Raw genomic sequence first — 72089 nt, 5'->3', positions numbered from 1 at the left:
AGAGCCTATAATAAGTGTCCAAAAAAGAGAAATGCCATAATGCAAAAAACTTTTTAACTTTTTCTTTACTAAATCTTCTTCATCCTATCCTTTGTAAAAATAAATACTCTTAGAAGCCCCAAGATAAGATTTTGGAAATTTATCATTGTGCTTTCTAGGCACAGGCAGCAAAAGTCACAACATTTTTCCATAAACCCCATGAATGAGAATAGGCCATTCCTCACTCATGCCAGGTGGATGGGAGGGGGCACAGCTACATCCAGAGGGGCTGGCCTCCACACATGCAATATTTATCACAATTTAGGCCTGCATGCAGGTCCACTCCACTGTTCAGCCAATCACAGAGCTAACTGGGGGAGCTGACTGTCTGTCATTCGGAGCTGGCAGAAAAGGAGTACAGCTGACCAGAGGATGATGGCAGTCCCTCCAGTGCCCTGTGTCTCTCCCAGTGTCCCCCTGCCATCATCCTCTCCAGCAACCACAGCCTGCACAGCTCTGGGGAGTCGGGTCGTGACATCACCATGTTATCCAGGAAGTGAAGCCTTGATGCAGTAGTAAGTGCAGGGAAAAAAAGCACTTTACTTAATAAGTGTATATTGGTTTTTTGCATAACTTTTGGGGGGCAAAACAATACTTTAATTAAAAAAAAATTGCCAGGTTTCTCCTTTAAATAATGTCAGTGGCTCAATGACACAATGCCTTCCTGTTAGGTCCATTTTACTAAGTATTCTCTACCAGTGTGACTATGTACAAGGTATTAAAGGCAAAATAAGCTTGTGGAGTAATAAGGTGAGCAAAAAATATCTTAATGTAGAAATAAAGTGAATATTTACAATGAGAAATGTTCTTACCAAGACCACAATGGGCTCATGCAATGGCCCAGTGGTTTTCACAGTTTTCTTTCCATCTTCAAACCGTGATCCCCACTCCAAAACCCCATTTCTATAAACGTTCTGATTTATATCTTTGCCTTTAACATTCAGAATGAAGTTTCCACTCACTTGGTTTTTAATGGCTGTAACAATACCATACAATGAAACACATGAACATTATTAACTTTAACATTAAACACTTTGAAGTCAACTGTACGGGATATATAACATTTTTTTCTGGCTTTTCCAGCAAGGCACAGCTGGATGTATAAGACCATACAACCAATGCAGGGTCATGAAGCACACTGACCTTTCTGGAAAACAAAATATGTTCTGAAATGCACCTTCAACTATGAAGTTTCATTTTTAGGACCATAATGTACACTTATTTGTGTTTTAACACACTCTAGGGCAGCTGCAGGCTGGCATTTTTTTTTTAAATATTTTTACCACTATGTCTATGAGAAGGAAAACCAGAAGATTTAGAGATCTGTAAAATAAAAATAAAAACAGGGCCAAATCCTATAAACATTTAGGCTATGTTCACATGTCGTATGAGACCGGCCGTTCCGTGACCCGGCCGGATCATTGCGGCTGGTACTTCAGCGCGCGGACCACATCAGAGCTTCCCTCTGCACACTATGAAGCAAGCGGCCGGAGCTGTTCGCTTCATAGTGTGAATGACAGGGTTTCCTATACGCTCAGCCGGGATCCCCTGCGGCCCGCAAATAACGGACATGTCAGTTTTCTGCGGCCGCAAATGAATTGGGCCGCAGAAAACTGACATGTCAGTTATTTGCGGGTCCGCACGGGATCCCGGCCGGAGCGTATGCGATGTGTATACGCTCCGGCCAGGATCCCATTAAAACTAATGCATTGTTCCACCCTGCAAAAACTACGGTCGTTGTTGCCATCGGCAAGAAACGGCCGTAGTTTTACGTAGTGTGAACATAGCCTTACAGTTATTTATATAAATGGTTGTTTGCATCTAGCGCCTCTACATATACTCTGCTAATATATGCATATAAAAAGTATGACACTATATAAATTAGCAAAAAGAGAAAAAGAGATACAGCTCACCAGTCCTTCAGGGGTAGCAGCAACAGATTGAGTGCAAAAGCGGGTGCTCGAACTCCAGGGCGTTGGCCAGACGCCATAAGCTAGACTTCAGCAAGAGGAGAAGGGGGATTTGGAAGTCGGCACTCTGGGACGTAGTGGATAAAATATAACTTTATTCGACATTAAAATCCCATGGTGGTAAACAAGGACCTTGTTTGCCCACCATGGGATTTTAATGTACGAATAAAAGTTATATTTTATCCACTACGTCCCGGAGTGCCGACTTCCAAATCCCCCTTCTCCTCTTGCTGAAGACTATATAAATTACTTTTTCCGCAGTAGGTTATTCATTGGGATTCCACTTTCAGCGCTAGAGTAGTAATGTCTTCAATAAGGATCTGATTGGAATCTGTGCTGGAAGCACATCCTGGCCGGCACAACGACTTCTACCAGCTGTGGCGTTCCACATATGTAGAGGGACTAGATGCAAAAACAACTAGTCATATATATGTACAATTTCTTGGGATGTACGGGATCCTTCCTGAACAGCATCAAAAGCAGCGATATACAGACTACCTTATAAGTGCCGTGTATAACTGCAATAATCCTAAAGGGATTGTGAGATTTGAGCATTTACAGTTATTTGCTGGACAATGCCACACCACAAAGGCTTCAGCAGTGATCCTACAGAAGCAATTGTTTCTACCTATTAATTGGTAAAGGATATAAGGCCTTTTTCACTTTAGTGTACTATCGTTATAACTTTCAAAATCTAAATCAACAGTAGATTTTTGCAATATACAGTAGATTGCAAGTGTCAATATACATCAGATGGCCTGTGTTTCCCAGCCCATCTAAACGCTCACAAAAGGAAGGCAATTATGTAATTGACAGACATATTGAACCGTGACTCTCTGTACTGGCTGGAATTCTGGTTTAGTCTCGTTTTTTTAACCAGCACAAGTCAAAAAATCTGCCTTCAGGAGACTGGACCTGGATTTCTGGTAAGTTCAGCTTTGTTTTACAGCATGAAAACAAAAAAAAATAATGAATGTATATTGCAAACTTGCTTTATATCAAATCTACTTTTGATTAAGATTTTGAAAACTATAACAACAGTGGACACTTTAAGGCCATCAAGATTATTCACAAGTGGAAAACCTCTTTCAAAAGAACATGGCAGCATGGCTCAGCTTTGCAAAGGTGCATATGAACAGATCACAGTTTTCTGGAACAATGTCCTTTGGACAGACAGGACCAATGTGGAGGACATTTATCCACAATGCACAGTGCCTTGTTTAGTAAACAAACAAGCCAAGCAAAGCATACAGCACAAAGAAATCTTATGATTTGTCATGTACTGTGGGGAAAGGGTGATAATTTGGCTAGCCACAGATAGTGGGCAATCATTGACTAGACCATAAACTAATATACATACCAATTTTTTTTAAAATCATATTGTTAGTTAAATGTATAGCCATCTATCTAACAGCTAAAACTTTCATGCAGTTATCATGCAACAAGACAATGATCCCAAGCACAGCAGCCAATCTAGAACAGTCAAAGTTAAGAAGTTAACCCAATTGAAATGCTTAAAGGGGTATTCACATTACCTAAACTTTTGTTAGGTGATAGAGAATGGAAAAGTAAGAAAAAAGAAGTAATGCTTTGTATTAGCAAAAACATTTTGGAAAATCAGCCTTAGGGCTGCATCCAATTCTTCAGTCACCGGTAACTAAATACCAAGAGTTTGGGTTTGGAACATACTCAAAGTTCACTCATGTATGCGATTGGTTTATTAACTTACAAGGTTTGGGGCATCCTAGGGACCAAAATTGTTCCATTGCTCCCACTTTTACCCTTCCGTTTTAGAATTTGAAAAGATAAGCTTCTGTTTTTAAATGTTTGAAAGATTTACATCAAAACATAAATGTAATGTTAGGAAATGTATCACTATGGCTTACACAAATAGAGAATTTATAATTGTAAGTAATTAGATCCTCTTACCAAGGTTGTTGGAAGACACTTCTGTTTCTTCTATTTGTATGTGCCTGGCTCCTGCTGGAAATCAAACATTTTTAAAACACCAGCTGCAATAAATAGAAAGATACTTGATGTAGCCTGGACTAAAGTAGACATAACTGTATGAACTGTGAGGATATACAAAGTTACTGCACAGTCGTCACTTGAAGGGAACCTGTCAGGTGGATTGAACCTATTAAAACAGTCAGACCACAATATTATTCTTATGTAAAGAACATCTTCCTATCACGTCTTTATAGTCCAAATGACAGAAAAAACACCTATATATTATGGCAAATGTGTTATGCAAATTACTTATGTGTAGACATTGGGGCTGGGACCAGGCAGAAGGTAGTTACAGCACTTTACCTGTACAAGTCTCTGGTGCAGCATGGAATAACCTCTTTAAAGAGATTCTCAACCTAAACAAAATTCTACAAAAATGTGTTTAGAGATCAAAAAAGTTTTGCTGTAGAATGTCTTTCAGCTTACTGGACAGTGCCAAGTCATATAATCTTAGTAATCTAGTTACTTTGATGGTGCTGCCTGACAGCCCAATTGAAAAGCTGTAGCTATAGGCACCTGTTCTATTTATTACTTTCCCATGTTTTAATATAATGCATACATTTCCAACCACCAGCCCTAGTATAATTCTGTCTCAACCAGCCACATAGCCCTAATTGCTAATTATGTTCCATGTTGTGTAGAACCACAATAATGTTACATTAACTGGGACAAGTTATCATTCTTAGCCCCATGAACTCTACTCCACCTCCCTTTCAGTATACTATCACAAAATTCTAACAGAAAACTGCTAAAATAAATTTGCTTACCAGACGATTTTGGCGATTTGACTAGTGTTCCCTTTACAGTTCGACAATGAGAATTATCGCCTCCACAAACCCCACACTTATCGTCTTCCTTCAGTGAGCCAATTTCCTTGTCACATCCAAAGTTCGTAATATAAGGTAAAAAAAGACAAGAGCCCTCTGTTACAGGAATCGGTAAGATAAAGGACGGTTACAGAATCCTTGTAAATAGCCCTGATGGAAATTACTTCATTTTACTTACTCTACCTGTCTTCAGTTCAAGGTATTTTATTTATTTTTCTCTTGCTAGAATGTGCAAAACATAGAAAGTGGAGGTGGATATATCAGTACTACAAATATCAAAGTTATCAGCTGCATTTAAATGCTGCTTTTCCCCCATACCTGGAGGTCTAGTGAGGGATCTCCCCCAGCAATACGATCGCGGAGGAGCAGTCCCTCAAAAAGACACTAATCACTGAACTCAAGGAGAACAGTAAAAAAAAACAATGGAGAACTCATTTAAGAGTCTCCACTGATTGCCCCCTAACAAATTTAAATATGCAAAAAAGGGGTCAGTGAAGCCCCAGTGCGAGTCTCAAAACACGGGAAATAGCCAGATATCCCTCTCTACAGAGAAGGAAGCCTGTTGCCAAGGGGTGCCTCCAAGTGGGGAAAACACCAAACCACCCTGATACGTAGTCCCTCAGGTCCTCGCTCTGTGCGAGCTTTGGAACCTAAATAGGGAAACACCAGGGTGGCCCCTGTAAGTAAAAGTCTAACTCTGTGGTGAGTGTAATGACATAAGACAAGGGTTACCAAGGCTAAGCATCCATCCACAGACAGCCGTTTGGGGTATTTGCCCCTCGTTAGTGTGGAGCAGGATTCTGGCTATCAGGGATAATGAAAAATTGACCAACAAAACACACCAATCACTTAATCAAGGAGAACAGTAAAAAAAAACAATGGAGTACATTTAAGAGTCTCCACTGATTGACCCTACAAAATCCTCCATCTGGTCCAGCCAGGGGTATGCGCCATAATGGCGCTAATCCTAACTCACCAATGTATTGTTCTCGGCTGCAGCAGGTGAGAGCAATAGATGCCAATGTCAAAAGTCTGTAACCTCTTTTTCCAATTTTATAAATAAAAATAAATAAATAAACATATTTGGTATCTCTGCATGCGTAATTGCCCGAATTATTAAATTATCACATTTCTGATATCGCACGATAAATGGTGTAAGCGCAAAAAAAATCTAAAGTGCAAAAATGCACATTTTTGCCACATCAAATTCAGAAAATTTCACCAAAAAGGTCACATATATGCAAACAAGGTACCGATAGAAAGAAACACATCATGGTGCAAAAAATGACAGCATATTTTATGCAAAAATTGAGCGGGCATTGCAAAGTACAATTAGTGGCGCAAAAAATAAGGGCTCATGTGAATCTCCAGGTGAAAAAATGCAAACTGCTATGCCTTTTAAGCACATGGAGGAAAAAACAAAAGCGCAAAAATTTAAATTGGCCCTTGGTCTTCAAAGGGTTAATAATCATGATCATTTTAAACAGCAATCATTTTCTTCACCTAATAAAGAGTTGTGTGAACATAGCCTGTGGCTGTGAAATAATGTATAAAAAAAACTGCTGTTTTTCTTATCTAATTATGCTACCTTATAATCTAATGTTTGTATGGTCACAAACTGTAAAAAAAAACATTTATTTAAGTATACACAGACAACTGTTATCTCATAGACTTTAATGTAGCAATTAGATAAAAAAAAACCTCTGTCTTTCATTTACTTACAGCAGTATTTTGCTTTTATTTTACTGTGTGTGAACCTACCTAAGACTTCAGAAAATGTACTTACATGACATATCATACAGTAGATAACAAGATATTGATAAGTATGTCACTGATTGTTACCCGTTCTCAGAATTTAAATGAGTATTCCTATCTGGAGTGAGGGCTCTTTAGCCCACTCTGGCTTCCTTGTGAGAGTGGTTCTGGACACCAAAGCAGTAAAGCCGTTTTAACGAGTTTTACGTAAGTCCTCTTGACTTTAATACAAAAAGTGTGGCACCACAAGTTGCCCTGTTTCCAGTATTATGGAGTTATATAAGCAGTATAGCTCACAGTTTATGCAACGTTTTTAGGGTACAAACCCACTTGACGTATTCGCTGCGTGAATCAGTCTTAAAAAATAAGCAGGCAAAACGCAGGTGGCTTTAACAATTGTTCTGCGTTAAAATACGCAATGCGGATTTTTGAAGCGTGAAGCTACATGCGTTTTCCACAACAGGTTGTAACAACTGATGCTTTGCTAACAACAAGCTACACGCTTCAAAAATACGCAATTGCGTATTTTAATGCAGAACAATTATATAAAGCCAACCTGCGTTTTGCCTGCTTATTTTTAAGACTGATTCACGCAGCAAATACGTCAAGTGGTTTGTACCTTAAAAATCAAAATGGGAGTTACAAAAATTGCAATAAAACAGCTGGCTCTACTTTTAATTGGCTTTACCCCAAACAGGTCAGAGGGGCTGGGGAGCCCTCATGCTGGAGTAAGGTCCAGATCCAGAGGTAGGACCAAATCTAGGGACTTTATTGGCAAATTATGTGTATATGCCATAAATGAAAAAAAAAAAAACCTTTAATGCTATTAGTGATCATTTAGAGTTATAGATAGGAATTATCTATTCAATCTTATTTAAAACTATTGTAATATTTAAAGGGATCGACAAGCCGTCTTTTGAAATGCTTTTAACCCCTTAGGGACCAAGCCTGTTTGGGCCTAATGACCAGGCTCATTTTCAAAATCTGACCTGTCTCACTTTATGTGCTTATAGCTCAGTGATGCTTTAACGTATGCTAGCGATTCTGAGATTGTTTTTTCGTAACATATGGTACCTTATGTTAGTGGCAAAATTTAGTCACTGTCTTGTGTGTTTTTGTGAAAAAACATCAAAATATAATGAAAAATTTGAAAATTTGCACTTTACGAACTTTGAAATTCTTTGCTTCTAAAAAAAAAAGGCACATGACAAAAATTTTAGTAAGTCACATTATCAATATGTCCTCTTTATTCTGGCTTCATTCGTAAAAATATTTCACTTTTTTAGGGTGTTACGGGGCTTAGAAATGTATCAGCAAATTATCAAATTTCATGAAATTTCCAAAACTGATTTTTTTAGGGACCAGTTATTTTTTAAGTTGATTAGGAGGCTTGTATACTGGAAACCCCCATAAGTGACCCATTTGGAAACAGACACCTTAAAGAATTCATTAGGGGTATAATGAGCATTTAACCCTACAGGGGCTGGAGGAAAGTATTCACAATTAGCCGGAAAAAAATGGAAAATGCACCCCAAATTTTGTAACGCAGGTTCTCTGAGTACAATAGTACCCCATATGTGGGCGTAAACTACTGTATGGGCACACAGCAGACCTCAGAAGGAAGGGAGCGCCAATTAGCATTCCAGTTCAGATTTTGCTGAAGAAATTTTCTGAGTGCCAGTGTGTTTGCAGAGCCCCTGTAGTGTCAGCAGAATAGAAACCCCCAAAAGTCACCCGATTTTGGAAAGTACACCCATCAAAGAATACATCTTGGGGTGTGGTGACCATTTGACCCCACAGGTATTAGAGGAAAGTATTCAAAAAGAAGACAGTAAAAATGAAAAAATAGAATTTTTCCAATAATATGTTTGTTTAGTTTGAAATTTCTCAATTTCACAAGGAACAGGGAGAAAAACTCACCACAATATATGTAACGCAGGTACTCCTGAGTAGAACGATACCCCATATGTGGGCATAAACCACTGTGTGGGCACAACAGCGGGGCTCAAAAGGGAAGGCGCGCCAATTAGCATTCCAGTTCAGATTTTGCTGAAGAAGTTTCTGAGCGTCAGGTGCGTTTGCAGAGCCCCTGTAGTGTCAGCAGAATAGAACCCCCAAAAGTCACCCCATTTTGGAAAGTACACCCCCAAAGAATACATCTTGGGGTGTGGTGACCATTGACCTCACAGGTATTAGAGGAAAGTATTCAAAAGAAGACAGTAAAAATGAAAAATAGAATTTTCCAATAATATGTTTGTTTAGTTTGAAATTTCTCAATTTCACGAGGAACAGGGGAGAAAACTCACCCCAATTTATGTAACGCAGGTTCTCCTGAGTAGAATAGTACCCCATACGTGGGCATAAACCACTGCATGGGCACACAACGGGGCTCAGAATGGAAGGAGAGCCAATTAGCATTCCAGTTCAGATTTTTCTGAAGAAGTTTCTGAGCGCCAGGTGCGTTTGCAGAGCCCCTGTAGTGTCAGCAGAATAGAACCCCCCCAAAAGTCACCCCATTTGGAAAGTGCACCCTCAAAGAATCATCTGGGGTTTGGTGACCATTTTGACCCACAGGTATTAGAGGAAAGTATTCAAAAGAAGACAGTAAAAATGAAAAAATAGAATTTTTCCAACAACATGTTTGTTTAGTTTTAAATTTCTCAATTCACGAGAAACAGGGGAGAAAACTCACCCCAATATATGTATCGCAGTTTCTCCTGAGTAGAAAGATACCCCATATGTGGGCATAAACCACTGTATGGGCACACAGCGGGCCACAGAAGGAAGGGGAGCGCCAGCATTTTCAGTGCATGATTTTTCTGAAGAAGTTTCTGAGCGCCAGGTGTGTTGCAGTGCCCCTGTAATGTCTACAGAATAGAACCCCCCCCCCAAAGTCACCCCATTTGGAAAGTACACCCCTCAAGGAATTCATATTGGAGTGTGGTGAGCATTTTATTTAAAAACTAGATCGTAAAAATGAAAAAAATAGAATTTTTTCAATAACATGTTTGTTAGTTTGAAATTCTCAATTTCACTAGAAACAGGGGAGAAAAAGCACCCCAAAATTTGTAACGGCGGTTCTCCTGAGTATAATGGTACCCCATATGTGGGCATAAACCACTGATGGGCACACAGCAGGGCTCAGAAGAGAAGGAGTGTCATTTAGTTACAGGCAATATGTGGGTGTTCACTGACTATCTGGGGTAGACAATCTCGGGGTGTTTACTGGCTATCTGAGGTGGCAACAGGCAATCTGGTGGGGTTATGGGCAATCTGGGGTGGTTACTAGCAGTCTGTGCCAATCTGGGGTGGTTACGGTCAATCTGGGGTGGTCACAGGCAATTGGGGTGGTTACGGGCAATCTGGAGTGTTTACTGGCTGTAGGGGTGGTTATGGGCAATCTTGGGGTGTTACTGGCTATCTAGTGGTGGTTACTGGCTATCTGAGGTGGTGATGGGCAATCTGATGGTGTTCACTGACTATCTGGGGTGGTGACGGGCAATCTGGGGTGGTTGCGAGCAATCTGTGGTGGTTACAGGCAATTTGGGGTAGTTACAGGCAGTCTGTGGCAATCTGGGGTGGTTACGGGCTGTCTGGAATGGTTATGGGCTATCAGGGGGGATATGGGCAATCTGGGGAGATTACGGCAAATCTGGGAGATTACGGGCATTCTGGGATGGTGACAGGCAATCTGGGGTGGTTATGGGCTTTCTGGGATGGTTATGGGCTGTCTGGGATGGTTATGGGCTGTCTGGGATGGTTATGGGCTGTCTGGGGTGGATACGGGCAATCTGGGGTGGATACGGACAATCTGGGGAGATTACAGGCAATCTAGGGTGGTTACAGGCAATCTAGGGTGGTTACGGGCAATCTGGGGTGGTTACGGGCAATCTGGGGTGGTTACGGGCAATCTGGGGTGGTGACGGGCAATCTTGGGTGGTTACGGGTAATCTGGGGTGGTTACAGGTAATCTGGGGTGGTTACAAGTAATCCGGGGTGGTTAAGGGTAATCCAGGGCACTGATTTTGGTGACAGGCGTAAAAAAGTGCCAGCACCATTTGGAACAAGTGATCAGTGGTATATAGTATATACCGCTGATCACTTGTACTGGAACCACACCGGGTGGTCACCGATCATTGCCCCATGCTCTCCGCCACCTCCGGTGGTGGAGAGAATGAAGCTTTGATCATTTTTAGGAATCCATCACTGTGAACAGAGTCTGTTCACAGTGATGGCAGCGGCCATCTTGGATCAGATGGCCGCCCAGGGAGGGTAGGGTCAGTGGCAGGTCACTAGTTAATTCTAGGGTTAATTCTGGGGGACATGGGGGGACATGTTCACGGTGAGAAGAGATGAAAGCGTTTAGCTGCACTGCAATGTCTGTTACCGGCGGCCGCGTTATACTGATAATAACGGCGATCGCTGGTGAGGGGACTTGCCGGGACTGACCCCACACTCTGCCCAACCCCTCAGCGACCTCCGATAGCTGAGAGGAGTAGGCTGCGGGCATTACCGGTGCCGCTGCACTATTCTGCACCATTGCCATAAAGAGCTGATGGCAGCAGAATAGAGCCCATTAGTGATCGCCGTAAAAATCTGTATCGGCGGTCACTAATAACAAAATACATGTATTCTCTGGGTCGGTACAGTTACGGCGATACCACATTTGTATAGTTTTTTTTAACTATTACCGCTTTGGCGCAATAGAAACTATCTTCCTAGCAAAAACCCACAAAAACTGTCCCTGCATTGCAAGATCCATAGCGTTCTTATCTTTTCGCGACAGAGCTGGTTTTGGGCTTATTTTTGCGGGAAGACCTTTTTTTTTTATTGATACCAAGTTTATATGTATATGACTTTTTGATCTCTTTATGACGTATTTTGTAAAGTGGATTGATAAAATACAGCTATTCTAGTACTTTTTTTTTTTTTTTTTTTACAGCGTGTGTCATGCGATATAATTATTGATATAGTTTATAGATTGGGTCGTTACGGAGGTAACAATACCAAATATGTATAGGATTTGTGTTTTTGATCACTTTTATGTAATGTTTATAGTGTATGGGGAATGTAATGCATCTTTATTATTGGGGGGGCTGGGGGGGCTGTGTTGTGTTTGGTGCACACTTTTTTTCACTTTTTTTACTTTTACACTAGTGTACATTACTGTACACTAGTGTAAAATACTTAGATCATTGATACAATACATTGCAGTACCTGATATAATGCAATGTATTGTATCATGCCTCATGCTGACAGGCAATAGCCACAGCCACCCCTGTCTGCATCAGGCATCTCCATGGTGACCCCGGGGACCTTCATTAGGACCCGGGATCACCATGGAGACATCGGGACCCCGGACGGCGCCGCGGGACATCGCGATCATGTAAGCGGACCTGCGGCGCCGTCCGGGATCCACCGGGACCCGTTAAATGCCGCTGTCATGGTTTGACAGCGGCATTTAACGGGTTAAACTGCCCAGAGCGGAGAATCCTCCGCTCGGGGCAGTTACAGGAGGGTGTCAGCGGTCACACTGACCGCTGATCACCCGTCCTGCAGCCGCCGCCGGGTGGTAATTTATTCCGATACGCCCGCCGGTAAAGGCGTACGCATCGGAATAAAGCCCATTAGTGGCCGCCGTGAAAAGGCAGCATGGCGGTCACTAAGGGGTTAAAGTAGAAACTAATGAGGCTATACTGGAGTGGCAAGGCAAGGTGATATCAGTGTGTATGCATTCTCAGACTTAGGGGCCCTATTACACAGAAAAATAATCAGCCAATTATCTCTCCGTGTAGAGACGGCGATCAGCCGACGAAATGATCATCAGCTGATTGTTTCTTTAGGTCCAGACCAAAAATCATCGGCTTCTGACCGAGCATTGCTATATGAGCTGACAAGCCGCTCAGCCAATTACTGGCCGAACCACAGCGGCTAGTCATTGGCTGAGCGGCCTGTCAGCTCAGAGAAGTTATAGTGTGGCGTGTCGGGAAGCAAGCAGAGGGCAGGAGAAGACCGGGAGCTTGAAGAGGTAATGTATGAACAGTTAGGTTAAGGGCAGCACGGACATTGCTAACGATCTCCGTGCAGGCCTTGCTAAACAATCATCGAGCTGTGTAATAGGCTCAGTAAACGAACGCCGATCAAGCATATCGCCGGTAATTTACATTATTGATCGGCCTGTCTAATAGGACCCTTAATGTTATGGATGATTCATTATTTTGGATGAGCACTTACCACACAATCTCCTCGCACAGACACTATAGGGATCTTTATAGCTACAACGGGTACCATCATGAACCACCTGATTCATAAAGACCACATCTCCTGTTTCTTTAGACTGGCATATAAGCTCACATTTCTGTGCATCTATGAGAAAGAACATTGGTGTCATAGGAAATTATGTATATTTGCAGCTGCTTCTATACAGGATATACTGAGATATCCAGAGTTATGGTTTGTTTTAAAAGACTTCAGCTAGTTATACAATCATTTAAGAATGGTTGACTAATTTAAAGTGTAAACTGTAGTTTAAACTTTCAAAATGTAAATCAACAGCAGATGTGAAATAAGGCAAGTTTGCAATATACATTCATTATTTATTTATTTTTAGTTATCATGCTGTAAAACATAGCTATACTTACCAGATATCCAGGCCCAGTCTCTGAAGGCAGCTTTTTTTAGTATTGTGCTGGTTTAAAAAAAAAAAAAGACTAAACACAAGAATTTTTGCCAGTACAGAGTCGGCTCAATGTGTCCATCAATCACATGACTGCCTTCTCTGTGAGCACTCAGATGACCTGGGAAACTCAGGACTTCCTGTGTTTAGACTCTTGAAAATAAAAAAGAGAGTCAGAACACAGGAAGCACTGTGTTTTCCATAACTTAAAAAGAAAATAATAAATGTAAATTGCAAACTTGCTTTATTTCACATCTACTGTTGATTTAGATTTTAAAAGTCAAAACGACAGTGACATTTTAAAGGATATGGGAAAAAAAAAAACATTTTAACGCTATACTATACTATAGGAAATTACTGCGACCCCTAAAGATCAGACCATGCTGCTGTCAATCATCTCTGAGCAGGCAGCCCCATAGACTGCCTAGATGGAGATCACTGCAAGCTGGGGAGTGAAATGAACTACTGTGCACTTCTCCTGGCTTGTTCTTCTGATTTGTGGGGGACTAAGCAGACCCCCACTGATGTAAATCTTTGACATGTCCCTGAAAAATCTGCTGACCATTTAGTTTTTTGAGGGGAAATATAGTTTTATTCATTTACTTTTGTTATACTTGCAAGGGAAATAATAAGTCGTAATTTGACTTTTTTTCTTACCATCTTGGTGTTCATAGGGAAGCCATGTGTGCTTGGTGTTCTGGTGCGTGTAGTATGAGTTCGCTGAGAACACTGCTGAGCTCGGAAATCCTCAAATGGTCCTCGACATTCTTCAGTGTTGCACATCGATATTCATAGGTGGGACCAGGGCAGTCACGCCCCCATATGCTGGTCTGTACAACACAATATATAAGATACATTTTAGTGGCCCTCGGTTATGAGTACATTTATTATATGTACATAGTAACAAAAATAGGTAAATGTTACTTTACATTTGTTTATTTTTTATGACAAAAGCATAGCCACACAAGAGGCCATTGTGTTTGGTATTACAACATAGCTCCATTCACTTCAATGGAACTAAGTTGCAATACCACACTTTTTTCTGTAAGAGAACAGCTTGATTTTTCTAATCCTGGATATCCCCTTTAAAAATGCTGTCCCACACTGTAAATTTATAGCATATCCCCAGGAAAGTTGATAAATATCTGATCTCTGGAGCCATCACAGCTAGACCTGTTGAAGACTATGCAACAGCTTCAGCTTATGTTGGAGGACTTATTTCATACAGACAGCAGGTGGCGCTGTGTTAAGTGTTAATGTGTTTCATATGCATTGCTCTGCTAGCCTTTATGTTCTCTCTGTTACTTTCTCTCTTGTATCATCCATGTTGTAAGAACACAGGTTAGGCATGTAATGGTTCCTGTGTGTCTCTAGTAAAGAACGCAATGAATATACTTCCACAAATGTCTGTGCTGATGATTCTACTCCAGATAGCTGTAATCTGCAACTTCTAGAGGTCCTCATCTCCTGCATACAAATAAGAAAGGGGTTTGACACATAAAGGAAAGGATTATCGCAATGGCGGGCAGCTCAGAGCTGAGATTGACAGTGGCCAGAATGAACAATGATAAGCATGAGCTATGGTGGAAATGTTGTTATCCAGGGATGACTTCTGGAAGGTTATTACTACAAAGAGACCACAGATCAATACCAGGAATGAGAAAAGAACAGACAGGCAAGCACCACCATAGTCTGTTAGTGGAGAATGACTATCTGACTCATATAAGACATGAGAACACAGCAAAGGGTATGTGGGATGCATTTCAAAGGCTACATGGAAGATCCGGTTAAACAGCAAGATATTTCTGCTCAGAAAAACTGTACAGAATGAGACTTAGCAAAGAAAAAGACATGCAAGAGCACATAAATGCAATGCTAGAAGTGGCTACACATCTGAGGACAGTGGGTGAAGAAATAAAAGACAGTCATATTGCAGCCATAATGTTTTGCAGTTTGCCTGACTCCTACAGTGCATTGATCAATGCATTGGAGACAAGACCTGAGGCAGAGCTGACCTAGAATTTGTAAAGACCCAGCTAATAGATGAATTTCATAGAAGAAAGGAACTTGTGCACAAATCCACAGACAATGATGCTGAAATAGCTCTTAAAGCAGCAGATACACGTTTTCAGAAAAAGGAAAACTAGGGCATGTTTCTGATGCCACAAGCAGGGACTAGGGATGGTCCGAACCTGCCGAGGTTCGGGTTCGTATGAACCCAAACGCTTGGCATCAGATTCCCGCTGTCTGGCCGCTCCATGGAGCGGGCAGATCCAGCGGGAGTAACGCCTGGAAAACTGGGATACAGCCTATGGCTATGGCTGTATCCCAGTTTTCCAGGCGGTCCTCCCGCTGGATCCGCCCGCTGCACGGTGCGGGCAGACAGCGGGAATCATTACGAGGGTGCGGGTTCGTACCATCCCTAACAGGGACACATAAAGAAATATTGCACAATATGGAAGGCAGAACAGCAAAAACAAAATCCAAAAGGGACTTAACAAAAAGATCAAATCTACTATATCCCACCCAAATGTTGCAAAGCTGGTGTATTGATTTGGGTACAAGTCACATGAAAAGCAATAAGAACTTCTTTAAAGAGCTTGACATAACCAAAAAGGAAATGAATCAAATGATCTATCTTGCAGATGAAACCAGCATAAATGCAGAAGGAATTGGACATGGAATCTTAGTGTGCCCCAAGTAAAAATGGAGACAACTATGTAACTATGTAACAATTAGCCATACCAATGCAGGATGTACTATATGTTCCCAGTCTAGAAGATGGACTATTGTCGGGGAATTACTGTCAAATTCCAAGGTGATAAGTGTGCTATCCTGTATTAAAAGCAGGTAATAGCCAGTGCCAAAATAAATGAGCACTTACATAACCTCAACATGGTGATGGAACAGGTAAAACTATGCAGACGTGGACACAATAGGGGACATTTATGAAGTCCAGCGTTTTAACGCCGGGCTAACAAATGTCCCCGGAGCTCAGGGGATTTATGTAGAGGCGCACTGCCTCTACATAAATCCGTATACACGAATAATCTGAAACTCAGAGCTGGCGTAGGTTTCAGTATAATTTTCCCCCGGGAAAAAAAGGATAAATGCGGCGCATGCAGAGGCTGCGCCCCCTCTGTGTGCTGCCGAACCCCCCGCAACACCCCCCCCCGTAACAGATGTCATTTAGCTGTCTGGCCTCCCCTTAGTGCAATGACTGGTGTTTGCACATTATTCTAGTTTGGGATTACTAATTGCCTTGGGTGTGGCTTAATTGAAAAGTCCATGAATTAATAGTAAAAATGGAGAAAGAACGGTTGAAAAAAGAAAAACTGTGTGTGAAAAACTAAGGAAAAACATCCGCTGTTTGCAAAAGACATCCGAAAATAATGGTCATGTTCATTATTTTGAAGTCCGCGGCAATAACGTCCGTCATTCAATACATTGTGCGCATTGGACGTCCGTCTTTCCACTGAATTCAATGTATTGCACTGCAGTCAGTTAAATTGCGGCAATAATGATTTGAAATGGCAAAATCTTTCTCTATTTTTGACGTTGTGGGAACATAGTCAAAAACAGAATCCTAGTCCTCAAAACAGAGAGTTACTAATGCTAGCAGTGTCACTTTTGCTGAAGGATGGTGTGATGGACTACACCAGAATCAAGAACTGAAGAGAAAAGTGGCTGTGATCATACTACCACTGCATCTCTGAACAACAAGTCAATACAAACCCAAATTCCATGAGTGAGATAACCTGACAATCTCAGATACAGAACCAAGGTGTTCAACTGGAGTAAACAAAAGTAAATCACCGGTACATCTCTCATACAAGGCAGGTACAGTTAATGTTCATGAAGCCCCATCCTGGGAAGAAATGTCACAGCTTCCGGACAGGGAAGCCAGTAAATGGATAAAGGCAGCATAGGAATAAATAAATCTTTGCATGCACAAAAACCTGGATGCTGACAGAACTGTCAACAAGAATTGGATATGGCTGTAAAATGACTTTTTTAGGTTAAATACAATGCTGAAGGCAGCATTTTAGGTACAAAGTAAGACTTGTTACCAGGGGATACTCACAAAAAATATGGTGAAGACTATGAAGAGACACCAGGATTCAAAGATGAGCAAAGACCAGACCTAGTATGCAAACTTAAAGGGAACCTATAACCCCCCATGGCGGTACAGATCCTGGCCGACCCCTTACTGCAGACCCATATACATACTGCTTCCACGAAGTCCTGCCTCTGCGATATCCCCGTCCGAAGCCGTGCGCGTGCTCCCAGAGATGAGTCAGAAGCCTATACACAATGACGGCTCAGTCATCTCTATGAGTGTCGGACTCATCTCTGGTAGTGTGCGCAAAGCTTCGGAACGGGGATATCGCGTCGGGGGGACCGGTTCCAGGAGCGGGGACTTCGTGGGAGCGGTAAGTATATGGGTCTGCACTGGGGGGTCCGCGGGCTCTGCCCTGGCACGAGGAGGGGGGGGAATGCCGCTATTAGATAATTGAAGGCAGCTGTCAAAGATGAAAGCTGCCTCCGATTACCGATTCAGCCGTCCCTGGTGTCTAGTGGGGGAGATCGCTCCCCGGGACGTTGTCCCGGAGGAGCGATCTCCGTTACAGAAGCTGGCCGGGGACGCTCCAAGATGGCGCCATCCCCGGCTCGGCACTCGTTTGTTTTCGGCTGCAGCAGCCGAAAGCAAAACGAGTGCCGATTCATTGATCTTTGCTGTATAAGTATACAGCAAAGATCTCAATGAGAGATCAAAGTGTATATACTAGAAGTCCCCCAGGGGGGCTCTAGTATAAGTGTAAAAAAATAAAATAAAGTGTTGTCAATAAAAAAGCCCCTTCCCTAATAAAAGTCTGATTCACCCCCCTTTCCCAGGTTATAAATAAAGGTAAATAAATAAATAAAAAATAAACATGTTTGGTATGACCGCATGCGTAATCGCCCGAACTATTAATTAATCACATTCTGATCTCGCACGGTAAATGGCGTAAGCGCAAATATCCCAAAGTGCAAAAATTGCGCATTTGGTTGCATCAAATCCAGAGAAATTGTAATAAAAAGCGATCAAAAAGTCGCATATGCACAATCAAGGTACCAATAGAAAGAACACATCATGGCACAAAAAAATGACACCTCAAACAGCCCCATAGACAAAGGATAAAAGCGCTATAAGGCTCGATTCACACGTTGTAACAGTGCGGCTGTATTTGCGGCTGTAATTGTGCGGCGGTATTTTTGATGGTTCGTGTGTATGCTGGGAAGTATAGGATATGCGGCTGCACAGTGCACACTATGTATGAATCTACGGCCCTATCGTAAACGGACCCGTAAAAAATGAACAAGACCATTGTTTGCGGCTGAATATGCGGCCGTGGATTGACAGGCGGTCCGTACGGAGTACTTCAAAAATAGCCGGCAATGATGCGAATGCCGATGCCTCTAATAGTTAATATATTAAATTAATCAAACACATTTTCTTTGTAATCAAGACACTTTCGTTGATCAATAATTTATTTCTAACGAACCATCATTTTGCAATTAAATATACTGTTAAAATAAATAGATATATAATAAATGTATATTTATCTATATATTTATTTTTTGACAGTATATTGAATTGCACAATGATGGATTCGTTAGAAATAAAATTATTGACCAACGAAACTGTATTTATTTCAACGAAAATGTGTTTTTTTAATTAAATATTAATTAGTACAGGAAGCTCTATAAGCCGTTAATTCATATGCCGGCAAAAGAGCATTCTGTACTAATCATCACTTTACTTTAATGAAAACATCAAATGTTTTTCTATTATGTTGTGACAATAACATTATTAGAAGAAACATTTAGAATTATATGTGCGCTCAGCTGATTGGCTGTTCGGCTGAGCGCACATATAATAAGCCGGTCCGCAGTACAGTGACTTCATTGTGCTGCGGACCAGCGAAGAGGACACATCGGGGTGAGTATAGAGCTCTCCCCACCCCCTCCCGGCACTGCACCCCTCCCAGCAAGGAAGGGGGGGTCACTTAACCCCTTCCTTGCTGGGATGGGTGCAGTCTGACATCAGTCTGGCCCCCAGGGGGTTAAGGGGGATGCAATACATCCTCCCTTAACCCCTTGGGGGTCAGACTGTAAGCAGCGATCTGTAAAGATGCTGCATACTGTAAGGAGCACAACACCGCTCACAATGATGGGTGTTGTGCTCCTGTTTGTGTGTTTTTTGTGTGTTTCTCCCTTTTTGTTTTTCAGATATCGGTATCCTGGGGATTACGTCGGATTCCGTGGACTACGTCGATGACCAGCGTTTTTTTTAATGTTTTTTTTTTAATAAAATGGTCAATGAGGGGTGTGGGGTGTTTTTATTTGAATAAAAAAATTTGTAAACTTGTGTCTTGTCTTTATTTCTTTACTTTATAGACTTAGTAGTGGAAGCCGTCTAATAGACGGAATCCATTACTAAGTCGGGGCCTAGTGTTAGCCGGTATAAAATGGCTAACACTAACCCCCTATTATTACCCCAGTACCCAATGCCACCAGGGGTACTGGAAGAGCCGGGTGCCAGTGGTCCCGGAGCGTCAAAATTGGCGCTCCTGGACCGGGCGGCAGCAGGCTGGTAAGATTTAGGCTGGGGAGGGCCTAAACCAAGGCTCTTCCCACCCTGGTGTTACCAGGGCTGCTGTCGTTTGGTTTTTAACCCGGCTGGTTATAAAAATAGGGGGGACCCTATGTGTTTTTTTTTAATTATTTATTATTTAAAAAAAAAACGCATAGGGTCCCCCCTATTTTTAGAACCAGCCGGGTTAAAAACCAAACGACAGCAGCCTGGTAACACCAGGGTGGGAAGAGCCATTGGTTTAGGCCCTCCCCAGCCTAAATCTTACCAGCCTGCTGCCGCCCGGTCCAGGAGCGCCAATTTTGACGCTCCGGGACCACTGGCCACCCGGCTCTTCCCAGTACCCCTGGTGGCATTGGGTACTGGGGTAATAATAGGGGGTTAGTGTTAGCCATTTTATTACCGGCTAACACTAGGCCCCGACTTAGTAATGGATTCCGTCTATTAGACGGCTTCCACTACTAAGTCTAATAAAGTAAAGAAATAAAGACAAGACACAAGGTTTACAAATTTTTTTTATTCAAATAAAAACACCCCCACACCCCTCATTGACCATTTTATTAAAAAAAACATTAAAAAAACGCTGGTCATTCGACGTAGTCCATGGAATCCGACGTAATCCCCAGGATACCGATATCTGAAAAACAAACAAGGGAGAAACACACAAAAACACACAAACAGGAGCACAACACCCATTCATTGTGAGCGGTGTTGTGGCTCCTTACAGTATGCAGCATCTTTACAGATCGCTGCTTACAGTCTGACCCCCAAGGGGTTAAGGGAGGATGTATTGCATCCCCCTTAAACCCCCTGGGGGCCAGACTGATGTCAGACTGCACCATCCCAGCAAGGAAGGGGTTAAGTGACCCCCCCTTCCTTGCTGGGAGGGGTGCGGTGCCGGGGAGGGGGTGGGGAGAGCTCTATACTCACCCCGATGTGTCCCTCTTCGCTGGTCCGCAGCACAATGAAGTCACTGTACTGCGGACCGGCTTATTATATGTGCGCTCAGCCGAACGCCAATCAGCTGAGCGCACATATAATTCTAAATGTTTCTTCTAATAATGTTATTGTCACACATAATTAGAAGAAACCATTTGATGTTTTTCATTAAAGTAAAGTGATGATTAGTACAGAATGCTCTTTTGCCGGCATATGAATTACGGCTTATAGAGCTTCCTGTACTAATTAATATTTAATTAAAAAACACATTTTCGTTGAATAAAATACAGTTTCGTTGGTCAATAATTTATTTCTAACGAATCCATCATTGTGCAATTCAATATACTGTCAAAAAATAAATTATAGATAAATATACATTTATTTATATATCTATTTATTTTAACAGTATATTTAATTGCAAAATGATGATTCGTTAGAAATAAATTATTGATCAACGAAAGTGTCTTGATTACAAGAAAATGTGTTTGATTAATTTAATATATTAACTATTAGAGGCATCGGCATTCGCATCATTGCCGGCTATTTTTAAGTACTCCGTACGGACCGCCTGTCAATCCACGGCCGCATATTCAGCCGCAAAACAATGGTCTTGTTCATTTTTTACGGGTCCAGTTTACGATAGGGCCGTAGATTCATACATAGTGTGCACTGTGCAGCCGCAATCATCTATACTTCCCAGCATACACACGAACCATCAAAAATACCGCCGCACAATTACAGCCGCAAAGTACAGCCGCACTGTTACAACGTGTGAATCGAGCCTTATAGCGCTTTTATACTTTGGTCTATGGGCTGTTTGAGGTGCATTTTTTTGTGCCATGATGTGTTCTTTATATTGGTACCTTGATGTGCATATGCGACTTTTTGATCGCTTTTATTACAATTTCTCTGGATTTGATGCAACCAAAAATGCGCAATTTTGCACTTGGGATATTTGCGCTTACGCCATTTACCGTGCGAGATCGGAATGTGATTAATTAATAGTTCGGGCGATACGCATGCGGTCATACCAAACATGTTTATTTATTTATTTATTTATTACCTTTATTTATAACCTGGGAAAAGGGGGGGAATCAGACTTTATTAGGAAGGGGGCTTTTTATTGACAACACTTTATTTTATTTTTTTACAATTATACTAGAAGCCCCCCTGGGGGGACTTCTAGTATATACACTTGATCTCTATTGAGATCTTTGCTGTTATACTTATACAGCAAAGATCAATGAGATCGGCACTCGTTTGCTTCGGCTGCTGCAGCCGAAAACAAACGAGTGCCGAGCCGGGGATGGCGCATCTTGGAGCGGTCCCCGGCCAGCTTCTGTAACGGAGATCGCCCTCCGGGACAACGTCCCGGGGGAGCGATCTCCCCACTAGACACCAGGGAACGGCTGAATCCGGTAATCGGAGGCAGCTGTCATCTTTGACAGCTGCCTTCAATTATCTAATAAGCGGGCATTCCCCCCCCTCCTCGTGCCAGGGCAGAGCCCGGCGGACCCCCCAGTGCAGACCCATATACTTACCGCTCCCACGAAGTCCCGCTCCTGGAACCGGTCCCCCGACGCGATATCCCCGTTCCGAAGCTTTGCGCACACTACCAGAGATGAGTCCGACACTCATAGAGAATGACTGAAGCGTCATTGTGTATAGGCTTCTGACTCATCTCTGGGAGCACGCGCACGGCTTCGGACGGGGATATCGCACGAGGCAGGACTTCGTGGAAGCAGTATGTATATGGGGTCTGCAGTAAGGGGTCGGCCAGGATCTGTACCGCCTGGGGGGTTATAGGTTCCCTTTAAGTTTGATACTAGGTCTGGGTCTTTGCTCATCTTTGAATCCTGGGTCTCTTTCATAGTCTTCACCATATTTTTGTGAGATCCCCTGGTAACAAGTCTTACTTTGTACCTTAAAATGCTGCCTTCAGCATTGTATTAACCTAAAAAAAGTCAATTTACAGCCAATATCCAATTCTTGTTGACAGTTTCTGTCAGCATCCAGGTTTTGTGCCATGCAAAGATTAATTTATTCCTATGCTGCCTTTATCCATTTACTGGCTTCCCTGTCCGGAAAGCTGTGACATTTCTTACCAGGATGGGGCTTCATGAAACATTAACTGTACCTGCCTTGTATGAGAGATGTACCGGTGATTTACTTTTGTTTACTCCAGTTGAACACCTTGGTTCTGTATCTGAGATTGGTCAGGTTATCTCACTCATGGAATTTGGGTTTGTATTGACTTGTTTGTTCAGAGGATGCAGTGGTAGTATGATCACAGCCACTTTTCTCTTCAGTTCTTGATTCTGGTGTAGTCATCACACCATCCTTCAGCAAAAGTGACACTGCTAGCATTAGTAACTCTCTGTTTTGAGGACTAGGATTCTGTTTTTGACTATGTTCCCACAACGTCAAAAATAGAGAAAAGATTTTGCCATTTCAAATCATTATTGCCGCAATTTAACTGACTGCAGTGCAATACATTGAATTCAGTGGAAAGACGGACGTCCAATGCGCACAATGTATTGAATGACGGACGTTATTGCCGCGGACTTCAAAATAATGACATGACCATTATTTTCGGATGTCTTTTGCAAACAGCGGATGTTTTTCCTTAGTTTTTCACACACAGTTTTTCTTTTTCACCGTTCTTTCTCCATTTTTACTATTAAATTCAATGGACTTTTCAATTAAGCCACACCCAAAGGCCAATTAGTAATCCCAAACTAGAATAATGTGCAAACACCAGTCATTGCACTAAGGGCGAGGCCAGACAGCTAATGACATCTGTTACGGGGGGGGGGTGTTGCGGGGGGTTCGGCAGCACACAGAGGGGGCGCAGCCTCTGCATGCGCCGCATTTATCCTTTTTCCGGGGGGAAAATTATACTGAAACTACGCCAGCTCTGAGGTTTCAGATTATTCGTGTATACGGGATTTATGTAGAGGCAGTGCGCCTCTACATAAATCCCCTGAGCTCCGGGGACATTTGTTAGCCCGGCGTTAAAAAAACGCTGGACTTCATAAATGTCCCCTATTGTGTCCACGTCTGCATAGTTTTACCTGTTCATCACCATGTTGAGGTTATGTAAGTGCTCATTTATTTGGCACTGGCTATTACCTGCTTTTAATACAGGATAGCACACTTATCACCTTGGAATTTGACAGTAATTCCCGGACAATAGTCCATCTTCTAGACTGGGAACATATAGTACATCCTGCATTGGTATGGCTAAATTGTTACATAGTTACATAGTTGTCTCCATTTTTACTTGGGCACACTAAGATTCCATGTCCAATTCCTTCTGCATTTATGCTGGTTTCATCTGCAAGATAGATCATTTGATTCATTTCCTTTTTGGTTATGTCAAGCTCTTTTAAAGAAGTTTCTTATTGCTTTTCATGTGACTTGTACCCAAATCAATACACCAGCTTTGCAACATTTGGGTGGGATATAGTAGATTTGATCTTTTTGTTAAGTCCCCTTTTGGATTTTGTTTTTGCTGTTCTGCCTTCCATATTGTGCAATATTCTTTATGTGTCCCTGTTAGGGATGGTACGAACCCGCACCCTCGGTAATGATTCCCGCTGTCTGCCCGCACCGTGCAGCGGGCGGATCCAGCGGGAGGACCGCCTGGAAAACTGGGATACAGCCATAGCCATAGGCTGTATCCCAGTTTTCCAGGCGTTACTCCCGCTGGATCTGCCCGCTCCATGGAGCGGCCAGACAGCGGGAATCTGATGCCAAGCGTTTGGGTTCATACGAACCCGAACCTCGGCAGGTTCGGACCATCCCTAGTCCCTGCTTGTGGCATCAGAAACATGCCCTAGTTTCCTTTTTCTGAAAACGTGTATCTGCTGCTTTAAGAGCTATTTCAGCATCATTGTCTGTGGATTTGTGCACAAGTTCCTTTCTTCTATGAAATTCATCTATTAGCTGGGTCTTTACAAATTCTAGGGTCAGCTCTTGCCTCAGGTCTTGTCTCCAATGCATTGATCAATGCACTGTAGGAGTCAGGCAAACTGCAAAACATTATGGCTGCAATATGACTGTCTTTTATTTCTTCACCCACTGTCCTCAGATGTGTAGCCACTTCTAGCATTGCATTTATGTGCTCTTGCATGTCTTTTTCTTTGCTAAGTCTCATTCTGTACAGTTTTCTGAGCAGAAATATCTTGCTGTTTAACCGGATCTTCCATGTAGCCTTTGAAATGCATCCCACATACCCTTTGCTGTGTTCTCATGTCTTATATGAGTCAGATAGTCATTCTCCACTAACAGACCTATGGTGGTGCTTGCCTGTCTGTTCTTTTCTCATTCCTGGTAATTGATCTGTGGTCTCTTTGTAGTAATAACCTTCCAGGAAGTCATCCCTGGATAACAACATTTCCACCATAGCTCATGCTTATCATTGTTCATTCTGGCCACTGTCAATCTCAGCTCTGAGCTGCCCGCCATTGCGATAATCCTTTCCTTTATGTGTCAAACCCCTTTCTTATTTGTATGCAGGAGATGAGGACCTCTAGAAGTTGCAGATTACAGCTATCTGGAGTAGAATCATCAGCACAGACATTTGTGGAAGTATATTCATTGCGTTCTTTACTAGAGACACACAGGAACCATTACATGCCTAACCTGTGTTCTTACAACATGGATGATACAAGAGAGAAAGTAACAGAGAGAACATAAAGGCTAGCAGAGCAATGCATATGAAACACATTAACACTTAACACAGCGCCACCTGCTGTCTGTATGAAATAAGTCCTCCAACATAAGCTGAAGCTGTTGCATAGTCTTCAACAGGTCTAGCTGTGATGGCTCCAGAGATCAGATATTTATCAACTTTCCTGGGGATATGCTATAAATTTACAGTGTGGGACAGCATTTTTAAAGGGGATATCCCAGGATTAGAAAAATCAAGCTGTTCTCTTACAGAAAAAAGTGTGGTATTGCAACTTAGTTCCATTGAAGTGAATGGAGCTATGTTGTAATACCAAACACAAATGGCCTCTTGTGTGGCTATGCTTTTGTCATAAAAAAATAAACAAATGTAAAGTAACATTTACCTATTTTTGTTACTATGTACATATAATAAATGTACTCATAACCGAGGGCCACTAAAATGTATCTTATATATTGTGTTGTACAGACCAGCATATGGGGGGCGTGACTGCCCTGGTCCCACCTATGATATCAGATGTGCAACACTGAAGAATGTCGAGGACCATTTGAGGATTTCCGAGCTCAGCAGTGTTCTCAGCGAAACTCATACTACACGCACCAGAACACCAAGCACACATGGCTTCCCTATGAACACCAAGATGGTAAGAAAAAAAGTCAAATTACGACTTATTATTTCCCTTGGCAAGTATAAACAAAAGTAAATGAATAAAACTATATTTCCCCTCAAAAAACTAAATGGTCAGCAGATTTTTCAGGGACATGTCAAAGATTTACATCAGTGGGGGTCTGCTTAGTCCCCCACAAATCAGAAGAACAAGCCAGGAGAAGTGCACAGTAGTTCATTTCACTCCCCAGCTTGCAGTGATCTCCATCTAGGCAGTCTATGGGGCTGCCTGCTCAGAGATGATTGACAGCAGCATGGTCTGATCTTTAGGGGTCGCAGTAATTTCCTATAGTATAGTATAGCGTTAAATGTTTTTTTTTTCCCATATCCTTTAAAATGTCACTGTCGTTTTGACTTTTAAAATCTAAATCAACAGTAGATGTGAAATAAAGCAAGTTTGCAATTTACATTTATTATTTTCTTTTTAAGTTATGGAAACACAGTGCTTCCTGTGTTCTGACTCTCTTTTTTATTTTCAAGAGTCTAAACACAGGAAGTCCTGAGTTTCCCAGGTCATCTGAGTGCTCACAGAGAAGGCAGTCATGTGATTGATGGACACATTGAGCCGACTCTGTACTGGCCCAAAAATTCTTGTGTTTAGTCTTTTTTTTTTTTTAAACCAGCACAATACTAAAAAAAGCTGCCTTCGGAGACTGGGCCTGGATATCTGGTAAGTATAGCTATGTTTTTACAGCATGATAACTAAAAATAAATAAATAATGAATGTATATTGCAAACTTGCCTTATTTCACATCTGCTGTTGATTTACATTTTGAAAGTTATAACTACAGTTACACTTTAAATTAGTCAACCATTCTTAAATGATTGTATAACTAGCTGAAGTCTTTTAAAACAAACCATAACTCTGGATATCTCAGTATATCCTGTATAGAAGCAGGCTGCAAATATACATAATTTCCTATGACACCAATGTTCTTTCTCATAGATGCACAGAAATGTGAGCTTATATGCCAGTCTAAAGAAACAGGAGATGTGGTCTTTATGAATCAGGTGGTTCATGATGGTACCCGTTGTAGCTATAAAGATCCCTATAGTGTCTGTGCCAGAGGAGATTGTGTGGTAAGTGCTCATCCAAAATAATGAATCATCCATAACATTAAGGGTCCTATTAGACAGGCGATCAATAATGTAAATTACCGGCGATATGCTTGATCGGCGTTCGTTTACTGAGCCTATTACACAGCTCGATGATTGTTTAGCAAGGCCTGCACGGAGATCGTTAGCAATGTCCGTGCTGCCCTTAACCTAAACTGTTCATACATTACCTCTTCAAGCTCCCGGTCTTCTCCTGCCCTCTGCTTGCTTCCCGACACGCCACACTATAACTTCTCTGAGCTGACAGGCCGCTCAGCCAATGACTAGCCGCTGTGGTTCCGGCCAGTAATTGGCTGAGCGGCTTGTCAGCTCATATAGCAATGCTCGGTCAGAAGCCGATGATTTTGGGTCTGGACCTAAAGAAACAATCAGCTGATGATCATTTCGTCGGCTGATCGCCGTCTCTACACGGAGAGATAATTGGCTGATTATTTTTCTGTGTAATAGGGCCCTAAGTCTGAGAATGCATACACACTGATATCACCTTGCCTTGCCACTCCAGTATAGCCTCATTAGTTTCTACTTTAACCCCTTAGTGACCGCCATGCTGCCTTTTCACGGCGGCCACTAATGGGCTTTATTCCGATGCGTACGCCTTTTACCGGCGGGCGTATCGGAATAAATTACCACCCGGCGGCGGCTGCAGGACGGGTGATCAGCGGTCAGTGTGACCGCTGACACCCTCCTGTAACTGCCCGGAGCGGAGGATTCTCCGCTCTGGGCAGTTTAACCCGTTAAATGCCGCTGTCAAACCATGACAGCGCATTTAACGGGTCCCGGTGGATCCCGGACGGCGCCGCAGGTCCGCTTACATGATCGCGATGTCCCGCGGCGCCGTCCGGGGTCCCGATGTCTCCATGGTGATCCCGGGGTCCTAATGAAGGTCCCCGGGGTCACCATGGAGATGCCTGATGCAGACAGGGGTGGCTGTGGCTATTGCCTGTCAGCATGAGGCATGATACAATACATTGCATTATATCAGGTACTGCAATGTATTGTATCAATGATCTAAGTATTTTACACTAGTGTACAGTAATGTACACTAGTGTAAAAGTAAAAAAAGTGAAAAAAAGTGTGCACCAAACACAACACAGCCCCCCCAGCCCCCCCCAATAATAAAGATGCATTACATTCCCCATACACTATAAAACATTACATAAAAGTGATCAAAAACACAAATCCTATACATATTTGGTATTGTTACCTCCGTAACGACCCAATCTATAAAACTATATCAATAATTATATCGCATGACACACGCTGTAAAAAAAAAAAAAAAAACAGTACTAGAATAGCTGTATTTTATCAATCCACTTTACAAAATACGTCATAAAAGAGATCAAAAAGTCATATACATATAAAACTTGGTATCAATAAAAAAAAAAAGGTCTTCCCGCAAAAATAAGCCCAAAACCAGCTCTGTCGCGCAAAAGATAAGAACGCTATGGATCTTGCAATGCAGGGACAGTTTTTGTGGGTTTTTGCTAGGAAGATAGTTTCTATTGCGCCAAAGCGGTAATAGTTAAAAAAACTATACAAATGTGGTATCGCCGTAACTGTACCGACCCAGAGAATACATGTATTTTGTTATTAGTGACCGCCGATACAGATTTTTACGGCGATCACTAATGGGCTCTATTCTGCTGCCATCAGCTCTTTATGGCAATGGTGCAGAATAGTGCAGCGGCACCGGTAATGCCCGCAGCCTACTCCTCTCAGCTATCGGAGGTCGCTGAGGGGTTGGGGCAGAGTGTGGGGTCAGTCCCGGCAAGTCCCCTCACCAGCGATCGCCGTTATTATCAGTATAACGGCGGCCGCCGGTAACAGACATTGCCAGTGCAGCTAAACGCTTTCATCTCTTCTCACCGTGAACATGTCCCCCCCCTGTCCCCAGAATTAACCCTAGTGACCTGGCCACTGACCCTACCCTCCCTGGGCGGCCATCTGATCCAAGATGGCCGCTGCCATCACTGTGAACAGACTCTGTTCACAGTGATGGATTCCTAAAAATGATCAAAGCTTCATTCTCTCCACCACCGGAGGTGGCGGAGAGCATGGGGCAATGATCGGTGACCACCCGGTGTGGTTCCAGTACAAGTGATCAGCGGTATATACTATATACCACTGATCACTTGTTCCAAATGGTGCTGGCACTTTTTTACGCCTGTCACCAAAATCAAGTGCCCTGGATTACCCTTAACCACCCCGGATTACTTGTAACCACCCCAGATTACCTGTAACCACCCCAGATTACCCGTAACCACCCAAGATTGCCCGTCACCACCCCAGATTGCCCGTAACCACCCCAGATTGCCCGTAACCACCCCAGATTGCCCGTAACCACCCTAGATTGCCTGTAACCACCCTAGATTGCCTGTAATCTCCCCAGATTGTCCGTATCCACCCCAGATTGCCCGTATCCACCCCAGACAGCCCATAACCATCCCAGACAGCCCATAACCATCCCAGACAGCCCATAACCATCCCAGAAAGCCCATAACCACCCCAGATTGCCTGTCACCATCCCAGAATGCCCGTAATCTCCCCAGATTGCCCGTAATCTCCCCAGATTGCCCATATCCCCCCTGATAGCCCATAACCATTCCAGACAGCCCGTAACCACCCCAGATTGCCACAGACTGCCTGTAACTACCCCAAATTGCCTGTAACCACCACAGATTGCTCGCAACCACCCCAGATTGCCCGTCACCACCCCAGATAGTCAGTGAACACCATCAGATTGCCCATCACCACCTCAGATAGCCAGTAACCACCACTAGATAGCCAGTAAACACCCCAAGATTGCCCATAACCACCCCATACAGCCAGTAAACACTCCAGATTGCCCGTAACCACCCCAGATTGCCTGTGACCACCCCAGATTGACAGTAACTACCCCAGATTGGCACAGACTGCTCGTAACCACCCCCAGATTGCCCATAACCCCACCAGATTGCCTGTTGCCACCTCAGATAGCCAGTAAACACCCCGAGATTGTCTATTACCACCCCAGATAACCAGTGAACACCCACATATTGCCTGTAACTAAAATGACACTCCTTCTCTTCTGAGCCCTGCTGTGTGCCCATACAGTGGTTTATGCCCACATATGGGGTACCATTATACTCAGGAGAACCGCCGTTACAAATTTTGGGGTGCTTTTTCTCCCCTGTTTCTAGTGAAATTGAGAAATTTCAAACTAAACAAACATGTTATTGAAAAAATTCTATTTTTTTCATTTTTACGATCTAGTTTTAAATAAAAATGCTCACCACACTCCAATATGAATTCCTTGAGGGGTGTACTTTCCAAAATGGGGTGACTTTGGGGGGGGGGGTTCTATTCTGTAGACATTACAGGGGCACTGCAAACACACCTGGCGCTCAGAAACTTCTTCAGAAAAATCATGCACTGAAAATGCTTGGCGCTCCCTTCCTTCTGTGGCCCGCTGTGTGCCCATACAGTGGTTTATGCCCACATATGGGGTATCTTTCTACTCAGGAGAAACTGCGATACATATATTGGGGTGAGTTTTCTCCCCTGTTTCTCGTGAAATTGAGAAATTTAAAACTAAACAAACATGTTGTTGGAAAAATTCTATTTTTTCATTTTTACTGTCTTCTTTTGAATACTTTCCTCTAATACCTGTGGGGTCAAAATGGTCACCAAACCCCAAGATGAATTCTTTGAGGGGTGCACTTTCCAAAATGGGGTGACTTTTGGGGGGGTTCTATTCTGCTGACACTACAGGGGCTCTGCAAACGCACCTGGCGCTCAGAAACTTCTTCAGAAAAATCTGAACTGGAAATGCTAATTGGCGCTCCTTCCATTCTGAGCCCCGTTGTGTGCCCATGCAGTGGTTTATGCCCACGTATGGGGTACTATTCTACTCAGGAGAACCTGCGTTACATAAATTGGGGTGAGTTTTCTCCCCTGTTCCTCGTGAAATTGAGAAATTTCAAACTAAACAAACATATTATTGGAAAAATTCTATTTTTTCATTTTTACTGTCTTCTTTTGAATACTTTCCTCTAATACCTGTGAGGTCAAAATGGTCACCACACCCCAAGATGTATTCTTTGAGGGGTGTACTTTCCAAAATGGGGTGACTTTTGGGGGGGTTCTATTCTGCTGACACTACAGGGGCTCTGCAAACGCACCTGACCGCTCAGAAACTTCTTCAGCATAATCTGAACTGGAAATGCTAATTGGCGCTCCTTCCCTTTTGAGCCCCGCTGTGTGCCCACACAGTGGTTTATGCCCACATATGGGGTATCGTTCTACTCAGGAGTACCTGCGTTACATATATTGTGGTGAGTTTTCTCCCCTGTTCCTTGTGAAATTGAGAAATTTCAAACTAAACAAACATATTATTGGAAAAATTCTATTTTTTCATTTTTACTGTCTTCTTTTGAATACTTTCCTCTAATACCTGTGGGGTCAAAATGGTCACCACACCCCAAGATGTATTCTTTGATGGGTGTACTTTCCAAAATCGGGTGACTTTTGGGGGGTTTCTATTCTGCTGACACTACAGGGGCTCTGCAAACACACCTGGCACTCAGAAATTTCTTCAGCAAAATCTGAACTGGAAATGCTAATTGGCGCTCCCTTCCTTCTGAGGTCTGCTGTGTGCCCATACAGTAGTTTACGCCCACATATGGGGTACTATTGTACTCAGGAGAACCTGCGTTACAAAATTTGGGGTGCATTTTCCATTTTTTTCCGGCCTAATTGTGAATACTTTCCTCCAGCCCCTGTAGGGTTAAAATGCTCATTATACCCCTAGATGAATTCTTTAAGGTGTCTAGTTTCCAAAATGGGGTCACTTATGGGGGTTTCCAGTATACAAGCCTCCTAAATCAACTTAAAAAATAACTGGTCCCTAAAAAAATCAGTTTTGGAAATTTCATGAAAATTTGATAATTTGCTGATACATTTCTAAGCCCCGTAACACCCTAAAAAAGTGAAATATTTTTACGAAATGAAGCCAGAATAAAGAGGACATATTGATAATGTGACTTACTAACAAATTTTTGTCATGTGCCTTTTTTTTTAGAAGCAAAGAATTTCAAAGTTCGTAAAGTGCAAAATTTTCAAATTTTTCATTATATTTTGATGTTTTTCACAAAAAACACACAAGACAGTGACTAAATTTTGCCACTAACATAAAGTACCATATGTTACGAAAAAACAATCTCAGAATCGCTAGCATACGTTAAAGCATCACTGAGCTATAAGCACATAAAGTGAGACAGGTCAGATTTTGAAAAATGAGCCTGGTCATTAAGGCCCAAACAGGCTTGGTCCCTAAGGGGTTAAAAGCATTTCAAAAGACGGCTTGTCGATCCCTTTAAATATTACAATAGTTTTAAATAAGATTGAATAGATAATTCCTATCTATAACTCTAAATGATCACTAATAGCATTAAAGGTTTTTTTTTTTTTTCATTTATGGCATATACACATAATTTGCCAATAAAGTCCCTAGATTTTGGTCCTACCTCTGGGATCTGGACCTTACTCCAGCATGAGGGCTCCCCAGCCCCTCTGACCTGTTTGGAGGTAAAGCCAATAAAAGTAGAGCCAGCTGTTTTATGCAATTTTTGTAACTCCCATTTTGATTTTAAGGGTACAAACCCACTTGACGTATTTGCTGCGTGAATCAGTCTTAAAAATAAGCAGGCAAAACGCAGGTTGGCTTTATATAATTGTTCTGCATTAAAATACGCAATTGCGTATTTTTGAAGCGTGTAGCTTGTTGTTAGCAAAGCATCAGTTGTTAACAACCTGTGTGGAAAACGCATGTAGCTTCACGCTTCAAAAATACGCAATTGCGTATTTTAACGCAGAACAATTGTATAAAGCCAACCTGCGTTTTGCCTGCTTATTTTTAAGACTGATTCACGCAGCGAATACGTCAAGTGGGTTTGTACCCTAAAAAACGTTGCATAAACTGTGAGCTATACTGCTTATATAACTCCATAAGTACTGGAAACAGGGCAACTTGTGGTGCCACACTTTTTGTATTAAAGTCAAGAGGACTTACGTAAACTCGTTAAAACGGCTTTACTGCTTTTGGTGTCCAGAACCACTCTCACAAGGAAGCCAGAGTGGGCTAAAGAGCCCTCACTCCCAGATAGGAATACTCATTTAAATTCTGAGAACGGGTAACAATCAGTGACATACTTATCAAATATCTTGTTATCTACTGTATAGATATGTCATGTAAGTACATTTTCTGAAGTCTTAGGTAGGTTCACACACAGTAAAATAAAAGCAAAATACTGCTGTAAAGTAAATGAAAGACAGAGGTTTTTTTTTTATCTAATTGCTACATTAAAGTCTATGAGATAACAGTTGTCTGTGTATACGTTAAATAAATGTTTTTTTTACAGTTTGTGACCATACAAACATTAGATTATAAGGTAGCACATAATTAGATAAGAAAAACAGCAGTTTTTTTATACATTATTTCACAGCCACAGGCTATGTTCACACAACATCTTTATTAGGTGAAGAAAAATGATTGCTGTTTAAAATGATCATGATTATTAACCCTTTGAAGACCAAGGGCCAATTTAAATTTTTGCGCTTTTGTTTTTTCCTCCATGTGCTTAAAAGGCCATAGCAGTTGCATTTTTTCACCTGGAGATTCACATGAGCCCTTATTTTTTGCGCCACTAATTGTACTTTGCAATGCCCGCTCAATTTTTGCATAAAATATGCTGTCATTTTTTGCACCATGATGTGTTCTTTCTATCGGTACCTTGTTTGCATATATGTGACCTTTTTGGTGAAATTTTTCTGAATTTGATGTGGCCAAAAATGTGCAGTTTTGCACTTTAGATTTTTTTGCGCTTACACCATTTATCGTGCGATATCAGAAATGTGATAATTTAATAATTCGGGCAATTACGCATGCAGAGATACCAAATATGTTTATTTATTTATTTTTATTTATAAAATTGGAAAAAAGAGGTTACAGACTTTTTGACATTGGCAATCTATTGCTCTCACCTGCTGCAGCCGAGAACAATACATTGGTGAGTTAGGATTAGCGCCATTATGGCGCATACCCCTGGCTGGACCAGATGGAGGGATTTTGTAGGGTCAATCAGTGGAGACTCTTAAATGAGTACTCCATTGTTTTTTTTCACTGTTCTCCTTGAGTTAAGTGATTGGTGTGTTTTGTTGGTCAATTTTTCATTATCCCTGATAGCCAGAATCCTGCTCCACACTAACGAGGGGCAAATACCCCCAAACGGCTGTCTGTGGATGGATGCTTAGCCTTGGTAACCCTTGTCTTATGTCATTACACTCACCACAGAGTTAGACTTTTACTTACAGGGGCCACCCTGGTGTTTCCCTATTTAGGTTCCAAAGCTCGCAACAGAGCGAGGACCTGAGGGACTACGTATCAGGGTGGTTTGGTGTTTTCCCCACTTGGAGGCACCCCTTGGCAACAGGCTTCCTTCTCTGTAGAGAGGGATATCTGGCTATTCCCGTGTTTTGAGACTCGCAACTGGGGCTTCACTGACCCCTTTTTTGCATATTTAAATTTTGTAGGGGGCAATCAGTGGAGACTCTTAAATGAGTTCTCCATTGTTTTTTTTTACTGTTCTCCTTGAGTTCAGTGATTAGTGTCTTTTTGAGGGACTGCTCCTCCGCGATCGTATTGCTGGGGGGAGATCCCTCACTAGACCTCCAGGTATGGGGGAAAAGCAGCATTTAAATGCAGCTGATAACTTTGATATTTGTAGTACTGATATATCCACCTCCACTTTCTTATGTTTTGCACATTCTAGCAAGAGAAAAAATAAATAAAATACCTTGAACTGAAGAACAGGTAGAGTAAAGTAAAATGAAGTAATTTCCATCAGGGCTATTTACAAGGATTCTGTAACCGTCCTTTATCTTACCGGATTCCTGTAACAGAGGGCTCTTGTCTTTTTTTACCTTATATTACAGAACTTTGGATGTGACAAGGAAATTGGCTCACTGAAGGAAGACGATAAGTGTGGGGTTTGTGGAGGCGATAATTCTCATTGTCGAACTGTAAAGGGAACACTAGTCAAATCGCCAAAACAGTCTGGTAAGCAAATTTATTTTAGCAGTTTTCTGTTAGAATTTTGTGATAGTATACTGAAAGGGAGGTGGAGTAGAGTTCATGGGGCTAAGAATGATAACTGTGTCCCAGTTAATGTAACATTATTGTGTTCTACACAACATGGAACATAATTAGCAATTAGGGCTATGTGGCTGGTTGAGACAGAATTATACTAGGGCTCTGTGGTTGGAAATGTATGCATTATATTAAAACATGGGAAACAGTAATAATAGAACAGGTGCCTATAGCTACAGCTTTTCAATTTGGGCTGTCAGGCAGCACCATCAAAGTAACTAGATTACTAAGATTATATGACTTGGCACTGTCCAGTAAGCTGAAAGACATTCTACAGCAAAACTTTTTTGATCTCTAAACACATTTTTGTAGAATTTTGTTTAGGTTGAGAATCTCTTTAAAGAGGTTATTCCATGCTGCACCAGAGACTTGTACAGGTAAAGTGCTGTAACTACCTTCTGCCTGGTCCCAGCCCCAATGTCTACACATAAGTAATTTGCATAACACATTTGCCATAATATATGGTGTTTTTCTGTCATTTGGACTATAAAGACGTGATAGGAAAGATGTTCTTTACATAAGAATAATATTGTGGTCTGACTGGTTTAATAGGTTCAATCCACCTGACAGGTTCCCTTTCAAGTGACGACTGTGCAGTAACTTTGTATATCCTCACAGTTCATACAGTTATGTCTACTTTAGTCCAGGCTACATCAAGTATCTTTCTATTTATTGCAGCTGGTGTTTTAAAAATGTTTGAGATTCCAGCAGGAGCCAGGCACATACAAATAGAAGAAACAGAAGTGTCTTCCAACAACCTTGGTAAGAGGATCTAATTACTTACAAATTATAAATTCTCTATTTGTGTAAGCCATAGTGATACATTTCCTAACATTACATTTATGTTTTGATGTAAATCTTTCAAACATTTAAAAACAGAAGCTTATCTTTTCAAATTCTAAAACGGAAGGGGTAAAAGTGGGAGCAATGGAACAATTTTGGTCCCTAGGATGCCCCAAACCTTGTAAGTTAATAAACCAATCGCATACATGAGTGAACTTTGAGTATGTTCCAAACCCAAACTCTTGGTATTTAGTTACCGGTGACTGAAGAAGTTGGATGCAGCCCTAAGGCTGATTTCCAAAATGTTTTTGCTAATACAAAGCATTACTTCTTTTTCTTACTTTTCCATTCTCTATCACCTAACAAAAGTTTAGGTAATGTGAATACCCCTTTAAGCATTTCAATTGGGTTAACTTCTTAACTTTGACTGTTCTAGATTGGCTGCTGTGCTTGGGATCATTGTCTTGTTGCATGATAACTGCATGAAAGTTTTAGCTGTTAGATAGATGGCTATACATTTAACTAACAATATGATTTAAAAAAAAATTGGTATGTATATTAGTTTATGGTCTAGTCAATGATTGCCCACTATCTGTGGCTAGCCAAAATTATCACCCTTTCCCCACAGTACATGACAAATCATAAGAGTTCTTTGTGCTGTATGCTTTGCTTGGCTTGTTTGTTTACTAAACAAGGCACTGTGCATTGTGGATAAATGTCTCCACATTGGTCCTGTCTGTCCAAAGGACATTGTTCCAGAAAACTGTGATCTGTTCATATGCACCTTTGCAAAGCTGAGCCATGCTGCCATGTTCTTTTTGAAAAGAGGTTTTCCACTTGTGAATAATCTTGATGGCCTTAAAGTGTCACTGTTGTTATAGTTTTCAAAATCTTAATCAAAAGTAGATTTGATATAAAGCAAGTTTGCAATATACATTCATTATTTTTTTTTTGTTTTCATGCTGTAAAACAAAGCTGAACTTACCAGAAATCCAGGTCCAGTCTCCTGAAGGCAGATTTTTTGACTTGTGCTGGTTAAAAAAACGAGACTAAACACAAGAATTCCAGCCAGTACAGAGAGTCACGGTTCAATATGTCTGTCAATTACATAATTGCCTTCCTTTTGTGAGCGTTTAGATGGGCTGGGAAACACAGGCCATCTGAATGTATATTGACAACTTGCAATCTACTGTATATTGCAAAAATCTACTGTTGATTTAGATTTTGAAAGTTATAACGATAGGTACACTAAAGTGAAAAAGGCCTTATATCCTTTACCAAATTAATAGGTAGAAACAATTGCTTCTGTAGGATCACTGCTGAAGCCTTTGTGGTGTGGCATTGTCCAGCAAATAACTGTAAATGCTCAAATCTCACAATCCCTTTAGGGATTATTGCAGTTATACACGGCACTTATAAGGTAGTCTGTATATCGCTGCTTTTGATGCTGTTCAGGAAGGATCCCGTACATCCCAAGAAATTGTACATATATATGACTAGTTGTTTTGCATCTAGTCCCTCTACATATGTGGAACGCCACAGCTGGTAGAAGTCGTTGTGCCGGCCAGGATGTGCTTCCAGCACAGATCCAATCAGATCCTTATTGAAGACATTACTACTCTAGCGCTGAAAAGTGGAATCCCAATGAATAACCTACTGCGGAAAAAGTAATTTATATAGTCTTCAGCAAGAGGAGAAGGGGGATTTGGAAGTCGGCACTCCGGGACGTAGTGGATAAAATATAACTTTTATTCGTACATTAAAATCCCATGGTGGGTAAACAAGGACCTTGTTTGCCCACCATGGGATTTTAATGTACGAATAAAAGTTATATTTTATCCACTACGTCCCAGAGTGCCGACTTCCAAATCCCCCTTCTCCTCTTGCTGAAGTCTAGCTTATGGCGTCTGGCCAACGCCCTGGAGTTCGAGCACCCGCTTTTGCACTCAATCTGTTGCTGCTACCCCTGAAGGACTGGTGAGCTGTATCTCTTTTTCTCTTTTTGCTAATTTATATAGTGTCATACTTGTATATGCATATATTAGCAGAGTATATGTAGAGGCGCTAGATGCAAAACAACCATTTATATAAATAACTGTAAGGCTATGTTCACACTACGTAAAACTACGGCCGTTCTTGCCGATGGCAACAACGACCGTAGTTTTTGCAGGGTGGAACAATGCATTAGTTTTAATGGGATCCTGGCCGGAGCGTATACACATCGCATACGCTCCGGCCGGGATCCCGTGCGGACCCGCAAATAACTGACATGTCAGTTTTCTGCGGCCACAATTCATTTGCGGCCGCAGAAAACTGACATGTCCGTTATTTGCGGGTCCGCAGGGGATCCCGGCTGGAGCGTATAGGAAACCCTGTCAGTTCACACTATGAAGCGAACAGCTCCGGCCGCTTGCTTCATAGTGTGCAGAGGGAAGCTCTGATGTGGTCGCGCGCTGAAGTACCAGCCGCAATGATCCGGCCGGGGTCACGGAACGGCCGGTCTCATACGACATGTGAACATAGCCTAAATGTTTATAGGATTTGGAGCCCTGTTTTATTTTTATTTTTACAGATCTCTAAATCTTCTGGTTTCCTTCTCATAGACATAGTGGTAAAAAATATTTAAAAAAAAAAATGCCAGCCTGCAGCTGCCACTAGAGTGTGTTAAAACACAAATAAGTGTACAATTATGGTCCTAAAAATGAAACATTCATAGTTGAAGGTGCATTTCAAGAACAATATTTTGTTTTCCAGAAAAGGTCAGTGTGCTTCATGACCCTGCATTGGTTGTATGGTCTTATACATCCAGCTGTGCCCTTGCTGGAAAAGCCAGAAAAAAATGTTATATATCCCGTACAGTTGACTTCAAAGTGTTTAATGTTAAAGTTAATAATGTTCATGTGTTTCATTGTATGGTATTGTTACAGCCATTAAAAACCAAGTGAGTGGAAACTTCATTCTGAATGTTAAAGGCAAAGATAATAAATCAAGAACGTTTATAGAAATGGGTTTGGAGTGGGAATACACGGTTGAAGATGGAAAGAAAACTGTGAAAACCACTGGGCCATTGCATGAGCCCATTGTGGTCTTGGTAAGAAACATTTCTCATTGTAAATATTCACTTTATTTCTACATTAAGATATTTTTTGCTCACCTTATTACTCCACAAGCTTATGTTTGCCTTTAATACCTTGTACATAGTCACACTGGTAGAGAATACTTAGTAAAATGGACCTAACAGGAAGGCATTGTGTCATTGAGCCACTGACATTATTTAAAGGAGAAACCTGGCAATTTTTTTTTAATTAAAGTATTGTTTTGCCCCCCAAAAGTTATGCAAAAAACCAATATACACTTATTAAGTAAAGTGCTTTTTTTCCCTGCACTTACTACTGCATCAAGGCTTCACTTCCTGGATAACATGGTGATGTCACGACCCGACTCCCAGAGCTGTGCAGGCTGTGGTTGCTGGAGAGGATGATGGCAGGGGGACACTGAGAGACACAGGGCACTGGAGGGACTGCCATCATCCTCTGGGTCAGCTGTACTCCTTTTCTGCCAGCTCCGAATGACAGACAGTCAGCTCCCCCAGTTAGCTCTGTGATTGGCTGAACAGTGGAGTGGACCTGCATGCAGGCCTAAATTGTGATAAATATTGCATGTGTGGAGGCCAAGCCCCTCTGGATGTAGCTGTGCCCCCTCCCATCCACCTGGCATGAGTGAGGAATGGCCTAATTCTCATTCATGGGGTTTATGGAAAAATGTTGTGACTTTTGCTGCCTGTGCCTAGAAAGCACAATGATAAATTCCCAAAATCTTATCTTGGGGCTTCTAAGAGTATTTATTTTTACAAAGGATAGGATGAAGAAGATTTAGTAAAGAAAAAAGTTAAAAAGATATTTTTGCATTATGGCATTTCTCTTTTTTGGACACTTATTATAGGCTCTCAAGAAATTCTTCAAATTGTTTATATATGTAATGTCATGTGCAGACGGAGTTTGTAAATAGATATAAACAGTAAAGATCATAAAATATTAAATATATCTCATGTTTACTAAATCTATATCTGTACATGATATTACATATATAAACAATCTGGAGAATTTCTTGAGAGCCTCTCATAATCTGTACAATTTTTCGTTTGTCCTCAAAGGTGGAAAAGGCAGGTTGGTAGTTAGGTTTTTGGGATTATAAAATAGCAAATTTTTGTGATGAAACTGGAATGACTGCATTTATTAATTCAGATACGGTACTGTATGTTCTTGAAAATGACAATGTCTTGTTACCTTCAAGGTTGTGCCTCAGGAAGAGGAGCTAAAAAGCAGCCTAACATACAAATACATAATTCATGAAGACCTTTTACCAATGATTGGTAACAATAACGTTCTATTGGAGGAGATGGATTCTTACGAATGGGCACTAAAAAGCTGGTCCCAGTGTTCCAAAGCATGCGGTGGAGGTAGGCAAAATGCTTCTGTCCCAAGATTACATAACCTTAAAGTTTATTTAGAATGTATTTATATCTTTTCAATTGGAAGCCCACAATGATTTATATAGAACACACTGTATAGCATGCTCAAAAATATTACAAAGATTTTTGTAAGTAAAGAATGTGTTAAAAACCAACTTATTTTCTGTATTTAATTGGACAACTTTTACAGTGGCTTTAATTTGGGTTTATTTTCAACTACATATTCTAAAATGGCAGAATTAAGAAAAAAAAAACCCTTCTCTTCATATCTCATGTAGCATTGAGTAATTATATATAGTGGTGCCTTGGATTACGAGCAGGGCCGTGCTTGTAATTTAAATCCACTCTTAAACCAAAGCAAATTTTCCCATAAGAAATCATAGAAAAACAGACAATTGGTTTCACACCCCAAAAACAATGATTTATTTTTCTGAATAACATGTAAAACAGATTAAACAAACATTCAGAAAGAGCAGAATATGTGATATTATAAGTTACTGTGCAGTAATGGAGAAGAAGGGAAACACAAGGGTTGACAGAGACTGCAGGGAGCATGAAGGAATGAGCAGGGAATATGTGGGCACATAAATGCAGCACTCTCTGGGGAGAGAGGGGTTACAGCTATGCAGAGATTACCCCCACAGTCCTGTTCCCTGATGTAAGCCCCAGCCTGAAGTGGATCTGCCATGATTTGGAGGGTGAGGGAGACTTCCTGGGTCAGTCCGCTATGCAGACCATGCCCCTCTTCCACTCGTGCTCCCACGCAGTACAGGGAGCTTCTAAACCAAAGCAATGTTCCTAAACCAAGTCACAATTTTCAAAAACTGTGAGCTCTTAAACCAAAACGCTTATAAACCAAGTTACTCTTAAACCAAGGCAACCACTGTATAGTGTTCATACTACACGATTCAGATTGAGAGTCTACTACCTCATGCGCTATTGTCACCTGCACCTGTCAAGTTCTCAAAATATCAGCACAGACAGCGCATGGACTGCAGTTTGATAAGAATAGGAAGAAAGACGCCAAGTGGCTATATATTATATTATATTCTGTCTTATCATGGTAATGGTTTGTGGCAAATGAGCCAGGTTGAAGTCCTTGGGGCTTGTTACACCATAACAGTCCTTCTCTTGGGATCTTTTTAATTGTTTTTAATTGCAGGATGGTGTTGTGTACATATGTATTTTTCCCATTTTGAGATTAATAAAGTATATTGACTTTAATTTGGTGTGCTGGTCCCATTTTGTGACATACAGTAAAAGTTGACTTAAACATAGACATTTCATTTAAAAAAAAAAGCTACATTTACAACATGTCTGTTGTTTTTGTCATGGGACAGCCCATTTAAGTATACCTTTAAAGGGAACCTGTCACCCCCGTGCCGGGCTGACAGGCTCCCGACCCCCCGCTACAGCCCCCTATACTCACCTGATCCCGCCGGGTCCCGCTTCTGGATCCGGTCGGGTCACGGAGATCTCAGCCGCAGCAGCCCGGCGCGCGCACTGAGAGATGAGTCCAACGCTCATAGAGAATGACGGAGTGCTGGACTAATGCAGAGATACATTAGCTGTTGGCTGCAAGAGCCTTTGTTCAATGGCCATATTACGCCTATGGCCAGAATGATAAATGAGGTTCCTTTTCAACCTCAACACTCTCCAGCTGTTGCAAATTTACAATTTCCATGACAGCCAATACAGAGGAATTGTATTTTTGCAACAGCTGGAGGGTTGTGACTTTAATATCACAACTCAAAAGGGTTATGGTTGGAAATTCATTGGCTATGTTCTATTAATATAAAATCACAATGCTAGTGACTTAGGTAAGAAGACAAATTTGTGCAACTACTCAGGTTTTAGCAATTCCAGTAATGACTGTGAATGGTTGCATGGATAGTATCTGAGGGAAAGAAGAAAAAACCATTAAGGCTAGGTTCACACTGCGTTTTCAGCATCCGTTTAACGGATCCGTTTTTTTTAACGTCCAGAAAAATAGGGTCAGCAACGTTTTTTGGTCCGTTTTGGTCCGCCAAAAAAAACGGATCCGTTTTTTTTTATAATGGAAGTCAATGGAAAAACGGATGCACACAAATGAATCCGTTTTTTGCAATCCGTTTTTCATGCGTTTTTTGCAAAAAACGGATGCGTTAAACGGATGCTGAAAACGCAGTGTGAACCTAGCCTAACCGCAACAGTGTGTAAAGCTGTAAAAACACTGTTAATCTAATCATTTTATTTCCTTTTAGGTATACAGTACACAAAGTATGGATGTCGGAGAAAAAGTGACAGCAGGATGGTTCAGCGTACCCTATGTGACAACAACAAAAAGCCCAAACCTATTCGTAAAAGGTGTAACTTGCATGAGTGCTCACAGCCAGGGTATGAACAAGTTAGTAATTTGATCTTTAAAGTATTGTTTTCATCAATCTAATCATTTAGCCTGTAACAATGTAAGCTTTTCTTGACAATGCTGAAGATTTTAGGCCATTTATGTCACATGTGAAAACTGTTAATTGGCGGTTGGTGGTTCCAGTGTATCAATATACAAAAACATTGTTAATCTTAACCTCACCATGAGATAGTTATCAGTATTGCAGATCAGAATGGTCATTCCCCCAACTGGTTGAAATTTCAGCCCCTTGAGAGACTAGCTGGTCATAGAAGGTCTAGTTGCCAACACCCCAGGCAGACATCTAATGTCATAAAGGGTAGCTCTAGATAGAGTATTAATTTACTTTGCTATGGAAATTGCATAGTTCCCATCCATAGGAATGGCTAACCATATGATACATAGGCATGCCTACTCCTTTCAATTAGGCATTATCTATTCTAGCATCTATCATGAGATCATTACCCACTTACTATGACATTCAATTGCAACAGGGAAGTATATAGTCTAGTATATTATACTTTAAATTATACTTAAGATCTTTGTAAGTTTACTATTTGTAAAAATTCTTTCCTTTTTTTTTAATATACTCTTTGACTTGAGGGAAACACTCATTTACATAGTTTTTAATGGTCAGCTCTATGTAGGTTACCTCATTGCATCTGGTTATCATCATGGCTTTCTAAAGGCTTGTACAGAAAAGATATTAGACTTGCTGACATCTTGTTTCTATCTTGCTAAGCTGACCAAATTAATCACAGAATGACTAGGTCTAAATGTAGAATGATGCATTGCACATGTATTTATGTACTGTAGTGCTGTTTGTAACCATGTACTGTATTGTATAATGCTGTCATAGTATTTTAAATTTTAATCAGGTTACGTAAACAAATATTTATGTGACTTTCTTTGTAGATGGGTAGCAGATGAGTGGGGATCTTGCAGCAAAACCTGCGGCAAGCTGGGTGTCCAAACTAGGGTAGTTCAGTGTATCCAGCACCTGCAAAATGGCACCAATCGCACTGTCCATACAAAATACTGTACTGCTGAACGCCCTGAACCGAGGAGGCCATGCAACCGCATACCATGTCCTGCACAATGGAGAACAGGGGCTTGGTCCCAGGTTGGTGTCTGTATAGTGATGCAATTCTTTGGTTACTGAGAAAGTAGATTTACTGAGCAAAAATAATTGTGAAACAGCAATTATATGTTTTATTTATTCTGCATTGTGTAACAGAATACAATGCATAAATATAAACTTCTCAGTCATAACCTTAAAACCACCTGCCTAAAGGTACTATTAGACAAAGCGATTTTTAATATATTGTTTATCGTTAACCGGAAATAGTTCACCATATTATACAGAATGATAGTCGTTAGTTACAATCGTTACTGCGATTGTTATTGCGATTGTTACTATGATCGTTTACTCCATCTGATCCCAGCAAAAAAAAACAACAATGTGGAATTTCACTGAATGATTAGTGAACAAATGCAGAACTACAGTGAACGAATGTAGAATTACAGCGAACCATTAATGATGGTTAGGCTAGGTTCACACTGCGTTTTCAGCATCCGTTTAACGGATCCGTTTTTTAACGTCCAGAATAATAGGGTCAGCAACGTTTTTTGGTCCGTTTTGGTCCGCCAAAAAAAACGGATCCGTTTTTTTTTATAATGGAAGTCAATGGAAAAACGGATGCACACAAATGAATCCGTTTTTTGCAATCCGTTTTTCATGCGTTTTTTGCAAAAAACGGATGCGTTAAACGGATGCTGAAAACGCAGTGTGAACCTAGCCTTAGGGTCAGATCTAAATCAACGATCAATGACACACAAACGATTTTTTAATTGTTGCCTGCAATTACACAGGACAATTATCGTTTAAATTCGAATGATTTAACAATTTTTCGCACGATAATCGTCCCGTGTGATTGCGTAGGCCCCCCTTGTGCTGCAATAACAACTAATGAAGGCATGGACTCCACATTATCTCTGAATGTGTCCTGTGGTATTTTGCACCAAGACATTAGCAGCAGATCCTTTAAGTCCATCCATGCATTCAGTGTCGGACTGGAGTGCTTGGGCCCACCAGGGGAAATCATTCTTGGGGCCCACCCTTCAGCCACTATACTTATCTATGGTAACATTAATAAGGGTCCATTAACACGGTGTGATATGGGGCAGCGTAGGGCTGCAAACGATTGCTAATCAGCAGGGCAGGAATACACCGAGATGTGCGGCCAACAACAATGATTTATACAGCTGCACAAAAGATCAAATCAGCCGACTAGCGGGCATTTGCGCGTCAGCTGATCTCTGACACTTTTACATGGGGCTTCCTAGGAGCTTTTGTTACCTATAATTGCCCTGTGCAATAAGCTATAAGACAGGTTTCTTTGCATGATAACACTTTATACAGATACAAAAGTCATACAGCTACCAATAACACCAGTATATAAAGAGCAAATATCCCCACACATATTACTGCCATACTGTTACTGACCAGATCCTGTATACCAAGACTGATATTACCAATAATACCAGTATATAGGAGGGAAATAGTATCACCATACATATTACCGCTATACTGGTGCTGACCAAATCCTGTATACTATGACCAATATTACCAGTATACAAGGGGGAAATATTACCGCCGCTACTACTGACTAGTACCACCACATACTGACTTACACCGTCACCACTGCTACTGAATAAAATCCTCTGTACACAGACCACTATCACCTCATACAGTCATATAGAGGCAGACCCAGCTCTACACAGGCTCTATACACCATATACATTACACTGCAGTTACATCAGGTGACTCACAGGAGACGTCTTCTCTGATCGGAGTTCTTCGCTTTTCATTTTCTTCTCCATCTGCCCTGGGCCATTAGAACTTCTCCGAGCCACGAATCCACAGAATCTGCCAGACAGACATATTAGGCTTCACACTCTGGCACCATCCTCATCTCTCTACACACTGCACATCTGTACTGGCCCCTTTACTGGTCCCTTGTTCAGTCTTCCATACAGATGGCCCCATGTGCATCTACTATAGTAGAAATCCCCCTATGCGCAGTCCCCCTATAGTAGATGACAACCTCTGTGCATCCTCTATACAAGGGGTAGGGAACCTTGGCCCTCCAGCTGTTGCAAAACTACAACTCCCATCATGCCTGGACAGCCACAGCTAAAGCTTTAGTTTTGCATTAGCTGGAGAGCCAAGGTTCCCTATCACTGCCCAATAGTATATGACCCCCTCTGTGCATGCCCTATTATATACATCCCCCCTGTGTTGTCTCACCTATAAATGGCTCCCCTATGTTGTCCCCCTTATAAATGGCTCCCCTGTGTTATCCATCCCGCATATACTGTAGATAGCCCCCTTTTGTTGTCCATCCCCCTATACAGCCCCCTTATGTTGTCCATCCCCCTATATAGCCCCCTTCTGTTGTCAATCCCCCTATACAGCCCCTTATGTTGTCCATCCTCCTATATGGCCCCCTTATGTTGTCCATCGCCCCAAAACAGCCCCCTTTTGTTGTCCATCCCCCTATACAGCCCCCTTTTGTTGTTCACCCCCCCTATATAGCCCCCTTCTGTTGTTCACCTCCCTATATAGCCCCCTTCTGTTATTCACACCCCTATTTAGCCCCCTTCTGTTGTCCATCCCCCTATATAGCCCCCTTCTGTTATTCACCCCCCTATGTAGCCCCTTCTGTTGTTTACCCCCCTATATAGCCCCCTTCTGTTGTCCATCCCCCTATATAGCCCCCTTCTGTTGTCCATCCCCCTATATAGCCCCCTTCTGTTGTCCATCCCCCTATATAGCCCCCTTCTGTTGTTCACCCCCCTATTTAGCCCCCTTCTGTTTCCCCCCCATTTAGCCCCCTTCTGTTGTTCACCCCCTATATAGCCCCCTTCTGTTGTTCACCCCCCTATATAGCCCCCTTCTGTTGTTCACCCCCCTAAATAGCCCCCTTCTGTTTTTAATCCCTCTATATAGCCCCCCTTCTGTTGTTAATCCCCCATATAGCCCCCTTCTGTTGTTAATCCCTCTATATAGCCCCCCTTCTGTTGTTAATCCCCCATATAGCCCCCTTCTGTTGTTAATCCCTCTATATAGCCCCCCTCCTGTTGTTAATCCCCCATATAGCCCCCTTCTGTTGTTCACCTCCTATATAGCCCCCTTGTTTTTCACCCCCCTATATTGCCCCCGTCTGTTGTCCATCCCCTTATACAGCCCCCTTTCGTTGTCTATCCCTCATATAGCCCCCTTCTGTTGTCCACCCCCTATATAGCCCCCTTCTGTTGTCCATCCCCCATATAGCCCCCTCCTGTTGTCCATCCCCCATATAGCCCCCCTTCTGTTGTTAATCCCCCATATAGCCCCCTTCTGTTGTTCACCCCCTATATAGCCCCCTTCTGTTTTTCACCCCCCTATATAGCCCCCGTCTGTTGTCCATCCCCCTATATAGCCCCCTTCTGTTTTTCACCCCCCTATATAGCCCCCGTCTGTTGTCCATCCCCCTATACAGCCCTCTTTCGTTGTCTATCCCCCATATAGCCCCCTTCTGTTGTCCACCCCCTATATAGCCCCCTCCTGTTGTCCACCCCCTATATAGCCCCCTCCTGTTGTCCATCCCCCATATAGCCCCCTCCTGTTGTCCATCCCCCATATAGCCCCCTCCTGTTGTCCATCCCCCATATAGCCCCCTCCTGTTGTCCAACCCCCATATAGCCCCCTCCTGTTGTCCATCCCCCATATAGCCCCCTCCTGTTGTCCATCCCCCATATAGCCCCCCTTCTGTTGTCCATCCCCCATATAGCCCCCCTCCTGTTGTCCAACCCCCATATAGCCCCCTCCTGTTGTCCATCCCACATATAGCCCCCTTCTGTTGTTCACCCCAATATAGCTCCCCCTTCTGTTGTCCATCCCCCATATAGCCCTCTCCTGATGTCCCCCTAAAAATAAACAAAAACAACTCACCTTACAACACGCTCCCCCGTCGGTCGCGGGTGTCTTCTTCTCTCTTCACGACAGATCATCCTCATCCTGTTGAAGTCGCGAGCAGCACGTCGCCTCTGAGCTCTGTGTGCGCCGCGGCGGCTGAGACTTCCGGTACACGCTCCCAGCCGGAAGTCCCAGCCGCCGCAGCGCACACTGAACTCAGAAGCGACGTGCTGCCCGGGACTTCCCCAGGATGCTGCGGATCTGTCGGGGGCGGGAGCGGAGGTGACACTGACACTCTTGTGATCGCAAGCAAACGCTGCTTGCGGTCACAAGAGTGATTGACAGGGCGGGAAGCCTATGGCTTCTCGCGCTGTCAATCAGCACACTACATTTAACTGGAAGCGATTGTTGCGATCGCTTCCAGTTAAAACGATAGGTGCCGCACCCGAGTGGGCCCCCCGGGAGCACGGGGCCCCGGCTGGGCTTGCTGGCTGGAGACCACATGGCTGCAGTCTCCAGCCCTGTGTCCCCTGACAGGGGGCGGGGCCCACTCCAGCTCGGGGCCCACCGGGGGTTTCCCCGGCCCCCCGGTGGCCCAGTCCGAGCCTGCATGCATTAGACTTGTTTTTCCAGCTCATCCCACAGATACACAATCGGATTTACATATGGGGAATTTGGAAGCCAAAGACAGAAACCTAAGACAGAAGGTCCAGCCCTTCACAATCAAAAGGAGTTTCCAAGTGTATTAAAGCAGTACTGTCATTTATCTAAACTTTAATCTGTTGTCCACACATGGTAAAAGTTTATATTGCCCTAGGGGTCAGTCCTATAATCTGTAGTTATAAGCAGGTGAAACACACGACAAGTATTCATTGCCTGACCGCAAGACCTGACTCATTTACTCCACTGTCAAAAGTTTAGATAAATTACAGCACTGCTTTAAGTCTTCTTTAAAACTCTTCATCATGCCACAAGGTGCACAGCCAAATCATATTATGCATCTCCAACACAACCGCATTCTTGGTCACAAAGACCGGATGAGCTTGGGTAACAACTGCAAATTGTACAAGGAGTTGGTCCAATACTTGTTTGGAAGTAGGGATGTTAAAATTCAGGTCATTCAGGGACAGGTTGTACAAAAAGGAATACAGATACACTAAGAATTCTGAGGCTAAATTAACATCTTAAACTAATTTTTAAAGGTAGGAGAGTTTTTATGCATATGTCCATGGAGGTGGTGATTTAAAAAAAATAACATGCACTGTGTGGTTGCTTCCAGGTTATAGCGGGGGTTACAGCGTCTCAGGCCTTCATTAATTGGCCGGGGGGGAGTCTACATTGCCTCAAACCCGAACCCAGAAGTGGCCGTACACCAGGGATAGAACAGCATAATACTGGCAGCGACATGGGAGCCAGGGAGGTGAATACATGTTGGGTTTCTTAATAATTCCCTTAGGGTATGTTCACACTGAGTAAATCTGGCGGAATTCCACGGCGGAACTCTCTGCTGCGGAATCCCGTTTGCTTCAGTGTGCCATAGCCTGTCTATGGGAGAGCTGGCTCTCCTCCGCTGCTGCCAATCTCCGGTCAAAGAAGTGACACGGTAATTCCTCGAAGGAGAGAGGCGGCAGCAGAGAAGCGCGTGGCCGGTGTTAGAAAGGATAATCTTTACTGCCCCTGAATTCAGATGCGGGCGCACACAGATGCACACAAGGCTCCATTCCATGAAGACATGTCAGTTTCTTGCAGCAGCGGTAGGGATCCCGTCCGGAGTGTATACCATGTGTACACACTCCGACCGGGATTCCTTAGAAGGCAGCACTACGTAAGTTCTGTAGTAATCACGGCCGTTGTTACAACAGCTGTGATAATTATGGAACTTCCGTAGTGGGAACATGGCCTGACAGTGTTGGTGGTCTGCAACAATGCTTAAGTACTTTGGATTTCAACGTTAAAGCAGGTAATCCACTAAAGGGTATGTGCAGATATGTCATCATTGTTCTTAAATTGTCGTTTGTCGTTCGCAAAAAATTCGCAGATAGTTCCGTGTTCACCGATTTTACCTATGTGCGACATAGGCTTAAGCGATCGCAAAAAAAAATTTCTGTACGATATACCGTTCCATCTAAACGCTGATCGTTATAAAAAAAAATGTTACTTCGAAATCGTTAATCGTATGATCGGGCGAATTATTGTTCCGTGTAAACGCAGCATAATTGCACATTGTTCCTTCTTTTGCTGGGATCAGATGGAGTAAATGATCATAGTAACGATCCTAACTTATGCTACGTTTACACGGAACGATTATTGGGCCAATTTTCGATTTCGATTCGATAACTATCGCATTGAGCGATTATTGTTCTGTGTAAACGCAGCGAACGATCAAGCGATTAGCTAAAAATCATTCATTTTGATCTTTGAACATGTTAATAAATCGTCGTTGATCGTTCGCAAAAAATTCGCCGATCGTTCCGTGTAAACAGTCGTTCACTGATTTTACCTATGTGCGAGATAGGCTTAAACGATCGCAAAACGTTTAAAAAAAATTTCTGAATGATATATCGTTCCATCTAAATGCTGATCGTTATAAAAAAAAAATTGTTACTTCAAAATCGTTAATCGTACGATCGGGCGAATTATCACTCTGTGTAAACTTAGCATTATGGTGCGTTTACACAGACAGATTTATCTGACAGATTCTTGAAGCTAAAGCCAGGAATGGATCTGAAAAGAGCATAAATTAGTCTTTCCTTTATGACCTGTTCTCTGTTTATTGTCTGTTCTTGGTTTTGGCTTCAGAAATCTGTCAGAGAAATCTGTCTGTGTAAACGCACCATAAGGGTCCATTTACACAGAAAGATTATCTGACAGATTATCTGCCAAAGATTTGCAGCCAAAGCCAGGAATGGATCTAAAAAGAGCAGAAATCTCAGTCTTTCCTTTATGACCTGATATCTGTTTATAGTCTGTTTCTGGCTTTGGCTTCAAATCTTTGGCAGATAATCTGTCAGATAATCTTTCTTTGTAAATGAACCCTAAAGACTACCATTCTGTGGAATATGGTGAGCGGGTGCAGGTTAACGATAAACAATCTAGTTTGCAATCGTTTATTGTTAGAGGATAATCGTTAAAAAATCGCTTTGTCTGATAGGACCCTAACTAAAACCCTTTAAATGTGTTATCCTTATTTCTATGTAATCACTGGATCTGTAAGACAGCTACAGATGTGCAATTTCCCCTCTTACATCAAAGCTGCTTTACTACATGTGAGGGCGAGGAAATAAATATTTACTTCAAAAAAACAATCTGGCAAAAAAAAAAAGTGAACATGTAGCCCATGCTGATCCACATGTGCTTTCATTTATACATATGTTTACTGTATTTATTTATGAGACTCAAGGGAGGTTGTGGTGCATCTGTTGTCTGTTGGTAAGAAACCAGTGACTTGGAATCTTCCTAACATCCTGCATCCTCTGAAGGAAATCTCTGCCCTTCCACAAGCTCTGTTCTTTCTTGATTGATGTTATCTCATTGGCTTTCACAGTGCTCAGCAAGTTGCGGTGAGGGGATCCAGCAGCGCCAAGTTGTGTGCAAAGCAAGTGATAATGTTATCGGTCAATGTGATGGCGAAAAGCCTGAAACAATCCAAGTCTGCAAGATGGCACCCTGCCCAGGTACGGTAATACGATGCAGCACTGACGTTTGGCTCTCGCTCCAGTTGAACCTGTTCAACTTTCATGTCTTGAAAAGTGCATGTAATATTGTTTTAGGAATGCAAGTGGAGGTTGTGGAAACCACATTGAAATAGTACAGTGTCAAATGCTGAATAGTTGAGCCTAAACATACATATGGTGGATGTAACAAAGAGACAGTGATCTAACAGTTGGAAGACTCACAGACAAAAAGGAAACATGGTAGACTCTTCAAGAACTAGAACATATTTACAAATGATGTTGACAAGGGACGTGCAAAATACTTCCCCTCACTATGTGTGCCTTAGAATACTGCTTCGTCTCAATGTTTTATTCTCACTTACAGTATACTAAAGAGAGGTTTTAAGGTAAAAGTACACAGTATGACATGGCAAAAAAAAAAAACTAGGTCTACTGATATGGGCCAGTGTGAGGGCTATTTTCTTGTTGGTACCATTTTGGGGACCATAAGATTTTTGATCACTTTTTATTCTATTGTTTGAGGATTGATTCTGCAGGATAAATAACATGATATTAGAAGGTAATAATTATTTATTTTATTTGGTAGATGGAAAATATATATTTTTTTTATTTAATATTTTTTTGCTGTTTGTTATATTTTCAGGCCAGGTTCAGACTATGTAACTGTGCGGCTGTATTTGCGGCTGTAATTGTGCGGCGGTATTTTTGGTGGTTCATGCGTACGCTGGAAAGTATAGGATATACGGCTGCACAGTGCACACTATGTATGAATCTACGGCCCGATCGTAAACGGACCCGTAAAAAATGAACAAGACCATTGTTTGCGGCTGGACATGCGGCCGAGGATTGACAGGCGGTCCGTACGGAGTACTTCAAAAATAGCTGGCAATGATGCCGAATGCCGATGCCTCTAATAGTTAATATATTAAATTAATAAAACACATTTTCTTTGTAATAAAATCCCTTTCGTTGGTCAATAATTTAATTCTAACGAATCCATCATTTGGCAATTAAATATACTGTTAAAATAAATAGATATATAAATAAATGTATATTTATATATATATTTATTTTTTGACAGTATATTTAATTGCACAATGATGGATTCGTTAGAATTAAATTATTGAACAACGAAACTGAATTTATTTCAACGAAAATGTGTTTTATTAATTAAATATTAATTAGTACAGGAAGCTCCATAAGCCGTTAATTCATATGCCGGCAATAGAGCTTTCTGTACTAATCATCACTTTACTTTAATGAAAACATCAAATGTTTCTTCTAATTATGTTATGACAATAGCATTATTAGAAGAAACATTTAGAATTATATGTGCGTTCAGCTGATTGGCTGATCGGCTGAGCGCACATATAATGAGCCGGTCCGCAGTACAGTGACTTCATTGTGCTGCAGACCAGCGAAGAGACAACATCGGGGTGAGTATAGAGCTCTCCCCACCCCCTCCCCAGCATACTGTAAGGTGCACAACACCGCTCACAATGATGGGTGTTGTGCTCCTGTTTGTGTGTTTTTTGTGTGTTTCTCCCTTTTTGTTTTTCAGATATTTCAGACGTTTTTTTTAAATTATTTATTTAAAAAAAACCGCATAGGGTCCCCCCTATTTTTATAACCAGCCGGGTTAAAAACCAAACGACAGCAGCCTGGTAACACCAGGGTGGGAAGAGCCATTGGTTTAGGCCCTCCCCAGCCTAATTCTTACCAGCCTGCTGCCGCCCGGTCCAGGAGCGCCAATTTTGACGCTCCGGGACCACTGGCACCCGACTCTTCCCAGTACCCCTGGTGGCATTGGGTACTGGGGTAATAATAGGGGGTTAGTGTTAGCCATTTTATACCGGCTAACACTAGGCCCCAACTTAGTAATGGATTCCGTCTATTAGACGGCTTCCACTACTAAGTCTATAAAGTAAAGAAATAAAGACAAGACACAAGTTAAAAATTTTTTTTATTCAAATAAAAACACCCCCACACCCCTCATTGACCATTTTATTTAAAAAAAAACATTAAAAAAACGCTGGTCATCGACGTAGTCCACGGAATCCGACGTAATCCACAGGATACCGATATCTGAAAAACAAAAAGGGAGAAACACACAAAAAACACACAAACAGGAGCACAACACCCATCATTGTGAGCGGTGTTGTGCACCTTACAGTATGCAGCATCTTTACAGATCGCTGCTTACAGTCTGGCCCCCAAGGGGTTAAGGGAGGATGTATTGCATCCCCCTTAACCCCTTGGGGGCCAGACTGATGTCAGACTGCACCCATCCCAGCAAGGAAGGGGTTAACTGACCCCCCCTTCCTTGCTGGGAGGGGTGCAGTGCTGGGGAGGGGGTGGGGAGAGCTCTATACTCACCCCGATGTTGTCTCTTCGCTGGTCCGCAGCACAATGAAGTCACTGTACTGCGGACCGACTCATTATATGTGCGCTCAGCCGATCAGCCAATCAGCTGAGCGCACATATAATTCTAAATGTTTCTTCTAATAATGCTATTGTCATAACATAATTAGAAGAAACATTTGATGTTTTCATTAAAGTAAAGTGATGATTAGTACAGAAAGCTCTATTGCCGCATATGAATTAACGGCTTATGGAGCTTCCTGTACTAATTAATATTTAATTAATAAAACACATTTTCGATTAAATAAATTCAGTTTCGTTGGTCAATAATTTAATTCTAACGAATCCATCATTGTGCAATTAAATATACTGTCAAAAAATAAATATATATATATAAATATACATTTATTTATATATCTATTTATTTTAACAGTATATTTAATTGCAAAATGATGGATTAGTTTAAATTTAATTAGTGAACAACGAAAGGCACTTTATTACAAAGAAAATGTGTTTTATTATTTTAATAGATTAACCATGAGAGACATCGGCATTAGTGCAGAGGATCGCAAACCCCGGTAATAGCAATTCATGTAAACTGTGTTCCCTGCTTTCCCAGATGCATCCAGAGGTGTTTGCATCACTTTCTTAAGATTTTATTTGTTATTTTTAGTTGAACCAGATTTCCAAGTAAATGACCGTATGTTTTGAGCCGCATGTCTATTTTTTCCCACGGCCGGAGTTTCATCCGCACATTTACAGCCGCATAAAAAATACAGCCGCACAGTTACATAGTGTGAACCTAGCCCCCAAATGTAAGTAGTGTCAAGAAGGGTACAATGCACTGGAATATTAATGTATGTAGATAAAATTTTGGGATGTGCCTAAAATGTCATAGTCGGATTAATTCTCCAACCTCCATTCCAGACAAAAGTAAAGTATAGATGTTAGTTATTTTGTCTACTCACACAGGATACTTTCACTAAACTGTTAACATCAATGGCATTAGGCTTGGCCTTCCAGCCCTATGTGATAGATCTCTGTCTATACCATGGATGTCAAACTCAGATAAACAGTGGGCCCAAATTTAAAAATTAAAGTGTGCAGAGTGGCATGTGGCCCTTCCAATAGTGTCGCACATAGTAGCCAGCTCTCCCATTAGTGCCCCATATAGTAGTCAGCCATCCCAGTGGTGCCCCATATAGTAGTAAAACCTCCAGTAATGCCCCATATAGTAATCAACACTCCTAATAGGGCTCCATATAATAGTCAGCTCTCGCAATAGTGTCCCACATAATAGCCGCCCTCTCAGTAGTGCTCCTCATAGTAGTCAGCCCTCCCAATAGTGCACCACATAGTAGCCAGCTCCAACAATAGTTCCCTCTAAAGTTGTTAATTACTGCCCCCACCGGGAGACTGGGCTGGACCTTGGACAGGACCTGTGTGGTGATGTCACCACGCACCACAATGTCACTCACTCACTCCGAAAGCTTAAAACAATGGGTGGTTTGAGCGCCCATTCGGACTACCCATATTATAATTCGATGTGACATTGGCGGGAATCAATTTATGTCCTCAGCAGGCCAAAAATAATGGCACTATGGGCCATTGGGTCAGAGTTTGACATGCCTGGTCTATACTTCAAAAAGAAGAGATTGATCAATCAAGGCTGGTGGGGTAGAGTAGTCACCAGGCACTACCTACAGGTGACTTGTGGTTCAGGTATCATGAACGGTTTGGTTTCCTTTAAGAAGCTTACTTTTCAGCAATTGTTCAGCGAATAATTCACTTGATATGAAGGACCCCATTATTATTATTATTATTATTATTATTATTATTATTATTATGAGAAAATTCTATACCTGCTCCCCTCAGAGGTTTACATTTTCTTCTTATTCCTATTCTATGATGTTGTATTCCAAAACAATACTACATTTATTCTTTTTCAGGAAAGTCCCCAGGGCGGACACAGCAAGCAGAAACCAGTGACTTAAGTACCCCAAAAACTCCATGGGCTCCCTCCATAAATTCTCCTAAAAATCCTGTGAATAAAATATCAAGTAAGTATGGAAACATACAAATTATTTGCTGCATCAGCAGGGCTAGATCTGTTTGCGTTCAAGGACCCATGTCCAAAAGGGATCCACAATTATTAGAAATACAGTATTTTCCTGCGTATACTACTTTTTAACCCAGGGAAATCTTCTTAAGACTATGTTCACACTATGTAAGAGACCGGCCGTTCCATGACCCCGGCCGGGTCACGGAACGGCCGGTCTCTGGCCGGATCATCTCAGATTATCTTTCCGGCTGCAGAGCTCTGATAGTCAGTTATTTGCGGCCCGTATGGGATCCCAGCCGGAGTGTGTACGATGTGTATACGCTCCGGCCGGGATCCTATTGAAAGAAAGGCATTGTTCCACCCCGCCAAAAGTACAGCCGTTGTTGCCATCGGCAACAACGGCCGTACTTTTACGTAGTGTGAACATAGCCTAAAAGTCAGGGGTCATCTTATACGCCGGGTGTCATCTTATAGGGCAGGTGCTGAAAAACTTCAGAACTGGTCTGGAGAATCTGCGGTCGCCGCACACGGTGGGGCTAGCTCAAAACAGCCGCATCCCCGCCGTATGAAGGGCAGAGAAAGCTGCAGGTGTCCAGGAAAAGCACACCTCTTTCACCCATCTGGCCCGCCCTTGTATCCTACTAGTATTACTGTACCTCCTTTTCTGCCTCTCAGATCTTTGTCTGATGGTTTTTTTTACTAATTTTGGTGTGTGTTGGAAGAGGGGTAGTCTTATACAGCTATTATATCCCAAACTCTATATTTTAACTGGAAAAGTTGGGGGACGTCTTATTTACCCAGTCGTCTTATACGCCGGAAAATACGGTAATCAGAAAAGTTTTTTGTACTTTCCGCCCCCCCAAAAAAGCTGTGCTAAACGTGTGTCTGAGGGAAGCCGCGGAGGTTTTTTGTCATTTTTAACGCAGGTTTCATTCCATTTATGAAAGCACACCCTAAAAGCTGATTCTGCAAAATTTTTTCTTCCCTTACATTTCCCATTTCTTAAACCTACTTATGGCTTTAGCTCAAAAGAATGATTGAAAAGCTGCCAGAAAAAACGCAAAAACTGTGATAATAATAGAATACAATCGACTTACTGTACAAATAATTATCCACAGTAAAAGTAGGCTGACTTTCAGACATCCTGTAGTTTTGATATGGGGGAAGGCAAAAAAAAAAAAAGAAAAAATCATTTTAGGGAGAAAAATTTCATTCTGACTCCAAATCCATCCCGACTCCAAATCAGAATAAATCCCTGGATTAATAATTCTTGCCCATAATCTATTAGCTATATCCTTTAATATTATTACACTCTAGAAATATTACCTTAGGATAGTCCATCAATATCAGAAGGGCGGGTTTTTAGTTGGTCATCCATTTAAAGGGGGCAAGACACTCTGGTAAGAGTTGTGGCCTCTATTGTTTATACTGCTCCATATGACTATGTTCCCTTGTTTGGTCCATTTTACAGCCATCTTTTGAGACATCCATCATTTTGGCACCAAAACAGGTTAATGCTATGCAAATTGTGTATGTAATTTGTATAATTACCCTAATTTGGCACTAAAATTACAGCCAAAAAGAAAAACAGTGTAAAATTGCCAAAAGACATTGTGGGAACATAGTCTACCTCTGTACATTTAGTAGGGGCTATATTGAGACTACATACTCTACATCTTACTGATAATGAAAAGCCGCTCCATAGGAACCTATTTACAATAACCCTTATGTTCCTTGTCTGTTATTTTTACTAAGTATATACATGCTTTAGCGTTTGCATATGTGGCATTCAAGTTACAGCCAATTCTAGTTACTGCAGCAGGCATGAAGCTTAGATTATTACTACTGTAACACTGCCATCTAGTGGTTATATTGCTTAATTCATCCCCAACTGACTTGTCATACACATTTTAAATACATGGTATGTGGCTCTTTTTGCACAATAAACAGTAAAGCTAGTTAAAAGGAAAATTTTAATCATTGCCCCAGGTGAAGGAAACCCTAGCAAGTAGCTACAATTCAGATCCACATAGGCAGAATTATAAAACCACCCACTACCCAAATTTGCAGAAAAAATAGGGCTGGAACTTGTAGTTTTTGATAAACCTCTCCCAATCTGATTGTTTTCCTTTATAATACAGTAAACATGTAATGTATAACTGAACAATTCTTTTGTCTGCAGAAGACTCATGCCAAGGAGACAAGTCAATTTTCTGTCAGATGGAGGTCTTAGCACGGTACTGCTCTATACCTGGGTACAACAAGCTGTGCTGCGAGTCCTGCAGTAAGAAGATCATGTCCACCGGTTTGCCCCCAAGTTCTGAACATGCAGCTCTGGAGCTCCGAGGACCTGAGGGTGCTATAATACCTAGTTCCATCCGACCGGTAACAATTGTTCCAACAGTTGTCTTGACTGAAACCTTTGTAGGCAACAGTCCAATGGATGCACCATTGTCTGCCCTAGGAGCTGAACTAACTCAACAGGGCTTGGCAGCCAGCAATGTCACCAATGGGGTTTCAGTGGTGCAAGGAAAAAACAGCTCAGTTACCAATGTAGAAAAGCAGCTTCCTGCAGAAAACACTGATGGGCTTACTGAAAACCTAGGGACACCATTCAATAAAACTTCAGTTAATAAACAGAGCAGGGTTGGCATCTTGGCATCTTCTGAAGTTCTAAGACGAAGAAGGGAAGATACTGAAGAAGAGCATACAGTGGCTACATGAGCAGCCTCACAAATGGAACAGAGGATTGGGACAGCCACAGTGGGAACAGACAATTGTTGAAAGTTAAAATAGTAAAGAAAAGGCTATTTTACAGGTAGCACTTTTCGGTCATTGAAAAATGACAGAATTTTTTGCTATGATGAAATCTCTGGGCCTGGGTACATATGGGCCTGTATTTTTACCTCACAGTGCAGCGTGCATGCACTTTATGTTGTCATAAGGGTGCTACCGACTGGATTCAGAACACAGAAAAGAAGAGGAATTCTGTCACTCTCAGTTCTTCAGGCCAGTGGTCGCTTTTTTTTTTTTTTTTTTTTTTGGAGCTATGAAGAACTTGAAACCTGATGCTTTCTTGAGTTTAGAATGAGTTTAAGAACCGCCATGGTTTTACATGTAAATGGTGCTGTATTTGTATCCAATTACTTTCTGTACCTCAGTGAAGCTGGGTCCATTGCAGTGAACTGCAGTGAAATGTTTTGATTTTAAAAGGGCTCTACAAATATATATATATATATATATATATATATCATATATATTAGTTTGTTGAGCCAACTGTAATTTACCTAACAATAACCTTAAGCTACCACATTGCTGCTACTAGATTATTAATGGAATAAGAACAACTTGAGGGTGCTATAGAAATTCTGGATAAATATCTGGATAATTCTGCATTTTTATCTGGATTGTTCAAAAAGATGTAAGTAGTCATTTTAATTGCTAATGACTATGAAGGCCTCACAGTGAAGCTGAGGCCTGTGATACTCAGTTGTTTTCAGTTGGGTTTTGCCCCACACTCTCCTGCAAAAAAGTGCTTCAGACCTGATCAAGCTTAACCAACTAAGCAATACTAGTTAAAATCAAGCTTGGGACGACTTGTATTTTGATTAATGCGTACATTTCAATGGTGCATTGTAAAGTGAAATAGTATTGTGTGGCATATAGTCTTTTCTGGGTAAAAGACAAATAGTAGATCATTTGTGTACAGCTGGTATAGCTATGATATCACTGACTTTAATAGGATGGTAGGAAGCAGCATTGCCAATTAAAAAACATGTATTATCACAAGGTCTGCTCTTCTATACCCAACAATTTAGCTCTCTAGATGGGTTAATAATATTGTATAAGCTCATAATGAATTCAGACTACATTCTCAGAATATGAGCTCTCTCATTTTCTTGCCAGTCAAGGCAAAGGGTAAACCCATTTGGAAAGCTTTACCAACCTCATCCTTACTCCTTAGTGGCTGTGATAGACTCCTATGTAAGTGTCTCTGAATAATGATTTTCCTGCTACAAGAGGTTTAACTTGAAGCTTTAACTAGTTCTAAATCAAGGCGCACCACCCACATTGTGCCAGTGAGCCCCCTCAAACATCCAGTAGCAGCCTGCCCTTAGAGCTATATCCCTGCATGCTACTCTGACTTTCATATTCTCTGAAGAGTTTTTGTGATGCCAGAAGTAGTTTGGGACAGAAGGAAGAGGTCAGGTTGCAACTTAGGCTTTTTAGTTATTTGTAGCCAGGTCACAACTAAGAATTTAAAAAAAAACCCACTCCAAAGTCTTTGTTCAGGCACTTCCACGTTTGTCCTGTACTTTAGCAATTCCAGTTGCATTTATTTGGTGCTCAGAACCTTTTAGGACCATGACTTGTAAATGTCATATTTCAGTTTTACTGATGTCCCTAACAGATTTTATCAGTACTGTACTTTACTCCTTATAGTTAACCTGCACTCTTTGTCGCTGTACTATTTGTGGCGGCAGTGCATGCAAGTTTACTGTTCATGTGAACAGGGAAATGCTGCGATTCCTTGCACTACAGCTACACATAGTACAATGGAGCAACAGCAAGTGCAGGTATAGTGAATACTGAAGAGACATCACACAAGTGTTTCAACCCATTCAAACAGTTGATCAGGGGGTATTCCAGGAGTTGGACCCTGCCAATCTAATGGTGATGGCCTATCAAGAAGTGAGTCCTATGATTTTTCTAGGGCAGATACCCTCTCTTGATTTCTTCTGAATTTCAAATATTTCTTGATATTTTAGGAACTTTTCTACACTTCAGAAAGAAGCAAGTGGTACTTAATATGAGTTGAGATATGCATCTTTTGGGCTTTAACAGTAACCCTATTTAGGCAAGTGCTGAATATAAGTAGCTTCAAATAAAGCTTCAATGAGCTGCTGTTGGTTATCGGACAACAGGTTTACTACACGTTCATCTGGCTCAACTCAGTGTGTTGCACAGGGTCTTACTACCTCTGGCTTAGAGAGCTTTGAAACATAGAAGGTTACTATCAAATAGAGTTCTAGGCTAAGCTTTTAGGCAGATATATGAATTCTTTTGAGATAGGTTTAGTATATGAATAGAATATTTTGCAATGGAAATTCCCAAGGCGGTGGGATTATTACTTTGATTATTTTATTTTTTTGCCTTTATATTAGTTTTTATTATTGAGTTTATTTGTGCATGTGTTGCTATAATATATTCTATTTTAGAGTGCCTTGCCCTCTGTTTTCCCTTTTTCTGTTTCTCTTATGAGTAAGTAGTGATTTGCTGATAAATATATGCACTTTTTAAAAGACAATGATCAGATTCTAAATTTCTCTCCACAGAATCTAGAAAAACCTTTACTCTTGGAACGCTTTGTTATGTCAAGCTTGTGTAGATACACATGTTACTGTGTGCTCTTGCTAACTCAGATGTATAATATTTATAAATTCTATTGTACAAATAATTCTGTTGGAGTGAATGGCATGACTCCAATATGTCATTTATGACCTTGAAATTATGACCTTGAACAGTAAACCATTTTGTAGACATATTCTAGCTGTATATATTAAAAAATAAAAAGCTTTGGGCTTCATGTACTGTATGAAACATGGTGCATACAAAAATTGATGTAGTTGTCTGTGGTATCCAACCACTTTTCATCTTCCCATTATTCTAGACTTGATATGATTGGTTGTTACAGGCAAACATACTGTTATGGGCTTACAGTATACCTGGCAAATAGACAAACCATGGTATAACTTTTGCAAGAGGTGCATGACTTCTGTCTTGAGGTTTTTGGTTTTTTTTTAATACCCATACCATGCACTCTCTCCTCAGGCCCAACAATAGGCATAACACATTGTACTAGATTTCCCTGGAGTGTTTCTTTAAAGTAGAAGTCTGGCAAAAAATTTTAAGTATAATAAGTATTGTATTGCCCCCCAAAAGTTATGCAAATCACCAATATACACTTATTACGGAAAATGCTTATAAAGGATTATGGCAGGGGGACACTGAGGAACACAGGGCTCTGGAGCGACACTGAGCATCCCCCTGCCATCATCCTCTCCAGCAGCCACAGCCCGCACAGCTCTGGGAGTCGGGTCGTGACATCACCATGTTATCCAGGAAGTGAAGCCTTGATGCAGTAGTAAGTGAAGGGAAAAAAGCACTTTATAAGCATTTTCTGTAATAAGTGTATATTGGTGATTTGTATAACTTTTGGGGGGCAATACAATACTTTAATAAAAAAAAAAAAAATCTGGATTTTTCCTTTAAATGTCTATATCTCATACAATATTTTGTATGAGATATAGACATAACTTACTGTGTTTGGGTAAATGTAAGGTATTAAAGTGTAATATTTTTATATACATACAGTATGGCACTGGCTGAAAAAGAGAACTCTCCCTGTAGTCTAGAACAAATGTTTCAAACTTGTGGTACTCCGGCTGTCGCAAAACTACAATTCCCATCATGCACAGAAAGCTAAAGATAAAGCTTCGTCTGTCCAGGTATGATGTGAAATGGAAGGCTGAAAGTTTGACATCCTTGGCCTAAAACATTTGAAGATGTCCTTAAAGTGACACTGTCACCCCCTTTTTGCACTATGACTGCTCTACACATGTGTAAAGGGTAAATTTAGTTTTCATACCTCATTTTATATCATACGTCATGATGCTTGTTTTAGTAAAAAGTAACCTTTTATCATCTGTAATTGGGATGCCTAGACGGGGCTTCACGGCCAAAGCGCCACTTAGCCACGCCCCCAGCGCCACTTAGCCACGCCCTCCACAACGTCATCGCCGCATAGCAGTCATTGGAAGGGCTGGCCTAAAGGTCTAGGCCCCACCCCCACTAGATTAGCCCACACCAATGGCCACTGAGGGGGCGTGGCTAAGTGGCACTTCGGCCGTGAAGCCTTGCCCAGGTATCTCAATCCCAGATGATAAAATATCACTTTTTACTGAAACAGGATTCATGATGTATGATATATCAGAAGTATCAAAGTAAGGTAACTGTTCTCCAGAGAAGCCAAACCAAGGAGTGCTATCAGTTTTCGCAGAAAAAAGCCCTGGTCTGAGCATCAGAATATGGAAACTGTTCTCCAGAGAAGCCAAATCAAGGAGTAATATCAGTGTTCTGGGTGACGGGGGGCGAGTAGGTCCATCTCCCCTCCGAGAAGTGAGTAGAATTATATGCAATATTTCATGTTTTAGAGTCGGTATTAAGAAAAAGAGATCGCTCCCCATCTTTCTGGCTTTTTATTGCTTTTTTCTCTACATATCCATACCGGAGACTTTTCCGAGGATCCGCAGGGTGTAGTGATCCCTGCTGAACTGACTACCAGCTAATACTGGGCGTTGTTATGTAGTGAGTGGTGGAGTTCTGCCACTCACCAAGTGTAAGTGTCTTAGTTTTTGTTTTTTAAGTGTATCCCCAAATTTTTTTTCTGTTTTATCATTTAATCCCAGATGATAAAAGTTGACTTTTTACTGAAACAAGCACCATGACGTATGATATAAAATGAGGTATGAAAACGGCTAAATTTACCCTTTACACCTGTGTAGAAAAGTCAGAATGTAAAAAGAGGATGACAGTGTCAATGAAAACTTATCTCAGAGTGCTATTATAAAGGTACAATCACATTTTGCAGTTATCTTGCCTCTTCTTTCATAATTCTGGCAAAATTGTAGTAAAAACCATGTATTAAACTTTAGCATGTGAATATAACCTAAAGGTCCATGTACCATAAAGCCATAAAACCATAAAGGTCTAGGTAGGGATACTTTTATTTTTTCTACTGGAGGAAATGAGGGGGTCGCCCATAAATGCCATTAGAGAAATTTAAACTGCTGCCGTCTGTGTTTTTAGACTTGGGCCTCATACACTTGCTACTGCTATGAGAATATATTTCCTTCTGGGTGCCTTTTAACTTTTCAGAAGAAGGCTACATTACATAGGTATTCTTCTTGACAAACAATGCTACTAAAGGGAAAACATGGTACCTCGCAGTATTGTAAAAAAAAAAAAAAAAAAAAAAAAACATTTACACAATGACAAAAAAGTTATTGCAAGAGTTAAACTGTTGGTAAAGGTTTCCAATCAGATTTTCTACCTTTATATTCACTGTCAGTGTTTTCCCATATTACATCTTATGTAGTAGACACTAGTTTGACATAACATTACCATTCAGTTATAATGCCTTTATTGTAATCTTTCTTTCTTTGATAGTTGCATTTGTTGAAGCCTTTGTACTTGGTGTTGTAGACCCGATCCTAATTTTACAAGAACATACACTGTAATGGTACTGAGCGTTCAATTGCTGTTCTTCCTTTGATACTCTAAATTCACATTGCCAGCTCATTCTGCTAAAGTCAATAGGTTCCTCCAAGATTTTTAAAAACTATATGGGAACTTTTAGCCAAAATTACATTTTAGTAGTTAAGTCTTTTGTAACATCTACATAATATTATTCCTATGATGTCACAGTGCTGCTGGAGATTAGAATTACATTGTTATACCATTAGGTCCTATTTTGTACATTAGCACATGTAATGTTCTGCAGCTAAACTGTCCACTAGGGATGGTCCGAACTCTCCGAGGTTCAGGTTCATATGAACCCGAACGCTTTGCATCAGATTCCCGCTGTCTGGCCACTCCATGGAGCGGGTGGATACAGCGGGAGGACCGCCTGAAAAACTGGGATACAGCCTATGGCTATGGCTGTATCCCAGTTTTCCAGGCGGTCCTACTGCTGGATCCGCCTGCTGCACGGAGCATTACCAAGAGTTCGGATTCGTACGAACCTGACCCGAACTCGGTTCGGACCATCCCTACTGTCCACAGTCATATGAGCATCACGACTGTTTATAATGGAAGTGATAAGGCTCTGATAAATCTATTATATAATGATCGAAACAGCAACAGATTCCATTGACATATAATGAAGTCAGTCAGGGTTCCTGGGGTAATCGCCAGTGTAGGATCTAAGGACAGATATAAACACAGCCTTGGACTATGCTTCCACTACATTTAGCAGGAAAAGGCGTCTGTCTATTGATAATGACGGAAGTAAATAATGATCATGATTCCCCTTTCCCCGCTAAATAATGGCACGTTCCCATAGTGGGAACATAGCCTAAAAGTAAAAAATTCTAAAAGTGACGAAAGCAACCATCTATATCAATCAGGGACTCTTAGACCTAACAAAAAATAATGTTTTATATATCAATGCTTTTCTAGAAAAATACATCTTACCCATCAACCAAAGAAAATAGGCTGAATTCTATACACTATTAAAGGGGTTATCCAGAGCTACAAAAACATGGCCACTTTCCCCCTACTGTTGTCCCCAGTTTGGGTTGGGTTTTGAAACTCAGTTCCATTGAAGTAAATGGAGCTTAATTGCAAACCACATCTGAACTGGAGACAACAGTAGGGGGAAAAGTGGCCATATTTTTGTAGAGCTGGATAACCCCTTTAACAATTTGGGCTGATTTGGTAATTTCATAGTTAAAGGGATAGTGAAAAAAGACATAAAATGATACTTGCCTACCTCCGTTCCCCTGCAGCTTTCACTGCAGCTCCATTGGCAGGACATCACTGTGGCCAGTGCACCACCAATTCATCAATGACTCTTCTTCATTTCACAAAAACACACCTTATGTTCTCAACCAGGTGTTTATAACACAGGCTTAGGGAGTCTTTCTTATTTTTATGTGTATCACCAGAGAGTCACATATATAGTCACATATATGTTTTGAAGCCTTTTAATTATAGGATGTTTTCAGTGATAGCCTCTTGTGCAGCCTAGAAGCAGAAGGGTGGGGGATGGGCTAAATCTTAATAATGCTAGCTTACAACCAGCCTAACTCTGACGTTTCTCATAAACTCTCAGTCCTTCCATATATTTGCTTAAACCATTAAATAGGTTGTTTGATTTCTGAAACACTGTCTTTGTTTCTGGTTACTGATCTCTGTTGCTCAGGTGCCCCCTTTGCCTCGTCACATCACATGATTCATCTTGCATTAGAAGGAAGTTATGGTGACATTTTTATCCAAAGGAATGTAATGTCCATGGGCCCTAGTAAAGACAGGAGCCCAAGCTATTGCTTGGACAAAGAGTCACAGAAAATAAAGATTAACAAAAAAAAACACAGACTTTTTAATAAAAATCTAGCATAGAAATGCAGATTTGGGTAAAATGATTTTTTTCTAATCACTTATTAGTTTATATGTTTGCAGTTTCTTTTTAAGATTTTCATTTAGATATGTACTGGGTTTGCACAAGCGTTTTCAGTAAATTTATTTTATTTTACTGGGTTCATTTTCCTTTACATAGTGAAGCAAATGCCATGGTATGTAGCTGTGTGTAAGCAAATATGCTTCCAATGTATCATCATATTACTCATTCCTGTGCAGTAGCAGTGTCCAGTGTTATGGATTGTATAGTTTTGTACATACAAGATTCAGAGTTTTTAATTTGCTATATTTATTGATTTTGATTTTTTTTTTTAAATCTTAACCATGTAAAAAGCTTGTTTTCCTTTTTTAAGAAAAAAAAGAAAAAATTCATATGAATAACTGTTGTCTGTAATAATATTGATGATATAGTTATGCTTGTATAATTGCTATCAGAAATGGATATCTCATCTCTGGAACAATTTTCAATCATCCCAAATAAAGATTTAGTAAGGTGTTGCGCTATGTACTTGTGATTCTTTATCTGTCTAGTGAATACAGAAGTCTGTAAGAGGCTTTTGTATATCTGAAGCCAACTATATGCATTAGTTTAATGTTGGTTAAGCCCACTAAAATCACTGGGACCAGCTGACCCTCTAGTGTGCCATCTGACTCCCACCCCCGCTTTCCGACAGATGACATCAGGGAAGAGAAGGATCAGGAAGATGGGTTTCAACATGCCTAATTTTTTCAGGGAAGATACACTGTCACCAGAGGTGTCTGGTGAGTCTGAATAAAAACTGGTATACCAGATGTAGTCACTAGCTACATGAGTATAGGAGCTATAGGAGTAAACGGGGTCCATGCCAGTTTGTGTATAAATATCCATGCATTGGATGGCAGAATTGTAGTGTGAATGCACTAAGAAAGCAGGTTCAGGGGCCTGGAGGTAAAATCTTCTCCTTTGGCTTGCACTTTACAGAAACTTTAATGGCAGGTGAAGCTCAAAGGCGATGTCCGGAGGCTGACTGAGAATACTTTGCTTCCCAAGCTATTTGCTTGTTTTTTGTCTGTGGCACTAATGCTGCACACTAAATACTGTACACAGGATACTAAGAAAACTTAAGCTACGTAGCTTACTGACTAGCAGGAGCTCAGCTAGGAAATGTGCTCTGGATAAAGCCAGGCTCAGGATAGTTTGGGGTTTAACCTAACTGTGGGTACCCCTAATCAAAACTCTGCTCGCAAAAACCAGTAACCAAATATTGCTTAACAATAACTTTAATATAAAATAAAGAAAAACTCTTTCTTTTTATGTGTGGGGGTAGGCCACAGCTTTTATTAAACAACTATATAAATATATAAACTAGCAAGCGATAGGAGGACCTTGCCATCACCAGAAGTGCATACCTAAGCAGAGGTCATCGAATGCCAGTCACTAGTCCAGCGTGGCATGTCCAGGTTGGTCAGACTACGGCGCATCGTGGCTGAAGATACTCCGAGTGGCATGGTCCTCCAGAAGGCGCCAAAAAAAAACCCACATGAATTTTGAAACAATATATGAAACAATAACAAGAAAATGAGGGTGGATGGGGCACTTCCTTCTTGATCTTGCGTGGTCCTACTAACATGGATCCGCCCCCAAGCTGGTTATATAGTATTTGCCTAACTAGTGACCCGCCCCTTAACTAGCCCGCCCACCTATGTGACTCGGCTCTCGGAGCCAACGTGCTTTCCTAACCTCTTAAAGTAACAGGCTCCCCAGTCAGAGATGCTTGCAGCCTATACCAGCCTGCTCAACTGATCAACACATCTTACTTTCTTACTCAGAAATGTTAACCCTTGCACTAAAATATACCTAAGTGTATGCTATTAAGCAATGTTTAGCAGTGTGACAAGTAAAATAAAACATCAAAAGTATAATACTAAAATGCAATTTTATTAGCAATGTAGCAACTTTTAGACTTAGATATGGGTACTGAGACACTAAACCATGCTATTAGGGTTACACAGAAAGATTATCTGACAGATTATCTGCCAAAGATTTGAAGCCAAAGCCAGAAACAGACTATAAACAGAGATCAGGTCATAAAGGAAAGCCTGAGATTTTTGCTTTTTTTAAATCCATTCCTGGCTTTGCCTTCAAATCTTTGGCAGATAATCTGTCAGATAATCTTTGTGTGTAACTAGACACCCTGGGCTATTTACAACAGGCACCTGCCTATGGCAGATCCTTGTGATTATCTCTTCTTTTACTTTACTAGTTTTAAAGTATTCAGACTTCCTGTCTGGCTTTGGTTTAACCCTCTGTCAGCTTATGTTGTGTTTTGTGACCTTCTAGCTTTTGTACCATGAACCATACCAATTACCTCTCTCACTGCTGATTCGACATATACATGACCTCCATGTTCTAAACTAGCTAGCCAACTTGACCACCTTTCGTCGAGTTCTTTGGGCAGGGCAGATTAAGGTTTCATAACCCACTATATGTCATTACGATGACCATCTCATTTCATCTATTTTTTTCTTTTGGGGGGGGGGGGTATGCTGTATTATTGGGAAAACTACTGGAACACACAGCACTGGAGAGGTTTGCTGAATTTTGCTGAAAAGTATGGATTCATCCAAAACGAACCTTTTCGACCGCATTAAAACTGATAATCTGCTACGACTCCGGTTATTGTCATTTTGTATCAGTCTGCACACTCGCAGTGGAATCTTCATTCCGCTGCAAGAATGCATAGCCTTGTCCCTCTTAAACCGCTGTGGTTTGGTGAATACTTAAACTATACGTGCTCCGGCCTGCTCTGTGCCTCCCTTCTCCCTGACATCCCGCTCAGCCAATCAGTGGATGAGGCGGGACAGTGCACCGATTGGCTAAAAGAGATGTCAGGGAGCCACAGAAGCAGGCTGGAGTGCAGACAGGTAAAGTATTAAATGTGCCCAATCAGTTTAAGGGGATGAAGCTTTACATACTCGCAGCAGTATGAAAATTCCACTGCGAGTATATAAACCCATACAAGATTAAAGTATCGGGAAACTGTGGAACTCGCAGCGTGAAATACACTCCGATCCGGTATGTGTGAACCCACCCTTACAAAGTTTTGTTGTGGGAAGCACCAGTGGGATTTACTCTGGAAAAAGTGTTAAATCACAGAGTGTAAAAATGTCAATCCTCAGCCATCAACTTTGACATCCCATGACACATCACAACATTGGTCAGCAGCAGTCTGAGCTGCTATCAGTATATACAGTGAGTACAGTTACTAATACCAAGCTCGATTGGTGCACACCAATGTAGATCAAATAGCTTTATTAAAAAGGCTAAACCATTTAAAAAAAACTGAAAAACGTCCAAGAAAACCAGCAGCATCCTTACAATACAGGATGTGCGTCCGAACTGCTGTGGAGTTTCAATAAACTCCCAAAGTATACCGGGACCCAAGTTAGTTATCTATATACAGATACATACGAAATAATACAAGCATAAGTATATAATAAAAATAATGTAGCAAAATACGACCTTAGACCTTTGAGCCCCAAACAACGTGGGGGGGGAGGGATTAATGATGCCCCACATGTTGAGCTGCCACTTCGCAGTTTTAATGGATGTTTTAAGTGTTTTTTTTATCGCTTAGCCCTTTCAATAAAGCTGTTTGATCTACATTGGTGTGCACAGTCTATAAATGCTCAAGCTTTTCTCTTTTTGTTGGTGGGTCACTGGTGCACAATGACACTTATTCTGCTGCCAGGCACGATTTTAAGACAGACCACCTGATGTAACCTGACAGGTGCTTTAAAGGCTTAACGTCACCCAGGAGAGCAGTGGACATTGGTGTATTACTGGCATACAATGACACTAAGGGTGCTATTACATGGAGCGATTTTTAACGATTAACAACTAACGATAAACGATCGCAAACGAGATTGTTTATCGTTGACCTGAAATTGTTCACCATATTACACAGAACGATAATAGTTAGTTACGATCAGTACAATTACACTGAACGATTAGTAAACAAATGCGGAACTTTAGCGAACGAATGTGGAAATACAGCTAAGGATTAACGCTAATTTTAGGTTCAGATCTAAATCAATGATCAACGACATACGAACGATTTTTTGATCGTTGCCTGCAATTACACAGAACAATTATCATTTAAATTTGAACGATTTAACAATTTTTCGCACGATAATCGTCCTGTGTAATAGGGCCCTTATTCTTCTGCTAGACACAGTTTTAGGACAGGCCAGCTTAGGTAACCTGACAGGTGCTTCACAGGGTTGACTTCACCCAGGAGAACTATGGACAACAGGAGATCACTGACTTACAATGATAATTATTATTGTACACAGAGTTTTGTTAAGGGTGCGTTCACACCTACAGGATCTGCAGCAGATCTGCAGCAGATTTGATGCTGTGTTCAGTTATTTAAATGAAATCTGCTGCAGAAAATCAGCTGCAGATCCTGTAGGTGTGAACGCACCATAAAGGACTAAAGATGTAACCTGACAGATGATTCACAGAATTAAAATCACCCAGCAGCTGTGGATCAATGTAGTCTGTACTTTAAAGTGGAAGTGGTAATGAAGTAGTACCTAAGTTTTGCCACTAGATGTCGCTAGTATGTATATTGTATACCTAAGTATTGCACAGCTGTAGGTAACCAAAGGGTTATTGTTTTGAGTATTATATTTATTCTCCTTCTAAAGTTCTGGCAGAGCACAGTTCTATATTGGATTGGGACTTTCTCAATATCCTCCTCTCTGCTTCTCTGCACCTCTTCTACCTCTCAGCACGAAACTCAGTCAGCACGACTGTACCTCTCTTTAAGCTCTCAGCGCAGGTCGTGTCACTAAAGATTAAAGTATATTATAAAGTCAAGATCCTACTGTATTTCCCTGTATTAAGCCTTCCTGCAGTAAAGAACAGTTTATTTTAACTGGACTCAGTGGTTATTCGCGAAGCACCTACACAGCTATTGCACCTTTCTTGGGTCATCTCCCCTTTCTGTGGGTGTCGGTACCAATAGTCCGGGTGGGTCATAACACCACCGTGATAAGCGCACAAGGGACCCACAAACAACCTGTCAGGTTACTGACCAAAGGGGAATGGGTAAAGCCAGCCTACCATTAAAAAAAGCAGGTGTGCCACCATACCTGTGTGCCCAACTGGCTCTGGCGTGTCATGACAACCTAACATCTGGCTGAGTGATCCCCTGACCAAGCACTACTGTAGTGGTGCCACACTTTATTATCTGGAAAGTGACTGGACGTGCCACCGCATCAGTGGCTTTCAACACCACATACTGACACACAAAGTGACAGGACAGGAGCAATTACACTACCACACAGTTCACATTACTACTTTCCTTACACTTTTCTCTTTCTGTCCCTGATGCTTATCAACCTTTTATCTACCTTCCTCTCCCTTTCCTCTCGCTATCTAATGTGTGTATATTCCTGTATAAATAGTGAAGAAGGAAGTATGCCATTGCGGGTGGGGGGGGGGGGCAGCTGCAGCCGATTGTCCGGCTGCAGGAATTATGGATAATCCTTTACTCCAGGGATTTTACTGTTGTAGAATGTAGAATGTTCAGCCACTATCTTGGACCAGGTTCATAAGAACTTTGAGAGGTACAGTTGGCTCATTTCTATACAGCACACACTCCCATAAACTCCAATCACCCAACGGAGGCC

At 41.5% G+C, this 72089-nt stretch overlaps 1 pseudogene; it reads left to right on the top strand.

The window, feature by feature from the left end:
• Nucleotides 1-17809: 17809 nt before the first annotated feature.
• LOC138800054 (A disintegrin and metalloproteinase with thrombospondin motifs 14-like) lies at nt 17810-59202 on the top strand (annotated as a pseudogene).
• Nucleotides 59203-72089: the final 12887 nt, after the last annotated feature.

This window comes from Dendropsophus ebraccatus, chromosome 8 (assembly GCF_027789765.1).
Source record: "Dendropsophus ebraccatus isolate aDenEbr1 chromosome 8, aDenEbr1.pat, whole genome shotgun sequence".
Classification (NCBI taxonomy): Eukaryota; Metazoa; Chordata; class Amphibia; order Anura; family Hylidae; genus Dendropsophus; species Dendropsophus ebraccatus.
Note: the sequence above shows the minus strand (reverse complement) of the source record. Positions and strands in the feature narration are given on the sequence as shown.